The sequence below is a fragment of the Lycium barbarum genome, chromosome 6, assembly GCF_019175385.1.
Source record: "Lycium barbarum isolate Lr01 chromosome 6, ASM1917538v2, whole genome shotgun sequence".
Taxonomy (NCBI): domain Eukaryota; kingdom Viridiplantae; phylum Streptophyta; class Magnoliopsida; order Solanales; family Solanaceae; genus Lycium; species Lycium barbarum.
Window position 1 is genome coordinate 30,214,309 of NC_083342.1, and position 72,089 is coordinate 30,286,397.

The following is a 72,089-nucleotide window of genomic DNA, read 5'->3' on the forward strand; positions in this document are numbered from 1 at the left end:
TTCCACGCCGTTGTCTTTACTCTCCTTTTCATTTCGCAGTTGGTTGACGATTGTATTGCGAGCTCTTCCGCTGAAATCTTACTCTCTCCTGGTGCACGTAGTCTTAACTCGATTCTTTCTTCTTCCATAGTTACTTCTTTAAGACGTATCGTTCGCTTCATCTTACCTCTCAGCGTAGATGTCCCTCGTCGACTTATTAGACTTTACAATTCCCTGGGGTATTTCATGCCTCTGGTAACTTGTAGACCCTTCGCAGACTTTACGGATAAGACAAACTTTCCCTTGGTGTAACATTATTTTGCTTCAATAACCTTACATTGCTCTATGTTACAGTCCATACTCTGGAATCTTCAGCATCATGTATCACTTCTCGACTTTCTTATTAAAGGTTTTTAACTGTCACTTTGCTTTTAGCTCTTGATCTCGATCTTTAGGGTTGGCTATCATGTAGCGCTAGAGTTCCCTCATTTTATAACTTCACATAGCTGCTCTGTGATCTGTCTATTATTGACTGGTATAATTCTGAAAGAATTTCTCCTGATTTGACATATAAATTCACTGTCACCCAGTAACCAGGTCATCCTGCTCGTCTCGCTTAAGCTATTTCACAATTTCTTTTAACCCAACTTGTAACACTTTAGGCATATTCTATTGCCCCTTTACTCAGATTTTGTTTCTAGTTTTCCTGTCACACATTATGTTGCAATCTTTAGGCATACCTTAGCGTCGTTTCACTAGTTTGTATGCTTTACCTTGCATTTTTCTCTCGTACCTTTCAACGGTATCGGGGCTCAACTATGGCTTTTTCCCTCAGTACTAATCCTATCTCGGTACTTGGTTCAAACCATCTTACACCTTTCCCTAATGTATCCAAAATATCGTAACCACATTGTTATTACTGAATCCTTACTCTTCTTATCAAGTACTGACTTGGTTTCATTCTTAACATACAAATGTGCGTAGATCGCATAACTATTCTTGTATAATTTGTACAAAGTACATCCGATCTTTAGTCATAGTCTTTCCTTCTCCTGATTCATTATGCTTTACATATCTTATTTGTACTAAAACTCACTTGCTGTCTATCTTGTCGTAATCCTTTCCCTTCCTTTATTCACCATTTGATTTTCTCATATCCTACTATAGGAGATTTTCTATCCCTTCCCTTCGCTACTTATAAGTCGCAATACCATTAGCGCACAACTCTATTGCCGACATCTTAGCCTCTAATCCAGTTTGACATTGCCATCCTTTATAATATCTCTCAAGTTACTCGTTACTATTCTCCTGTCGTACTCCTTATTTTTATAAGCACCCACTCTTTAATGTCATATCATTCAAGATCTTTACAAATAATTCTCGGCACTGCCTCTAATGCCCTCCTGACTTCTATTCGTTTATTGCTGGCTTTCCGATCTTACTAGCTTGTTTCAGCAAGGGATCTCACTTGAAGTTTTAGTATCCACATCAAATACATTGCAGTATCGCTTGTTTCCATCTTATACCTATATTTCTCTCACCCGCTTCCCCCCTTAAGGGTGTACTTATACCATTATCTATTTATATTCTGCTCTATGTCCCCATTTCCAATTTCAAATTCATCTGATAACTCACTTGGTATATTGTACCATGCCCATGTCTTTTCTTTATAATTTATAACTTTGATTATCCACGTATGAAACCTTAACAAAATCTCGAAGTGACGAGAACCTTTCTATGTATAGTACAAAATCTCATCTGATAATCTGTAATCGAATAATCTAACCAATGTAGCAACTCATCCAAAGTCACATTCCACTCACTCCAATCAATAATTATTTAGTACTTATAATCGTTCCAAATTCTCTATTAGGTAGCACTTATATCCCAGTGATAAGTATCCAAGGTTCTCTTGTAACATTATCTTTACCCCAACCTATATCATCTATTTCCTTTAATAAATTCACAATACCTCATTTGTTCCTCAGGCTTACAGTCCTTATCCTTTAAGGATTTCACTCTTTTCGAGGTAAGTCATATACATGTGGTACTCCTTTATGCCTTATGCTCTTTCACCATTGTTGTGTACCCAACGCTAACTTCTAACTTACTCAAAATCATATCGAATTCGTCTTAATAATGGTCTTATCTTACCACCTTGTTGTCGTACTGCACCTTTAAGTTCGTAGCTATATATTTTCCTTTCTATCTCATACTCGTACTCAATTGATCACATTTATATTAGGTGTTTTCTTTAGAACTCCTTTTATTTCTCCAGTCTATGTCCATCTTTCATTTTGTGCACGAGGAATCTCATGCTACCCCTGTATCCTTCGGAAACCACTACTCCTGCATAATCCCTTTCTCCTTTTCAAAGTGTATTTCGTTCATCCCTATTTGTTCTTATCGTCCTAATCATTTTCTGGCACTCATTCCGCTTCGTTGCTCGTCTCTTTATAGTTTAGTCCTTCACTGTTCCGCCACTTATATTACTCGTGTCCTCGGCCATACATGTTATAACCTATTACTGCACTATTGTCTCGCTCGCTTCCTTCTTATTTCCTTCTTTTAATTAACTCCCTTTTTTTGTGCTCGCTTTCGTTCCCGTTATCGTATAATCTTTGTTCGCCATTCTTACTATGATTTAATTACTCTCTGTGGAGTAGGTGTACTTAACCTTTCACCCTTTCTGATCAATCTTATCCTTACTGTCTCACAAGCTGTCTTATCAATATCGTCATATTTGTCGTAATTCTTCCTCCTCTGTACTTTTATCTCAATCATACTATTACTCATTTTAACTGCAAACTCGTCGTAATTTATCCCTACTTATCAGTTCACTCGATACCTCAATAAAACGTTTTGTTAAGATTTGCCACCTTAATCTACATCATCCCTTAGTGTCACAATATCTTTCCAATTTATCGTAGCATTTCATCAACAACGCATGAACACATGATCTAAGACAGCCCACAAGTTTGAGTTTTGCTTCTACAAATTCCATCTCCAATTAGTTGATTAAGAACTAATAAACTCAAAGACATAAAGATATGATGAAATGTTACCTCAAGAACACAAGAACGCTCTAACTCCAAAATTACGTCACCATGAAGCATCTCCCAAAACCACCACAAGAAGAAGAACTAGAATCCGACAAGCACTACGGGACTTCTAATGCTTGATTCACATAGTTTACTTCTAGATTTATTCTTGGGTCATGAACGAACTATTTAGTTCATAAACTACTTGTTGTATGCTTTGTACTCTTCAAATAAAAGTGAAACTTAATTGTGGACGTTTTTGCTCTTCAACATGAGCCTCTTCTAAGGTGACATGTGGCTGGAAAGTATCCTGGTCCATTCAAATGAATTCCAAACTTTGCTGCTCATATATGCTTCTTCGAAATAAAATTTCCCAAATAAGAATGATGCCTCTTACGAATGACATGGAGGGTATCTCTTAAAGCTTTAATACAACATGATAAATTTACCCTATCGATATCGATCTCATACTTACTATTACTATCAATTCAATAGTTAACTTTATTTCTCGAAGTCAGACTTGCAACTTAGTCAAATCTTATTATTACTGTTGACATAGCTTTTCAGGACATATTACAAAATCTCATCCTCTTTTTATTTCTAGGAAAATTTTGGCCGAGTTTCCTCTGTATTTCTTACTATCTTGCACGCAGGAAATACCAATAATGCCTCACAGGGACAACATATATACGTATGTATCATATCATATCATAGCCACACAGAGCTCCCAATTTCAAGTAAAAGTATAAAGATATCGAAACTTACCTCACATATCACACCTCGAGACGTACCTGATCCTTTAATGATCTATCCTGTTATACCTTCCTATCTACCTTCCTTTTCATTCTTCAACTTTACATTTCAATCATACTTCAATATTCTTACCTTATCCGACATGCATCTTTCGCACCATTGCTTACCTATGTACTTTGTAACTTCCAATATCATCAGCCACTTTCTTCTGTCGATGCCGTTCTTCAGCTAAAATCAAGGGTTAGTATAAGGAATTCCATTTCCTATGGCTGGGCTCTATCGCACAATCTTAGATATGAAAGAAAAGAAACATCCTAAATGTCCTGTAGATTCCTGTTTATAGATGTGGTGCATAACACACCGATAAACAAGAATCTACTAGACAGGGTCTGTAGACACTCTGAGGATGAACTACTCTGATACCACTTTTGTCACGACCCATTCCCGTAGGCCATGACTAGTGCATGAGCTGGACACTGGTATACGTACCTGTTAGATATAGTCAACTGAATCTAAGAACAATATGGAAACTTCCAAAAGAACTCCAAAGGTTCATATATATATATATATATATATATATATATATATATATATATATATATATATATATATCCAGATAACCTGTCTCCTGAGGAGTCACATCTAATCAAAACATAATATGGTACGCAAGCCGACAAGGCTGGCACTACATGTCAATATGATACGCAAGCCGACAAGGCTGCCACTACATATCAGTACCATATGCAAGCCGACAAGGATGCCACAACAGCCGAACATATCCATAGCACATCGTATAGACACAACTGAACAAAACTTATACACAACCCACACATATGTCTACAGACCTCTAAGAGTATCGATAGTGAAATATGACGGGACAGGGCCCCGCTGTACCCCTGGATAAACATATACATATACATCATAAGATCTGTACCAAAAGTGTAGGCTCCGGAACAATGGAGCTCTCCAAGACAGCTGAGTAGAAGTCCTATGCTGAAAGGTCACCAAACCGACTATCTGTACCTGCGGGCATGAAACGCAGCCTCCCCAAAGAAAGGGGGTCAGTACGGAATATGTACTGAGTATGTAAAGCATGTGATACAGTAAAGAGGATCATAACTGAAATAGAGGTCACAGAAGACAAGTATGACATTCAAAATACCAATACATTTGCCTTATAAAACATAAATCATGCATATCAATATCATATATCATACCCGGCCCATTATGGGACTCGGTGATTAAAGTCATCCTTGGCGCCATAATCACATCATCAGATCATCATATCATCACATCATCACATCATCATCATCATCATATATATATATATATATATATATATATACCGTACCCGGCCCTCTAGTGAGGGACTCGGTGAACAATGCAGTGAAACTGTGCACGACAACATACCCGGCCGCGGACTCGGTGAAAGACATATTGAGGCATGCACGAGCAGAGTAGTGAGAAACCATATGCAAACTAAGTCATATCTGAGACTCAATAGAATAATCAAAATGAACCATCATTTGATAATCAAGACAATAATCATATCAAGTACCCTTCGAATGTCACTATGGATTATATCAAAATAGAACTTCTGGAATCATGGACACGTATCAAGACATAATAAAATAGCTTTTTGAAATCAAGAACATTAGCCATCCTAGTGGCTCTAAGAATAGGAACTTCTTTGGAATCATATACACGTTGTCTGTTTGTTTCATAAAGATCATGCCAAAAAGAAAGAAGGGTTAGCTTTACATACCTTTAACGCTTATTTAAATGTCCAACGTCTACTTCTCGAGCTCGTAGGTCTAAAATTAACATAACATAAGCCGCAGTTAGATCATCCATATCACTTACTAACCAATCCAAGTACGAATGAAACTTAACGAAATTCGGGCAGCATTTCCCCTGAAAACTTAACAATCCTCGAGATTCCAATTTAGCCAAACATCAATCAAAATACCAACAGCAACAACACCAACAATTTCATATCAAACTAGAATTAAATCCATTCTTAAATCACCTCCAAAACAGCCCAATATACATTCGTATACCAATGCTTGTATACACTTCTTTATTTTCGTATATCTATAGTATAATAACAAACACAACAACAACAACAACTACAGCCAATCCCACGATATTCCAGCCCACAAAACAATTCATAACAACCACCAAACAACCCCAAAATATTGTCACAAAATAGCCACGAAAATCATATAAAAACAGCCCGGTATACGCTTTGTATATAATATCTTCATACACTTTATTCTCCCAAATTCAAGAACAGCAACTTGTCAACAACATCAACAATTATTATACATCATAACTCAGCCAATTCCATCCATTTAATCCAACTAAAACAACCCCCAATCCATAAATCTCAACAAAACAACAAACGAATTTATAACGCCATTTTCTCCGTTTTGATTCGTTAAAACTCTAAATAAACATGTTAACAATGAAAAAGGGACCTTACTCTTACCTTAAGTATGCAGCAACCACGTCAACACTCTTCTTCTTGGATGATTTTTAGCTCAAATTGAAAGCAACACAACGTACAACACTTTTCTCTTCATGAGCTTCGGGATTCGGGACTCAGATTTTGATCAAAACTTTGTTTTTCTCTCTAAGGCTTTCCTCCCTCTCTCTCTCTAGAATTTTCTGGGTCTTTTTGGTCTGAAAATGTGGAGGAGAAGGCTGAAACCTCCCTTAAATAACAAGGGAAATGGGCCTGACCCTGATTGGAATCGGGTTGGGCCCATTTCACTGCCCAACTTGAGCCTTCTGCCTTAAACGTCCGTAACTCTTTATACCGATGTCACATACAGGCCCACAACCTATGGTTGGAAAGGTATTTCAATTATATACAACTTTCATTTTAGGAGTTTTCCTAAATTCCCAAATAATGATGGGGTTATGGCCTCCCGAAGTCAGATCACCCGAAAACGTAACTTAAAAACATCTTTTTGGAGGGCTTACACTTGGATTGGGCTCAAGGGTCCTTCTTGAGTTGTGTTTAACTTCACATATATTTTCCATATAACTTATCATATGTCCTTTATAAAAATCCCATCATGTGAGCCCCACCTCAGCTTACGGTTACGAGGGCTATATATCTTTTAATGTATTATTCCAATCATATTGTACGAATTCCGAATATCATACTCATGCTACTACAGTAGAATTTCATTCTTTATACTTGTGATATTTGCTCCTTCTCGAGCTCACATTAAGCCGTTTGTAGCCTTAGTAACACGAAATTTTCTGGGTGTAACACATTAAGCTTAATGACTCTTTAACATATGTTGAGCTTAATTGGTCTTTGATGAATATTGACAATGTGGTTGATAGGGGTGCTCCAACACTAGTTGATCCTATTGATGACCGAATTGAATCTTCTTGTGAGGTCAATTTGTGTCCACCTAGTGTTGACACTTGTGGTTTGCATTTTAGTACATTGTCATGTGATATGATAGCTTACCCACTAGTTGATCCTAGAGATGACCGAATTGACTCTTCTAGTAAGATCGATTTGTGTCCAACTAGTGTGGGTATTTGTCTAGATCAATTTGCTTATGATAATAGTCCACTAATTGAGGATTTATTTTTGTGCTTAATGGACCTCAATTTAGTAATGATGTTGATATAGTTGATCACTTATCTAGTCATATGCATGAAAGTAATTGGAAAAATGACATTTATCCTTATGAGAGTGGAATTGCATGTTTTGAACCTTCATCGTTTAATGATTGTCCTCTCATTAGAGATAATGCCTTATTTGAAGTTGACATGACTTGTGGAAATGATTTACCTAGTAGGGTGTATGGTAATGTTTAGCATGTCGTTTCCTTTGGAGACTATAATGTGTTTTGTAACCCACTATGGGATGATGATGAGCTTAGTCTTGATGACATGCATAGGGTGGGTGAAGTTCTTGACGCCATCTTCGAGGATGAGGGATCCTTTATGAGGGTTTGTGACCCACTTGATAGACTAACGTCAAATTTGAGAATGTCTTCCGAAAGTGAAGAATACACTTTAAAGAAAGGGAGTGAGTTACATGAACAAGAGCACACTTCTTGGAAAGACTATGCTAGATCTCCTAACCTAAGGCATGGGGAGATGCTACTTCTAGCTTGGCATAGGTTAGATAACCCTTTCCCTTATGATGGAAACCTTTCCTTGAAGTGAAATGACATGATAGTTGGGGAAGGATGTTTTGAAAATAGAGGTGAAACTTGTTTGCAAATTGTCACTTCTTCCATGAGTGTTCCAAATAGTAATGGCTTGCTTGAACTTGTGCTTGAACCCCATAATGAGTATATACTTTAGGTCACTTTAGTTGAAGAAGTTGTTTTTTCTGACACCTTTCTTTATTGCCTATTTGCCTATGATGATCTTTGGAGGGGTCAACTTCTTAGTGCTCCATATGTGGAGTCTTTCTTCACATTGACTATTGATGAGTGGTTATACCACAAGTTTATGCATCCTTGGCATGTTGGTCGATTTGTTTGTGCTAACACTAACCCTCATGCTTTGAGGATCTTGCTTGTTGTTGTCTTCCCTTGGTTTCTGCTAGGTTCGGATTCGAGGACGAATCCTTTTAAAGAAGGGGAGTATGATATGATTCTTATTGGCTCGAGTGCATTTATAGAGCCTATGATTCGTGGTGGAGCTCAAATTAGAGTCTATGATCTTCATTGGAGCTTATTCACCACATTTGGAGCGTTTCAAAGGGTCTCAAGTGTGTATTTCCACACCACACACTTGATGATGATCATTGATGAGAGACAAGTCTTTACGAACTTCATAGAGGTGGAATCCTACAAGGTTTGGAAGATTGCTTGGTTGGGAGATTTAGAGCTCGAGGTGGCTATTTGTGCAAAGGGCTATTTGTGCAAGTGGCGACTTGGCACAAGAAGGGTTATGCTTGAAAGAAGGCCATGCATGCAAGGTTGATTAGAGGGTCATCTATGCAAGGAGGGACATGTTTGGCCATTGAAGGTCAATCCTTGAATTGAAGACTACACTAAGAAGACTAGCCAAACAAGGCCCTTGCCTCATTAATGACATTTTTGTAATAACTTAGTCTTCTTTAGTCTAGGAGTATAAATACTAGACGTAGACATTTCATTACTTAGATTATGTGGAATGATGAATCGAGAAACTCCTTTGGAGATAGATTGTTTAGCTTAGTAGCTTTAGGGTTAGTGAGTATAATGGTGTATTCCATTGTTGGTCTTTGAACCTATAATTCCATTAATTTCATGAAAAGTTGTTCTTTTGTGGATTTATTTGAATCACTCTTGCCTTGATTTCAAGTAGTATAGGTTCTTTTAGGATTGAATTAGATTAGGAGGTGTTGGATTTAATATATCCAAGGTTGCCCATAAATTCACCCTAATTGGGTCTTGCTTTTATCCTCTTTTCTCATCCCCTTTTCTTCTTATCTTTAAATTCTGTGTTTTTGGATTGACTTGGATCTTCCCCAATTTAATTCGTATCATTTGGTATCAGAGTTTAGCCTAGTGTGTTGTTTCTACAATCCTCAATCCTAGGTTCTTCATATTTAAAAAAATTGAAAATTCGAAATATCCCCAAAAACATAAATCCAAAAATTTGTTGTTTTTTGGTGGATTTGAGGTCAAATTTGTGTTCCTTGATATTAAAAACCCCTAGGTCTCAAATTTCGTGCCATTTGGAGGTGTTTTGAAGATTCTACCATTTTTGAAGCTTGAAGTCTTGAAACTTGAAAGTGGTCTTGGTGATTAAGGATGAAATTGGCTTCAATTGATAGTGGGCTTTGTTCTCCTAGGTGAAGGGAACTTAGATCCGAAATTTGGGAGGAAACGGAGTTGATTTGGGCATACATTGGATTTTGAATTGTTCTTAGTGTTCTTGGTGTTCTTGAGAACATTCAAATCTTCAAGAGGAAGAAGACACTAAAAAGGGGCCTTTGATCCAAAATTCTTCAAGTAAAGAGGTCAAAAAGTGTTTGTGGGCCAAGCAAAAAAAAAATCAGAAATATTAAGTCCAATTTTCTGATTTTTCAAAAAAATAAAAAATTGGCCACGTCATCTGCCATGTCAGTCGCCACGTCAGCGCAGACGTCAGCATCTGACGCGCCTCTGACGCGCGCGTGGGGTCCAAATTCGGAGGCTTGATTTTGTTTTTCAACAGTTACAAATTTTTTCTAAGTGTTGGCAGATTTTGGTCCAATTTGAGAGGGCTATATCTCCGTGTGTATAAAGAGTTACGGGGCCCATAAAATACCGAAATTCAAGTTCAGAAAGTCTACTTTCCAAATCAACAAGCCGTTCGTGAATATGAGTTTTGTAGAAAGAATTATGGGCGTTTCGAAAGCATGTTGCAAGCAACTCCGAATTTTCTAAGTGTTGGCCAAAACCTTCTCAAATTTGTCTAAGTGTTTGGCCAAGGTTTGTTCACTTCTTCTTCTAATTTCTTTGATTCTCCTAGCTAATTAACAACTAGTAATTGATCCTTACTTAGTTGTTAACTAGTTCTTGAGTCTGTCTTTCTTTCGTACCAATTCTTTTCAAGCTTTTCTCGTTTAAACCTCATTGAATCTTCTTGGCCCAAGTCCTTTTGCTTTATCGAGTCGTTCGTCATTCATTAAACAAGAATCCATTCTTCCACAAAGCTTAGCAACATTTTGAATTGATTTGGGATAAGCGGTTCTTTACCAACTTTGGAAGAAGCACTAGGTTGAGAGGTAAGGTGAGTGCAAATATGAGTGACGTGAGGAATATTTGCTACTAACGTGTTTGCTAGTTTTGCAGGTACAATGTTTAAGGTAGGGAATTTGGCATTGCCTCCCTGTAGTATCGAGGTGTACATGGCTCAACTTGTGCAAGAAAGAGAGAACCTATTTGTTGCAAATGTGCAAAATTCCAACGTGGAGTGGCCAACCTTGTGTCCAAAATCTAATGAAGAAGGTTACTTCGAATGGGAACACAAGTTGGTTGAGATTTTTGAATATTACCACTACTTGGAAAAAGAGAAAGTGGAGCTAGCTTCTAGCACCCTCAAAGGGATTCTTATAAAGCATTGGGAGCATGAGAAAGGAAGGGGAAACCCAATTGAGACCTGGAGTACCTTAAAGGAATTTTGGAGGTGTCGCTTTTTCAATCCATATGGATAGAAAAAAGACACCAAGCCCATTCCTAACCCTTCGAAGGGCATTTTGGGATCTCATTCCCTTTTCAAAAAATATGAGAGATACAAAATTGAGAGAAGTAAGGGAGAACTATGTGACAACTCTAGAGCGGAAAAAAGAGAGGTTGTGCGGAGTGACGTGAGGAAGTTGTCACAACATCATTCTAACCTTTTTACTTCTTCATCTTGTTATGAAGACGTTTTTGTAGGTACTCAAGAAGATAAATTACTAAAGAAGTCTTCATGTGAAGAACTCTCATGCTTGAAAGAAAGAATGAAGGCCAAGACCATCCCTCCAATTGGTCAAGTGAGCTTACCATTGGTAGCTAAAGGTAAAGAAGATCCTTTTAATGCACATCAAGGTAAAGAAGCTTATCCTAATACTCCCACTTCTTTGAGTTATCTTGATGCCGAATTGAGTATGAAAGATAGTTTACCATGCATTCAGCTTAATGACTCTTTACCATGTGTTGAGCTTAATTGGTCTTTGATGAATATTGAGAATGTGGTTGATAGGGGTGCTCCAACACTAGTTGATCCTATTGATGACCGAATTGAATCTTCTTTTGCGGTCAATTTGTGTCCACCTAGTGTTGACACTTGTGATTTGCATTTTAGTACATTGTCATGTGATATGATTGTCACGACCCAGCCTCGTGGGCCGCGACTGGCACCCTACCTGGGTACCCAGACCAAACCACATATTCATTTACCAAATCCGAGCATATTCCAAAAATTCATAAAAGTTATATCAAACAGAATTTATATCAAAATATGTCTTAAGCGGTCGCACAAATCAAAATGTCATATCGAATCCAAACTGAGCGGCGGAATAGACATCGCCGGTCAAAGTGCAAATATAAGCATAAGGGCCATTTAGGGCCATCATAACAAACGGACCGTTTTAAGACCAGAAAACAAAATCAAACAAACATATATAGGACCCTCGCCCCACATATATGACTACAGGCCTCTACGAATTCAAAAAAAAGACATATGGCGAGACAGGGCCCCGCCGTACCCAAATAGTCAAATGCACAGAGTATATACATAGCACAAGAAGTCTGTACCAAAAGTGGACTCCGGATCAGAGGGAGTACTCCAAGATAGCAGAAAGTGAAGCCCACAGTGGAGGATCACCAATGTCTGTACCTGCGGGCATGAAACGCAGCCCCCGAAGAAAGGGGGTCAGTACGAAATATGTACTGAGTATGTAAAATACGGAGTACAGAAATATGGGCCAAACTAAAAGCAAATCAGATAACAAAGTGGAGTACAAATCGGTATGTCAAAATCCGTATCAAATCATATACATATACATAATGCAGACGAAATCATGCAAACGCTCAAGAACGTGGTCGCCACTCCGACGCTGGCCCCACACACAGCATAACACCAGAAGGTTTCAAATCTTCGTACATCCCCGAACACAAACATATGGGAGCGTATCGCATCACCAGCCACATCACAGCATAACTCCAAGAGGAATCCCGACCCTATGGCGAGGTCTCGGGAACCGAAACACAGCATACGGCCGAATTATCATAGGGCGCACGAATCATAACCGGCCCGGGGAACCGGTGAACGAAGTCATAATAGGGCACGAGCGGAGTCGTGAGCAAACAAATGCAATTCATATTTCAAAATAGCCTTTCAAAACATAATGAGTTCATATATCCTTTCATAAACCAAAAATAGTCAAATCGTTAGTTGGTACGAATGTTCATTTCACAAAACGTTTCCAAAGTGGTGCATATAGCTCAAAAGCGTAATTTAACATATCATAGTAATCGAAGCATATCTCATAGAGGAACGTTTCGAGATCAAAGGGTTCATATCAAACTTCATTCAAAAGGAGAGCCCGATAGGACAAATAGGGCGTCTCGGGGTTAGCGGGCCCACCTCGGGTCAAATCGAGGTGGCGAACATAATTTATGAACATTTAGAGGCAAAATGGTCATACATAATGATTTTCAAGGTAACCTGATCACATTTCGATAGGTTTCGGGCATTGGGTCGCATTCTAGCCAAAATAGAGCCTTTAGGCTTCAATCGAATTGAATGAATAGTAGTCGTTTTATAGATCGGGTTTCGAGGAGCAGAATTGCTCCGGAAGTTCCGATATTCACCTAACATACTAAGATATGCCAAACGAAGAAGTGGGAAGCTTTACATACCTTATAGACGTCTTATGCTCTCCCAAAAATCAAATCCCGTTTCGTCCGAAATCTGCAAATGGTCAAAGTTACTAATTTGAGATTCTTAGGCTTAAAGTTCCATTAACTTGATTTTTGTCTACCGAAATTTCGGCAGCATTTCCCCTATAAATCTAACATCCCCGAGACTTAGCTCGGCTCCAAATACACCAACAACAACAACCCAAACATCACAAACAACATAAATCACATTCAAATCATTCTAACTTCAAAGTTCTACCTTACTACACAAGTTGACAATCTTTCATTCAAACTTCACAAATTCCAAATCTATATCCACATTTTTGTATTCATTCACTCATTCAAGATTATGCAATCACATCCCAAATATATTCCAAACCATATACAAAATTTCCCAAAATTCATTACTTTCCATATTTCTTTCTAAACATCAAAACTTACAACGAATGTTCTAACTTGCGTCGTTTCATTCCGAATTCACTAACATCAACCATAAGTCATATTTAAAGTCTTTAGTATCATAAATATACAATGATATACACAAATATACCAAAGGTGTATACTTTACGATAATGTTCCGAAATCCTTTTCCAATGCCAATTCAATTCATTAATCAATCATTTACGTTATAAAGGTCACAACGACGCAACTAACAAACTAAATAGAATGCAATTCGCCTTCCCTTCCAACTAATATGGCTCACGGCCAAACACACCCTTCTCACACACACACGCCATGCACAAACACAACACCATTCCTTAATCTTCATGCAACATCAATCACTATAACATATAAACCCATTTCATAACACAAAACATAGATTTCTCACCTTTTTCTTGAAATTCCGATTTGCCGCAAACGTGGTTCTTGTGCCAAACAAATTGTACCCCGTTGAAGAGGGTCTTGAGTACTTCACAACTATGTAGAAACTAAGATTTTTGGATTAGAATCAAAGGCTTGGGATTTTTTTTTCCTTTTCTCCTATTCGGCCGAGAACCCCTTCTTGGGTGTTCTTCAATTTTTCTTTGTGTTTATCTTGGTTTTCTTGAAAATTCAAAAGGAGCATAAGGATATATATCCAATTATTGGTCATGTGCATAGCACATGATCATTAAGAAGGGGCTTGGGCCTTGGCTATGGCCGGCCACCCCATCAAACTTTGGGCCTCATTTTGTTTTATATTTTCTTGGCCCAATTCATAAAACGTCCCGTTTTGTAATTCCCGAAACTAATTTCCGAAATTCCAAATTTACCCTCGGCCTTCCCCAATGTCCTACCATCAATGATTTCATAACCAACATAGCCATATTCACTAAAATCACAATATTTCCTCATAAAGCACAAATCTTAACTATTTCTCGATTTCCACTTATACAAAAACACGGGACATAACATTCTCCCCCCTTTAAGAACATTCGTCCCCGAATGTTAAGTAAATCTTATGAAGGCTCACAAACATAACGGGAAAACCATTTTTATAAATAACACACATGGTCCATCCGTTCATTAATACAACAATTTCAAAAGTCTAGATTACAAGAGGCGTTGGGAATAAATGGGGGTATTTCTTCTTCATCTCATCCTCCGCCTCCCAAGTCATCTCTTCTAGGTTACTGTTGCGCCACAGAACTTTGATAGAAGGCACCTCCTTAGTGCGCAATCTCCTTACCTGACGATCCAGAATAGATACAGGCTGCTCGTCATAAGATAACTGCTCCGTTACCTGAAGGTCATCCACTGGAAATATCCTGGAAGGGTCACCAATGCACTTCCGCAACATAGACACATGAAATACCGGGTGTACGGCCTCCAAGTCGGACGGCAAGTCTAGCTCGTAGGCGACTGCGCCTATCCTCCGAACAATCTGATGTGGCCCAATGTACCGCGGGCTCAACTTACCCTTCTTACCAAATCTCATAACACCCTTCATGGGCGACATCTTCAGGAATACCCAGTCGCCAATCTGGAACTCCAACGGTCGACGTCGTCTATCAGCATAAGCTTTCTGTCGACTCTGAACAGCCAATAGCCGTTCCCGAATAAGCTTTACCTTATCTACAGCTTCCTGGATCACATCTGGCCCAATCAACTTAGTCTCGCCGACGTCAAACCAGCCAATAGGAGATCTGCATCTCCTGCCATAAAGGGCCTCGTACGGAGCCATCTGAATGCTGGAGTGATAACTGTTATTATAGGCAAACTCGATAAGCGGCAAATGATCATCCCAGCTGCCCCTGAAATCAATAACACAGGCCCGCAACATATCCTCGAGCGTCTGAATAGTGCGCTCGGCCTGCCCGTCAGTCTGAGGATGAAAGGCTGTACTGAGGCTCACCTGAGTCCCTAATCCCCCCTGAAATGACCTCCAGAAATTTGCTGTAAACTGGGCGCCTCGGTCAGTAATAATAGATATAGGGACCCCGTGAAGTCTGACTATCTCTCTGATATACAATCTGGCATAGTCCTCAGCCGAATAAGTAGTCCGGACCGGAAGGAAATGGGCTGATTTCGTCAGCCTGTCAACAATAACCCAAATAGAGTCGTGCCTGCGTAGAGTACGCGGCAACCTAACAATGAAGTCCATATTAATCATCTCCCATTTCCAGGCTGGAATTTCCATCTCCTGTAATAATCCACCGGGCTTCTGATGCTCGATCTTAACTTGCTGGCAGTTCGGGCACTAACTAACAAACTCAGCAATATCTTTCTTCATGTCGTCCCACCAATACAAACACCTGAGATCACGATACATCTTAGTGGAACCAGGATGAACAGAATACCGTACATTATGTGCCTCGCCCATAATCTGCCGCCGTAAGCCCGCAACGTCCGGTACACAGAATCTGCCGTCATATAATAATACTCCTTCAGGCGAGATCTCAAACTGAGTCTTTGCTTTATTAAGGGCCACACCTCTGTACTGAGTCAGGAGAGGATCTTCAAACTGGCGCTGCTTTACCTCCTGAATAATAGATGACTCAGCAACTGGATGAACAGAAATCCCAGAATCTCCAGAATCCACCAAACGAACTCCGAGGCTGGCCAGCTGATGAATATCACGAACCAAATCTCTCTTATCAGATGGTACATCAGCCAGACTGCCCACGGACTTGCGGCTAAGCGCGTCAGCTACCACATTGGCTTTCCCTGGATGGTACAGAATATCAACATCGTAATCCTTTAGTAACTCAAGCCATCTCCGCTGCCGTAAATTTAGCTCCTTCTACTTAAAAATATACTGGAGACTCTTATGGTCCGTATAGATATCAACATGGACCCCATACAAATAATGCCGCCAAATCTTCAAAGCATGAATTACCGCGGCCAACTCAAGATTATGAGTGGGATAGTTCTTCTCGTGCGGTCTGAGCTGCCGGGAAGCATAGGCTATCACTCGACCGTGCTGCATCAATACACAACCTATCACAATACCAGAGGCGTCACAATAGACAATATACCCGTCAGATCCCTCTGGAAGAGCCAGAACTGGTGTTGTAACCAATCTCTCCTTCAGCATCTGAAAGCTGCGCTCGCAGGCATCGGTCCACTGGAATTTTGCTGCTTTCTGGGTAAGCCTCGTCAGTGGTGCTGCAATAGAAGAAAAATCCTCCACGAACCTGCGATAATATCCGGCCAATCCCAAAAAACTGCGCACCTCTGTCGGTGTAGTAGGCCTGGGCCAATTCTGCACAGCCTCAATCTTCTGCGTATCAACCCGAATACCGTCTGCGCCGACAATATGGCCCAAGAATGTCACAGAAGTCAACCAAAATTCACATTTAGAGAATTTAGCATATAACTTCTGCTGACGGAGAATGCCAAGTACCGTCCTCAAATGATCTGAATGCTCCTCGGCTGATCGCGAGTAAATCAGGATGTCATCAATAAATACAATAACAAACATGTCCAGAAAAGGCCGAAATACCCGGTTCATCAGATCCATAAATACCGCTGGAGCATTAGTCAGCCCGAAAGACATAATGCCCATACCGGGTCCTGAAAGCAGTCTTCGGGATATCTGACTCCCGCACTCGCACCTGATGATAACCTGAGCGCAGATCTATCTTTGAAAAATGTTTAGCACCCTGCAGCTGATCAAACAAATCATCAATCCGGGGAAGGGGATATTTATTCTTTATAGTCACCTTATTAAGCTGCCGGTAATCGATACACATCCGCAGTGACCCATCCTTCTTTCTCACAAATAATACCGGCGCTCCCCAGGGTGATGTGCTGGGTCTAATAAAGCCCTTATCCAACAAATCTTTTAGCTGCTCCTTCAACTCTTTCAACTCAGCTGGTGCCATCCTGTACGGAGGAATAGATATAGGCTGCGTATCCGGCATCAATTCTATAGTGAAATCAATCTCCCGCTCAGGCGGAAGGCCAGGAAGCTCGTCAGGAAATACATCTGGAAACTCACTGACGACCGGAACAGACTGAAGGGTAGGTATCTCCGCTGCAGTATCGTGCACACGAACCAAATGATAGATATAACCCTTCTGGATCATCTTCTTAGCCTTGAGGTATGAAATAAACTTACCCCTCGGTGATGCAGTAGATCCGAACCACTCTATAGCTGGTTCCCCTGGAAACTGAAAACGGACTACCTTTTTATGGCAGTCGACATTAGCATAACAGGAAGACAACCAGTCCATACCCATAATGACATCAAACTCAAGCATATCTAACTCTATCAAATCAGCCTTAGTGCAACGATCATAAATGGTCACAGAACAATCCCTATAGATCTGTCTCGCTACAATAAAATCCCCAACTGGCGTGGCTACCTCAAATGGCTCTATAGGCTCAGACACTATCCCAATTTTACTAGCAACGAGCGGGGAAATATATGATAAAGTAGAGCCAGGGTCAATCAATGCATACACAGATCTGGAGAAAACCAGTAATGTACCTGTGACGACGTTTGGCGAAGCCTCCTGATCCTGGCGGCTGGCCAAAGCATATATGCGGTTCGAGAGACCGCTAGAACCTGAAACGCCACCGCGGCCTCGACCGCGTCCTGCCGGTGCTGGCATACCTCGCCCTCCAGGGCGTGCAACAGATGGAGCAGATGATGAACCGGCGGCTGACCCTGTCGGCTGAGCCACACTACCAGAACCGCTCGCCAACGGACAGTCTCTCATAAAATGTCCCTGACCACCGCACGAGAAGCAAGCTCCAGTAGCTCGATAACACTCCCCAGGATGAGACTTCCCGCAATGAGGACAACGGGGTCTGGGTGGTATGGCCTGGCTGGGACCTCTGGATACCTGTGAACCTGCCGCTCTGTAGCTCTGACCGGCCCCAGACGGTCCTGCACTATCAAATCTCCGGCTACCTGACTGAGTACTCTGGTCGGACGGAGGTAGCTGTCTGCCTGACTGCTGCTGCTGAGGCTGTCCGCCTCGAGAATCCCCGGAATAACCTGCGGACCTAGCCCTCTTGGGCGGCCTCCTATCCCGATCTCTACCAGGATGATCAGACCTGTGACGATCCTCCATACCCATCGCGTAGGCCTGAAGTCGGGCAATGTCCATATCTGTCTGCAATGACACTGCCATACAGCCGTCGATCAAATACCGATCCAATCCCATAACATATCTGTGCATCCGATCGGACATATCTGCTACCACGGCCGGGGCATATCGGGCCAGAGAATCAAACTCAAGGTTATACTCGCGAACACTCCGACCCCTCTGCTGCAGATGTAAGAATCGATCAGCCCGCGCCCGCCGTAACTCCGGGGGCAAAAAGTGGCGGGTGAAAGCGGTCACAAACTGATCCCAAGTGGCTGGAGGGGCACCCTCTCCCCTAGACAGCTCCCAAGTCTCGTACCAATGAGTGGAAACATCTCGAAGTCTGTGCGAAGCCAGCTCGACCGACTCGGTCTCTGAAGCCCTGACCAAGTCCAGTGAGCGCCGCATCCCCCGAATAAAGTCATGGGGGTCCTCATCGGGCTTAGAACCGAAGAACTCTGGAGGGCCACATAACAAAAACTCCCGAACTCTCAGGCTGTCCCGCCTGTCATCATCATCATCGTCTCTCTGCCCGCGTCTGCGAGCCTGTCCTGCTACCAGTGTAGTCAGCAACTGTACAGCCTCCCTCAGGGTCCTGTCCTCCGCGCCAGGCTGAGGAGCTGGAGTCTCAGGAGCGGGTACGTGGACCTCTGGAGCTGCTGAAGGTGCTGCTCCAGGCTGTACTAGTGGGGGTGTAGCAGACCCCTCAGAATGAGGCGCAACCTCAGGCAAATCATAGACACGAGCCCGGGTAGCTCGCTGTGCCTGACTAGTCTCTCCCATCCTCGCTTTGCCCTTCTGGGCCGCCGTTGCCTTTTTCGGAGGCATCACTGCAAGCACAAGAACGGGTCAGATCAAAATCACCCTAACAGCACAGCTCTATCGCACGATCTAAGATTCCAAAGAAAGTAACATCCTAATTACCCTGTAGTTCCCTGTTTATAGGTGTGGTGCACAACACATCGATAAACAAGACTCTACGAGACACGGCCTGTAGACATTCCGAGGACAAACTGCTCTGATACCACTTTTGTCACGACCCACCCCCGTGGGCCGCGACTGGCACCCTACCTGGGTACCCAGACCAAACCACATATTCATTTACCAAATCCGAGCATATTCCAAAAATTCATAAAAGTTATATCAAACAGAATTTATATCAAAATATGTCTTAAGCGGTCGCACAAATCAAAATGTCATATCGAATCCAAACTGAGCGGCGGAATAGACATCGCCGGTCAAAGTGCAAATATAAGCATAAGGGCCATTTAGGGCCATCATAACAAACGGACCGTTTTAAGACCAGAAAACAAAATCAAACAAACATATATAGGACCCTCGCCCCACATATATGACTACAGGCCTCTACGAATTCAAAACAAAGACATATGGCGAGACAGGGCCCCGCCGTACCCAAATAGTCAAATGCACAGAGTATATACATAGCACAAGAAGTCTGTACCAAAAGTGGACTCCGGATCAGAGGGAGTACTCCAAGATAGCAGAAAGTGAAGCCCACAGTGGAGGATCACCAATGTCTGTACCTGCGGGCATGAAACGCAGCCCCCGAAGAAAGGGGGTCAGTACGAAATATGTACTGAGTATGTAAAATACGGAGTACAGAAATATGGGCCAAACTAAAAGCAAATCAGATAACAAAGTGGAGTACAAATCGGTATGTCAAAATCCGTATCAAATCATATACATATACATAATGCAGACGAAATCATGCAAACGCTCAAGAACGAGGTCGCCACTCCGACGCTGGCGCCACACACAGCATAACACCAGAAGGTTTCAAATCTTCGTACATCCCCGAACACAAACATATAGAAGCGTATCGCATCACCAGCCACATCACAGCATAACTCCAAGCGGAATCCCGGCCCTATGGCGAGGTCTCGGGAACCGGAACACAGCATACGGCCGAATTATCATAGGGCGCACGAATCATAACCGGCCCGGGAACCGGAGAACGAAGTCATAATAGGGCACGAGCGGAGTCGTGAGCAAACAAATGCAATTCATATTTCAAAATAGCCTTTCAAAACATAATGAGTTCATATATCCATTCATAAACCAAAAATAGTCAAATCGTTAGTTGGTACGAATGTTCATTTCACAAAACGTTTCCAAAGTGGTGCATATAGCTCAAAAGCGTAATTTAACATATCATAGTAATCGAAGCATATCTCATAGAGGAACGTTTCGAGATCAAAGGGTTCATATCAAACTTCATTCAAAAGGAGAGCCCGATTGGACAAATAGGGCGTCTCAGGGTTAGCTGGCCCACCTCGGGTCAAATCGAGGTGGCGAACATAATTTACGAACATTTAGAGGAAAAATGGTCATACATAATGATTTTCAAGGTAACCTGATCACATTTCGATAGGTTTCGGGCATTGGGTCGCATTCTAGCCAAAATAGAGCCTTTAGGCTTCAATCGAATTGAATGAATAGTAGTCGTTTTATAGATCGGGTTTCGAGGAGCAGAATTGCTCCGGAAGTTCCGATATTCACCTAACATACTAAGATATGCCAAACGAAGAAGTGGGAAGCTTTACATACCTTATAGACGTCTTATGCTCTCCCAAAAATCAAATCCCGTTTCGTCCGAAATCTGCAAATGGTCAAAGTTACCAATTTGAGATTCTTAGACTTAAAGTTCCATTAACTTGATTTTTGTCTACCGAAATTTCGGCAGCATTTCCCCTATAAATCTAATATCCCCGAGACTTAGCTCGGCTCCAAATACACCAACAACAACAACCCAAACATCACAAACAACATAAATCACAATCAAATCATTCTAACTTCAAAGTTCTACCTTACTACACAAGTTGACAATCTTTCATTCAAACTTCACAAATTCCAAATCTATATCCACATTATTGTATTCATTCACTCATTCAAGATTATGCAATCACATCCCAAATATATTCCAAACCATATACAAAATTTCCCAAAATTCATTACTTTCCATATTTCTTTCTAAACATCAAAACTTACAACGAACGTTCTAACTTGCGTCGTTTCATTCCGAATTCACTAACATCAACCATAAATCATATTTAAAGTCTTTAGTATCATAAATATACAATGATATACACAAATATACCAAAGGTGTATACTTTCCGATAATGTTCCGAAATCCTTTTCCAATGCCAATTCAATTCATTAATCAATCATTTACGTTATAAAGGTCACAACGACGCAACTAACAATTTTTTTTCCTTTTCTCCTATTCGGCCGAGAACCCCTTCTTGGGTGTTCTTCAATTTTTCTTTGTGTTTATCTTGGTTTTCTTGAAAATTCAAAAGGAGCATAAGGATATATATCCAATTATTGGTCATGTGCATAGCACATGATCATTAAGAAGGGGCTTAGGCCTTGGCTATGGCCGGCCACCCCATCAAACTTTGGGCTTCATTTTGTTTTATATTTTCTCGGCCCAATTCATAAAACGTCCCGTTTTGTAATTCCCGAAACTAATTTCCGAAATTCCAAATTTACCCTCGGCCTTCCCCAATGTCCTACCATCAATGATTTCATAACCAACATAGCCATATTCACTAAAATCACAATATTTCCTCATAAAGCACAAATCTTAATTATTTCTCGATTTCCACTTATACGAAAACACGGGACATAACAATGATAGCTCACCCACTAGCTGATCCTAGAGATTACCGAATTGACTCTTCTAGTAAGATCGATTTGTGTCCAACTAGTGTGGGTATTTGTCTAGATCAATTTGCTTGTGATAATAGTCCACTAATTGAGGATTTGTGTGTTGTGCTTAATAGACCTCAATTTAGTGATGATGTTGATATAGTTGATCACTTATCTAGTCATGTACATGAAAGTAATTGAAAAAATGACATTTTTCCTTATGAGAGTGGAATTGCATGTTTCGAACCGTCATTGTTTAATGATTTTCCTCTCATTAGAGATAATGCCTTATTTGAAGTTGACATGACTTGTGGAAATGATGTACCTAGTATGGTGTATGGTAATGTTGCGCATGTAGTTGCCTTTGGAGACTATAATGTGTTTTGTAACCCACTATGGGATGATGATGAGCTTAGTCTTGATGACAAGCATGGGGTGGGTGAAGTTCTTAACACCATCCCCAAGGAAGAGGGATCCTTTATGAGGGTTTTTGACCCACTTGATAGATCAACGTCGAATTTGAGAATGGCTTCCGAAAGTGAAGAGTACTTTTTAAAGAAAGAGAGTGAGTTACATGAACAAGAGCACACTTCTTGGAAGGACTATGCTAGATCTCCTAACCTAAGGCATGGGGAGATGCTACTTCTAGCTTGGCATAGGTTAGAACCCTTTCCCTTGTGATGGAAACCTTCCCTTGAAGTGAAATGACATGATAGTTGGGGAAGGATGTTTTGAAAATGGAGGTGAAGCTTGTTTGCAAATTGTCTTCTTCCATAAGTGTTCCAAATAGTAATGGCTTGCTTGAACTTGTGCTTGAATCCCATAATGAGTATATACTTGAGGTCACTTTAGTTGAAGAAGTTGTTTTGTGTGACACCTTTCTTTATTGCCAATTTGCCTATGATGATCTTTGGAGGGGTCAACATCTTAGTGCCCCATATGTGGAGTCTTTCTTCACATTGATTATTGATGAGTGGTTATACCACAAGTTTATGCATCCTTGGCATGTTGGTCGATTTGTTTGTGCTAACTCTAACCCTCCTGCTTTGACGATCTTGCTTGTTGTTGTCTTCCCTTGGTTTCTACAAAGTTCGGATTCGAGGACGAATCCTTTTAAAGAAGGGGAGGATGATATGATTCTTATTGGCTCGAGTGTATTTATAGAGCCTATGATTCGTGGTGGAGCTCAACTTAGAGTCTATGATATTCATTGGAGCTTATTCATCACATTTGGAGCGTTTCAAAGGGTCTCAAGTGTGTATTTACACATGACACACTTGATGATGATCATTGATGAGAGCCAAGTCTCTACGAGCTTCATAGAGGTGGAATCCTGCAAGGTTTGGGAGATTGCTTGGTTGGGAGATTTAGAGCTCGAGGTGGCTATTTGCGCTAAGGGATATTTGTGTAAGTGGTGACTTGGCGCAAGAAGGGTTATGCTTGCAAGAAGGCCATGCATGCAAGGTTGATTAGAGGGTCATCTATGCAAGGAGGGACGTGCTTGGCCATTGAAGGTCAATCCTTGAATTGAAGACTACACTAAGAAGACTAGCCAAACAAGGCCCTTGCATTAATGGCATTTTTGTAATAACTTAGTCTTCTTTAGTCTAGGAGTATAAATACTAGACTTAGACATTTCATTACTTAGATTATGTTGAATGATGAATTGAGAAACTCCTTTGGAGATAGATTGTTTAGCTTAGTAGCTTTAGGGTTAGTGAGTATAATGGTGGATTCCATTATTGGTCTTTGAACCTTTAATTGCATTGATTTCATGAAGAGTTGTTCATTTGTGGATTCATTTGAATCACTCTTGTCTTGATTTCAAATAGTATAGGTTCTTTTAGGATTGAATTAGATTGGGAGGTGTTAGATTTAATATATCCAAGGTTGCCCATAAATTCACCCTAATTGGGTCTTGCTTTTAGCCTCTTTTCTCATCCTCTTTTCTTCGTATCTTTAAATTCCGCGTTTTTGGATTGAATTGGTTCTTCCCCAATTCGATTCGTATCACTCTGGTACCCAACTCCTTCTGCAGAGACCTCCAGAAATGCGATGTAAACTGAGCTCCTCGATCAGAAATGATCGAAATAGGCACCCCATGTAATCCAACTATCTCTCGAATGTAGATCTTGGCCAACTTCTCTGAATTATAAGTAGTCTGAACTGGAATGAAATGAGCGGACTTGGTCAACTTGTCCAAAATGAGCCAAATAGAATCGAACTTGCCCAAGGTGCATGTCAATCCTACCACAAAGTCCAGCGCAGTCCGCTCCCACTTTCACTCTTAGAATGGGCATCCTCTTAATCATAGCACCAGGCTTCTAGTGCTCATACTTCACTTGCTAGCAATTCAAACACCTAGACACGAACTCCACTGTGTCTCTCTTCATGCGACACCACCAATAATGTTGCTTCAGATCACGATACTTCTTTGTCGCCCTTGGGTGAATGGAATACTTCTAACAATGAGCCTCCTCCATGATCAACCTAGTCAAGTCTTCTACTCTCAGAACACAAATCCGACCTTTGATCCTTGAAACTCCATGGCTATCAAGAATAGCATCTTTAGCCTCACCCTCCAACACTTTGTCCCGAATTCTGCATAACTTCACATCCTCAAACTGCAGAGCCCGGATCTGCTCTAATAAGGAAGACCGCACCTCCACACAAGCCAGAATCCTACTGAGCTCCGAAATATCAAGCCTCAGAAAGAGATTAGCCAAAGACTGAACATCCATAGTCAAAAGACACTCTCCCATATGCAACAATGCCAAACTACCCATGCTCACCGCTTTCCTACTCAAGGCATCCACCACCACATTGGCCTTGCCCGGATGATAAAGAATGGTCATATCATAATCCTTGAGTAACTCCAACAATCTAGACTGTCTCAAGTTGAGGTCCTTCTGATTGAAGATATACTGAAGGCTACGATGATCCGTGAACACCGTACAATGAACTCCATAGAGATAATGCTTCCAAATCTTCAAAGCAAACACCACCACCGCCAACTTTAAGTCGTGAGTAGGGTAGTTCTTCTCATGTGCCATCAACTACCTCGAAGCATAAGCTATCACTTTCCATTTCTGTATCAAAATACAACCAAGACCCACTCCTGAAGCATCATAATAGACCGTAAAGCTTTCTCTCTCTCGATTGGTAAGGCCAGAATCGGAGCGGTAGTCAACAAAGTCTTGAGCTTTTGGAAGCTCACCTCACACTCATCAGACTAATGAAAAGCTACCTCCTTTGAGTCAATTTGGTCAACGGGGACACAATAGATGAAAATCCCTCCACAAACCGACGATAGTAGTGCGAGGCCCACAAAACTCCAAACCTCAGTAACCGAAGCCTGACTGATCCAATCTCAAACTGCCTCAATCTTCTTAGGATCTACCATAATACCATCCTTAGTCACCACATGCTCCAAGAATGCTACCGAACTAAGCCATAATTCACACTTCGAGAACTTAGCGTAAAGCTCTTTCTCCTCCTTACTCCGCGAGTATATATCAAGATGTCATCGATGAAACAAACCACAAAAGAATCCAATTAAGGCCTGAATACTCCATTCATAAACTCCATAAAGGCTCGGGAGCATTTGTCAACCCAAATGACATCAATAAGAACTCATAATGCCCATAACGCGTCCGGAAGGATGTCTTAGGGACATCCTCAGCCCTAATCCTCAACCGGTGATAGCCGGATCTCAAATCAATTATGCAAAAGATAGAAGCACCCTGAAGCTGGTCAAACAAATCATTAATGCGCGGAATGTCGCGGAAGTGTCAATCATCATTGGTTGCAAGACCATCATGGATGATGAAGTACGTCGTGGATCACTATTTTAATATAGCTTGGACTTGGAAGATAAGAAATTGGAGCATATCCATCATACAAGACATTATCATCATCTTCTTGCATTAAGAGGTTGTTGGACTTGCAATGTCGTTCTTGTGGAAGATTAAATTGAGCCAAAGTTCTTTTGATTGCCTCAATAATATTATTCCCTTCTTCTAGCATGCGGGAAGAGGACATCATTTCTTTTGGAGAAGATGAATGCCACGACCCATTTCATGACTAGGTCATGCGGGCACCTACCTTTCTCACCTCGGTAGGCGAACCCTTAATTCAACTTTTAATAAACATAGTATATACAGTGGAAGAAAATAATCAACGAAGCCTATCATTCGAATATATAATAAATACGGAAGTAATCATAAACCGCTCCAGTATCTGGTCTGGTCATACAAAAGCACTAACTAAATACTACAAGTCTGAAGATGAAAAAGTCTCAAAATAAAACTGTCTTGAAATACAGTAAGACAAGTAAGTAAGGGAAAGAACATCCGAGCAACAGCCATCATCGTGCTCACCCTGGAATGACTCTACAGTAGCCTCACCGATCAGCCACGAGGGAAGGGAGTGAACCTGTCTAATACTCTATATCCATAAAAGAATGCAGCAAGCGTAGGTCAGTACAAAACAACGGTACTTGTAGGTATCATAGGCCGACTAAGACTAGTTGACATATATAATGACAATAAGGTAAAAGAAAACAAGTAAATGATAGAATACAAGTCATGCTTTTCCATGTAATCACCGTTCATATCCAACCTTATGTTATAGCAACTAATGTCAATTGTTCCAACCATTCACATATATCAAACAAGTCTACTAGTACGATCCAACCAATGTAGTCTAACTCACAAACAACCAAGAAGTATAACCAACACCATAACCAAGTCATAATCAACCAAGAAGTAAAATCAAGCAATGCAATACGAGGCATGAATGCAATGCGATGCAATGCAATTCCTGTACTCTTGTACTCCGATGGCGGAATACCTCCACGCCTCGGCAGCATAACCCATGGGGGACCGGTGAAGTCCAAGCACCGTCACTCCGCACACAGCTCAGAGGACCAAATGTCCAAAAATCTCATAATATCAGTGTTCCAAATCAGTCACTCCGCACTCAGCCCAGAGATGACTCAATATCAAATATGACTCAGAAGAATATCGGTCACTCCGCACACAGCCCAGAGATGACTCAGTATCCAATGCAATAATGTATGAAGTATAAATATGATGCAAGTACAATATCAATGAATCATATCAACCAACCGTGCCACGAAGGGTGCACAAGTAATATTATCATCAAGGCAACGAGATAAACCACAAAGGAGTCACAACTCTCAATTTTACTAATCATCAAGTCTCACGATATCACATTCATCAATGTTTCCTTCTCATTTCTATGATCAGTACCAATCACATAGCCTAACAATATAGTATCAATATTTCCATCTCGGTCATTCCGTATCACACAGCCTAGAATGACTTGTCATCCCATGTCACAAAGCCTAGGGTGACTCAATAATCAATATTCCATGAATATGAGTATGAATATGGGACAATGCAACTATAAACTGTGAACAATCTTAAGTTTCAAGACGTGCCAAACATAGCGCACCAATATCACAAATGATTCACACAGTAATCATAATGAATATCCAATTTCCATGACAATAATGGCCAAATATCCCAAAATTTCTATACTAATAACAAGGCGTACACTAAGTACTAGTATCAATATCAAGTAAATTCGTCCTTTCGTTTGACTCCCAATTCACAGACAATCCACCAATTTATACACAACGTACCAAACAAGGTTCTATAGAGTCTACAGGCCACAAGCCTGATCAAACAAGTCACAAGTAATACCAAACCCTAAGGCAACATCCAACCCAAACTTCATACCCGAAGGTTTACATGAAATCTTCAACAATATTATCTAAATATACGCTTCGCTAGTCGAAGTCTCACCACAAAGGTAAGTCGTAACCTACCTAGAACGCTAAACAGCAAATCACAGACCACGAGCTAATTCCTTGCCCTCACGGTGAGTCTCCACACAATCAAACTTTAATATAGGAAAATGGGACTTAAGGGCAAAACAAAAATTTTATGATGAAAATACCAATTTCAACACCAATTAACCCAAACCCATCATTAAAATCAAAGTAATGTTTAACTAATCCTCAAAACCCTTTTTATATGAAAACCCCCAATTTGGGTCTAAGAACTCTAATTTTTTATTCAAGAATTTCAATGAAATAATCATGGGTTATTGATTACTAAGCATCGAAACATGAAAATCAATCATAAACATCAACAATTTCATCATTAAACTCCATCTATTCATCAATTTCGTTTTTAATACTTTTTCACCCAAAACCCCTGAAAACCCTCTTTGATTCTAGTTATTACTAGGTTAGAATCATGCAATAATAAATTTTGTCATCAAATCCATGCTTAATAGAGCTAACCCAACCAACAAATCAAGATTTTTTTAACCACAAATTCATTTTAGAAGAAAACCTCAAAACCCACTTAGCCTTCATACTCATAGGAAGAATCTTAGCATAGATTAACGGTTAAGAGAAGTGAATAGATGATTCTAAGGTCAAGGATGTTACCTTTGGGAAGAACTAGTGAAAACCCTCTCAAAATCGCCTCCCCAAGCTTAGAGATATGAAAATGAAATAAAGACTTAAGATTGGGGCTTTTAAAACTTAAAAATAGTAGATTCTGCCCGTCGATCGCTTCGGCGGCAACCCGACCACTTCGGCGACCACTAGACACCAGAATTTTTCTAGTGTCTTCCAAACTTGGAATTATCACTCGGAACCATCCCGGAACCTCTCAGACATAAACCAAATATGCAGATAGACATAAAAACGCACTACGAATGCACTTGTGGCCTTAGAATTCCCATTGGAGGTCTCGTTGACCAAGTCATCCCCCGATACCTCAAAACTAACTTTCCAACCCAAGTCCCAAAATGTACCCGAGTGCATTGGGAACCAAACAAAATATGCACACAAGTTCTAAATGACCATCTGGACCTTTCAGAATCGACGGATTTCCGAAAAAGGTCCGTTTACCCAAAAGTCAACTTTAAGTCAACCATTTTTCGCTTTAAGCCCAATTTTCACAAAAAGTCACCCGAATCAAATCTAAACACCTCGGGAAGCATGTAAACGATCCCCTCAGGTCAAAAGTGAGCTAACCAAGCTCGGAAAAAGGTCAAAAGTGTCAGATATGCAATAACGACCAAATGGGTCGTTATAATGAACCATAAACATGAGTTGACTTGGACGATACTTGAAGCACTTGTTGTCCTAGCATTTTAATTTTGCTCCTTTTGATTTGGTCAGTAATCTCCATAAAGGTTTCAATCCACTTTTAGAGTCAGCAGTCATAGTAGTATCAAAATTGGGATTCATTTTTATTTGAGTCGTTTTGGTGTTCTTGAACTTTTAAGAAAAACGATGAAAGGTAGAGATTGTCCCACTAGGCGTGCCAAAATTTCTAGACAATAAAGTTTGCGTCAAGAATCTGGTTGTGACCGGAGTAAGCGTCAAGAAAACTTAGCATTTCATGCCCTGTCGTCGCATCAATCATTCGATCAATGTGAGGCAAAGGAAACAATCACTTGGGCATGCTTTATTTAAATCTTTGTAATATAGACACATTCTGAATTTATTGCCTTTCTTAGGCACAACTACTACGTTTGTTGACCAATCCGGGTATTTGACCTCCCAAATGGAACCTACTTTAAAAGCTTGGTTACCTCCTCTTTGACAAACTTATGCTTAACTTCAGCCATCGGTCTTCTTTTTCGCTTCACTGGGGGAAGTTCAGATCCAGACTTAGTTTGTGAGTCGTCACCTCTAATGGGATACCTGTCATGTCTAAATGGGACCATGCAAAATAGTCGGCGTTAGCTTGAAGAAATTCAATTAATTTACGTCTGACCTCTGGGGTTAACCCCGTGCTAAGGAAAACCTTTCTGTCCGGAAGATGTATGAACAAGATGAATTGCTCTAATTCTTCCACGGTTGATTTGGTTGCATTCGAATCATCTAGTAGAACGAACGATCTGGGAACCCCGAAGTCCTCTTCCTCGAAGTTTGTCGATCCTTCCTCTCTCTTTGTGTCAATTGTGTTCGAGTCCTGTGGTTGCTATTTAGTGTCCTTGCCTTTTACTGACTTGTCAACCTTTTTCAACGATGATGCCTTTAGTGCAGGAGCTGCTTTTTCAACTGCGAACATTTCCCTTGCTGCTGGTTGTTCCCCATAAATCGTCTTTACCCCATCCGGGTTTGGGAATTTCAACATTTGGTACAACGTTGAGGGCACCGCCCTCATGTCATATACCCACGGTCTACCCAACAACACATTGTACCTCATTTCTCTTTCAATGACGTAAAACTTCGTCTGTTGAACCATCCTGGAGGTATTCACTGGTAGAGTAATTTCTCCCTTTGTAGTTTCGCACGCTATGTTGAATCTGTTAAGTACTCGAATTGCCGATACAATCTTGTCTAATAGTCCCAGTTGTTCCACCACTTTCTAACGGATAATGTTGGCTGAACTACCTGGATCAATCAAAATACGTTTAACCTGTTAATAAGGATAGAGATTACCAAGGCATCATTGTGGGGTTTCATGATTCCCTCCGCGTCTTCATTACTGAAGAAAATGGATCCCTTCGGTACGTAGTCCTGAGTTCTTTCTTCCCAAGTAATTGAGGCTTTTATCCTCTTCATCATCATACCCCGGAGAGTTTCCACCCCACCGATGATCATGTTGAGCACATGTTGTGGCTTCACTGGCTCAACTTGCTTGTTTGTATCTCTATTTCTGTAATTCCCTTTAGCCCGGTTGCTTAGAAACTCGCGCAAGTGCCTATTTTTTAGTAGTCGGACCACTTCATCTCTCAGCTGCCGACAGTCCTCCGTTCTATGGCCATCAGTACCGTGGTATTCGCATACCACATTCGAGTCCCTTTTGTCAGGATCAGACCGAAGAGGCCTCAACACCCTCGCATCTTTAATATGGCCAATAGCCGAAACGATGCAAGCAGTATCCATATTGAAATTATACTCAGACAAATTTGGGGTTTCTCCGCTGGTAGATGACCCGTCGGTGTCACTTCTAAATTGTAACCCTCGGCTTCCCGAACTGTGTTCATTACGCCTGTCATTCCTGCTCAAGTGATGACTAGGACCATTTGTTCCCCTATCCGACCTGAAGCTCGACCTCTCCGGAGGTCCATACAGCTGGTATCTATCCTTGGATGACTTTGGCTCTGTATCTATCACCCTTTTTGACCTATCTGCATTTTTATCTCAGTTCGCCGTTGTTACACCCCGTATCCTGGAAGAGCACTTATCAAATTTGAAACATAAGTACGTTGATTTAGGGTTATGTAAAACCACTTTGGAATATAATGAGAAAGCATTATTAAGTATATTTAATAAGTGAAGGATGTATATAAGATATACCGGAAAGTTTTATAAGGAGATGAGTGGAACAAATGAAGTAGTGCGACTTCGGAGAAAGGATGGGTAATGTTTTGTGTGAAAATTTTGGTCCAACTTGGGGGACGAATATCTCTGAGCATATGAAGTGTTTTAAGGTGAAACAAAATCCTAAAATGAATTTCGTCGAGTCTAGTTTCCAATGCAACAAACCGCTCGTCGATAGAACATCGAAGTAGAGAATTATGGACGTTACAAGTTCAGCTGACAGAGTAGAAACGCGTGCTACAGTACTTAATAATGCTACAGTGACCCCGACACGAATTTGACCCTTATAAAAAGGGTAAGAACCCCTTTTTTTTCACCAGATTTTGCTGGAAAATTCCAGAAAATTGGAAGAGAGAAAGTGAGGGAACCAAAAGTGTGCAATTTTTAAGTCGCAGAGTAGTGGTTTAGGTCTGGATAACGCATGGTGGTGATTCTAGTATTGTTTTGTGGTGGATTTTAGCGTGGGTATTGAGGACATTGCTGTCTTAACAAGAAAAAAGTTATGAATTTTTCTCTTTTGGTATTATTTAAGGCTTATTTACAGAGATAAAGTCGCTAAACAATCGTGTAGTAAGTTTGTTAGTTATGGAAGCTGGAAAACAGTGTGTGGGATATTTTATGGTACATATTGGTGTTGGAAATGATGTTATTGATGTTGATATTTTTGTTGTTGTTGGTTGTTGGATTGTGATTTCGGGCTAGGCATATAAACAGAGGGGGTGCTGCCCGAATTTTCGCATATTCTAAACGGAATTAAATTGAAGGCTTAAGATGAGCGTATGACATTGAGCCTAATAATAGTATGAATGTTTTATATGCATATTTACGAGCTTGGAAGGATAAACATTGAACGACTAAGGCGACCGAAAGGTATGTTAAGGCTTGTCCCTTTCTTTCAAAGGCATGATTCCTATGTTATGATTTCATAAATGTTTCCATATCTTCCTTGTTATCAAAAGTTAAAAGTCTATAATTCCAAGGCATGATTCCCTTCTTGATAACCCGTAAATGTTTTCCAAAATGTCGGTATTTTTTCCAAAACAAAGGTTTATGTTTTTGTAAGCTTTTATGACTACAACGACGGACATGTTTTTGTAATGACAACGATGATGTCTAAGATGAGAATATGTCTATCATGAATATGATGAGAATGGTTTCATGTTTGAAAGTCTCAAGTTATGGATTTAATATGAATATGAGATTATTGAGTTATTTCTTGATCCTCAATTTTATTCCTTGATTATGACTCTATTTCTAAAGACTTCAAAGTATATGAATTGACGCCTTAAGAGATTTATGATCTTATTCTATGTTTTCTCTTGATGCTATTCTTCATTGATAGTCTCACCTTATAATAATTGTTCCTTCAAGCTGAGATAAAGCGATGATGATTATTCCATAATAAAATCGGAGGTTACCGACCTTACGTCACTCCGATAGAGACATAACTTTCCTTGGGCTCTCCTGCATGCTGCTTATATAATATATGTATATGATACATGAACATGATATATGTAAATGATACATGATCATGATACATGTATATGACTATGGGAAAGAGGGCTAGAGCACTATAGACGCGTATCCACCTGATCAGTTGGTATTATATGACATGATATCATCCCGGACGCGGGATGCCCGGACGCGGGACATATGTGGCTAAATGGATCAGAGCCGACGCCTCGGCAATATGATATGTTCTATTTTCTGTATACATGAACAAGAAATATTTTTCAAAGAAAGCATTACTATGGATATATGTATATATGGATATATGTGGACCGGGCTGCATGTTCCACAGCACTAAGCATGCATGGTACCCGCCTAAAAGGTACTCATATGTACAGGTTACTCTTTTATCTCACGATATGCCCTATATTTCCTTTGTGTTATTATTCATGCTATGTATCCCTCATATGTTATTATTCGTGCCTTACATACTCGGTACAATACTCGTACTGATGTCCCTTCTTGTGGATGCTGCGTTCATGCCCGCAGGATCAGGTAGCCAGTTGGACGATTCACAGCAGTAGGACCTCCCCTTAGCAGCAGTCAGTACGCTCCATTGATCCGGAGCTACACCCCTTTTGGTATGTTATTCGGTTACGTACATATATGGGTACGGCAGGGCCTTGTCCTATCCTTTCCACAGTTTGTATTCCATAGAGGTCTGTAGACAGTGATATGTAGCCATGATGTTTTGCAGCCCCGTCGGCGCTTATTTTGTTGTACAGCATATATGTAGCGGCCAAATCAGCTTGCGCTGTTACTCTCAGTGTTTATATTTATATGTATACATTGGTCGTGAGTTCCCAGCACGGTGTCTTTTATGTTGATTGTTTGGGAGACAGTAAAGCTCAGTTACAGATTGTGTATAGGCCCAGGATAGTCAGTGAGCAATAAATGCAAGCATAGGAGTGCTTGGCCAGTAGTGGTCGGGTACTTGTCACGGCTCATCGATTTGGGTCGTGACAAAAGTGGTATCAGAGCAGTTCGTCCTAGGGATTGTCTACAGACCATGTCCGGTAGAGTCCTGTTTATGGGTGTGAAGCCGGCCACACTTATAAACAGGAGGTTGCAGGGCATTTAGGAATCATTGACCTTTCCTTAAATACGGATCGTATTTCGATTTATGGCCCGTATTTCAAAACGTATTTGGAATTTGGGAAAACTTCATCGATAAAAGTTGTAGAGCTTTGAAATACCTTTCCAACGGTATATTATGGGGGTCAAACGGATATCTGTGCAAAGAGTTATGACCATTTTACTGAAGAGACGCAGTGCAGTCCATATTGCAAAATACGGCCAGCACTATGCTGGACGTAAACTGCAATTTCCCAGGTCAGTATATATTCATCCATACCAATTCAAGTCATTATTTTTCATTCCTTCAAGCCCTAAAACGACTTCCTACCATCTTCCATCATCAAGAACACCAAGGTAAGCCTACCCTAATTATTCCAACTCAATTCTAATACCTATCCTTGTAATCTAAACAAGAAATTATCATTCTAAAACTAGGGTTTTCAAGAAAACCCATCTCAAGGTTTAAGAATTCAAGATTTTGGAAATATTCTTCAAAGCTCAAGTCTTTAATTCAAGTTTTGGAGTGACTAAGGTATGTAGAGTTACTATCTACGTGTGGGAACATCATTGTTCTTCCCCACGCCTCATAATCCATAAAATTATGATTCTCTACTAAAATTAGGGTTTCAATACCATGCTCATGATAACCCTAGGTCCATGTCCATGATTATATTATGTATGAATTGTTATAATTCCATCATTGAGTTCTTAATATTTCTTTATGATTATTGAGAATTCGTTCGTAATCTATGAAAACCCATATCTTGTATTCCATGGGTTCTTGCATGCATGTTTTTGACTAAGAATGATTGTTTCATGAATATCCTACATGTCTATAAGATTTCATGCAACTGTATTATATAATTACTTTCATGCTATGATACAAGATACATACATACCAAATACAAGTTATTTCATTAAACCATATTTACATCATGAAACCATGCTTACACGTTATTTCATGAAACCATGTTTACAAGTTATTTCATGAAACCATGTTTACAAGTTATTTCGTGAAATCATGATTACAAGACAAGTACAAGTTAATTCACGAAAATCATAGGCTTCTTAGCCAACTATATTATGTTCATGTTTTTGGGAGTTGCACGAATTATCGAGAAGGCTCAAATAGCCTGAAACTACGTAGCCACCGTAGGACAAGGATCGCTCCACCCAGTTAGGATGATACCTTAATTTTACACTGAATGGATCCATCAGGCACGTTACCACCTTATACCCTGGCAAGGTATAGGGGCTCTGCTGGTCCGGCGAGGTACCAGACTCCACGTATCCACGTGGTGATATAATATGTCGGTTTATAAAATGCTCTCCCTACTTATCATGTTTTACTTATGTTATATATATATATATACATATATATATATATATATGTACTCATGCTCATGTTCATGTCCAGGTTTTCAGTTTCAGTTTTTATCATGTTATTCCATGTCCCATGTTATTTCTTTCAGTTGCTTTACATACCAGTACATTCAATGTGCTGACGTCCCCTTTTATTGCCCGGGGGACTGCATTTCACGATGCAGATACGGATTTACAGGACGACGCTTCTGCTCATTAGGATTTGTACGTACCAGCTTTTGGGTGAGCCCTATCTCATTCGGGGTTTAGGCATTATCTTTCTTTATCTAGTTTTGCATCTAAAGGTATGTTGGGGGCCTTGTCCCAGCAAGTATGTTACGTGTTTTTTTCAGACTCATGTTAGAGGTTTCATAGACAAGACAAGTGTCATGTTAGACTTCCAGAGTTGGTTAGCCGGTTTGGCTCATTTATGATATTGTCCGCATTCATGACTTAATCAAGTATTTATGTTTAATATTGTGACTTACTATGTTTTATAAAAGCTCATCATGCACTGCACGTTATATTTTCGCTCATGTATGCCTCATGATGGTTCAGCAAGCCATGTGGTTCGCTCGGTCACATGCAGTCAGGCACCGAGTGCCGTGTTACGCCTAGGCCATGGTTCGGGGCGTGACAAAGCTTGGTATCAGAGCCTAGGTTCAAGTGTCTTTAGGGAGTCTATGAAACCGTGTCCAATGGGGTCACTTTTATATGTGTTAGGGCCCCACACATATAAACAGTTGACCACCAAGACATTCAGCATTGTCTCAATTCTTTCATATTCTACATCGTGCAGTTAGAGTAGTACTTTTAGGATATATTTCTAATTCGTGCGTGTACGTATTTTCAGAAAATGCCTGTGAAAAGGAAATACACCAGAAAGGCTACAGCCACCAGCCAAGGAGCTACTGCGGAAGCAACCCGCGAAGAAACCGTTCCGGCTCAGACAGCAGCCCCAACCGCTCATACAGTTACACCTCCTAGTGATTCAGATGGGGATGTTAGGAATGCTATCAATATGCTCACACAATTGGTAGCAGCTCAGGCCCAACGTCAGGAATCTGGGTCAAGTTCAGGAGGTAATGGAGAGTCTGCTAAGACTAAGGACTTTCTCAGGATGAATCCCCCAGTCTTTACGGGGACAATGAAAAATGAGGACCCTCAAGACTACATTGATACTCTCCAAAAGATCTTCAGGATTATGATAGTTACAGAAACTGAAGCGGCTACTTTTGGAGCTCATCAGCTACAGGGCATAGCTAACACTTGGCATGAATCTTCGGAATTATCCCGAGGTGAGGATGCACCTGACGCTACATGGGATGAATTCGTAAGTGCATTCCTGGACCACTTCATGCCAATAGAAGTCAGAGAGGCTAAAGCTGAGCAATTTCTGAAGCTTAAGCAGAATAGTAGGTCAGTTCAGGACTACTATTTGGAATTTATCAGTCTGGCTAGGCATGCTCCACATATGGTACCGGATATGAGGGCAAGAGTGAGGAGGTTTGTTGGAGGACTTGGTTCCCATTTGTATGATGGGGCCAAAATTGTTGCACAGAATGGGGGAATGACCATCTCCATGATGGTTGCTTTCGTACAGGGCAATGAGACAAGGCTAAAGGAGGAAGAAGCCTTGCAGAAAGAGAAAGACAAGGAGTTCAAAAAGAGAGTCAAGTCTACCGGATAGTTCAGCGGGAACGGAAATAGGAAATTCTTTAAGAACAGGTCAGCAGGACCTGCTCCGTCCACACTAACTGCCCCACTCCCCAAGTTCCGTAATGATAAGAAGCAAAATTTCAAACCATCAAATTCTTACTCTCAGGCTAGTGTGGGTCAGTCGACTTATACTCATCCAATATGTGGCAAGTGTAACAAGAGACACTCAGGTGAGTGTCGTGTGGGTACTGATGCCTGTTTTAGATGTGGTTAGAAGGACCATTTTCAGAAAGACTGTCCATCAGCCAGACAGGGTACTGGAGGTAATGTGACGCAGTCCATAATTCAGCAGCTCCTCGTCACAATCAGGCCCAGCAGGGGCGTGGAACGGCAAGGTCCGGCAATACAGGTGGTGGTCAGAACCATTTGTATGCATTGACAGGTCATCAGGATACAGAGGCTAGAGCAGATGTTGTCACAGGTACACTCACAGTTTTCACTTTTGAAGTATATGCCCTTATTGACCCAGGATCCACCCTATCTTATGTAACCCTTTTGTTGCCAAGAAATTTGGTATTGAACCTGAAAAATTGTATGAACCCTTTGAGGTGTCCACCCCAGTTGGGGAATCAGTCATAGCTAGACGTATTTATCGGGGTTGCCCAGTTTTAGTCTATCACCGTAGAACCATAGCTGATTTAGCGGAATTAGAAATGGTAGACTTTGATGTGATCATGGGTATGGACTGGTTAGCTTCATGTTATGCCACAGTATGTTGTAGAACTAAAGTTGTAAGATTCGAGTTTCCTAATGAGCCAGTCATAGAATGGGAGGGTAATTCAGTAGTACCCAGGGGTAGATTTATTTCTTACCTAAAAGCCAGAAAAATGATTTCCAAAGGTTATATCTACCACCTAGTTCGAGTAAAGGATTCAAATTCCCAGACTCCAACTCTCAAGTCTGTTCCAGTTGTAAATGAATTTCCAGAGGTCTTTCCCAAATATCTTCCAGGAGTCCCTCCTGACAGGGAGATTGAATTTGGAATTGATCTACTTCTCGATACTCAGCCGATATCTATTCAACCATATGGAATGGCTCCAGCAGAGTTAAAAGAGTTAAAAGCCCAGTTGAAAGATCTTTTTGATAAGGGGTTTATTAGGCCCAGTGTTTCGCCTTGGGGTGCGCCAGTCTTATTTGTCCGAAAAAAGGATGGTTCCTTACGTATGTGTATAGACTACCGTCAGCTGAACAAGGTCACCATTAAGAACAGGTACCCTCTTCCTAGAATAGATGACTTATTTGACTAACTGTAGGGCGCTCAATGTTATTCCAAGATTGACCTCAGATCAGGCTATCATCAGTTAAGGGTAAAGGAAGTTGATATTCCAAAGACCGCTTTCAGAACCCGTTATGGCCATTTTGAATTTCTTGTTATGTCATTTGGGTTGACAAATGCGCCAGCTGCTTTCATGGATCTTATGAACAGGGTCTTCAAGCCTTATCTCGACTTATTCGTCATTGTCTTCATTTATGATATTTTGGTGTATTCCCGTAATGAGGCTGATCATGCAGAACATCTCAAAATAGTGTTGCAGACTCTTAAAGATCGTGAACCTTTTGCAAAATTCTCAAAGTGTGAGTTTTGGCTTAAATTAGTGGCATTCTTAGGCTATGTGATCTCAGGTGAAGGTGTTAAAGTTGATTCTCAGAAGATTGATGTCGTGAGGAGTTGGCCCAGACCCACCTCAGTTTCTGATATAAGAAGTTTCTTGGGTGTGGCAGGCTATTATCGACGCTTCGTAGAATGATTTTCTTCTATCTCTGCTCCGTTGACTAAGTTGACTCAGAAGAAAGTTAAGTTCCAATGGTCAGATGCTTGTGAGCGAAGCTTTGAAGAGTTGAAGAAGAGATTGACATCTGCTCTAGTTTTGATGCTGCCAGAGGGAACTGAAGGGTTCGTGGTTTATTGCGATGCTTCGGGAGTTGGTCTCAGATGTGTCTTAATGTAGCATGGTAAGGTTGTAGCTTATGCATCTCGTCAGCTCAAGGTTCACGAAAAGAATTATCCGACTCATGACCTAGAGTTGGCAGCTGTAGTTTTTGCACTTAAGATATGGTGTCATTATTTGTATGGAGTGCATGTTGATATTTTCACAGATCATAAAAGCCTGCAGTATATCTTCAAGCAAAGGGAGCTGAATCTTAGGCAAAAGAGATGGCTCGAATTGCTTAAGGATTACGATGTAGATATTCTTTATCATCCAAGGAAAGCAAATGTTGTAGCTGATGCTCTTAGTCGGCGTTCCATGGGATGTTTAGCCCACGTGGACGTGGATAAGAGAGTTATGACAAAGGAAGTTCACCGTATGGCCAATCTTGGAGTTCGACTTTTTGACTCCAAGGATAGTGGTGTGATTGTTCAGAATAGGACTCTTTCCTCTTTAGTCGTTGAAGTCAAGGAGAAACAGTTTAATGATCCCTATTTGTTGCAGCTGAAAGAGGGGATTCACAAGCATAAGATGACGGCTTTCGAACAAGGGGGAGATGATGGTACCTTGAGGTACCGAGGTAGATTGTGTGTTCCAAATATAGATGGTCTCAGAGAGCGAATCATGTCAGAAGCTCACAATTCCAGGTATTCCATTCACCCAGGTTCCACTAAGATGTATCATGATCTTAAGGAGATTTATTGGTGGAACGATATGAAGAAGAATGTGGCGGATTTTGTAGTTAAGTGTCCGAATTGTCAGCAAGTGAAAGCCGAACACCAGAGGCCTGGTGGCTTGGCTCAGAATATTGATATTCCTGTCTGGAAATGGGAAATGATCAATATGGACCTTGTATCAGGTCTACCTCGCTCATCCAGGAGACATGACTCTATTTGGGTGATCGTTGACAGGCTTACTAAGTCGGCACACTTTTTGCCAGTCAAGACCACAGATTCAGCAGAAGATTATGCCAAGCTGTATATTAATGAGATTGTCAGATTGCATGGGACACCAGTGTCCATTATTTCAGATCGTGGTGCTCAGTTTACATCGAACTTCTGAAAATCTTTTCAGAAAGGATTGGGTACCAAGGTGAACCTTAGCACAACTTTTCATCCGCAGACAGATGGCCAGACAGAGCGTACTATTCAGACTCTGGAGGACATGTTGAGAGCATGCGTCTTGGATTTCAAAGGTAATTGGGATGATCACTTGCCTCTTATCGAGTTTTCCTATAATAACAGTTATCATGCTAGCATTGGGATGACACCGTTTGAAGCTCTGTATGGGCGAAGGTGTAGATCACCAATTGGTTGGTTCGAAGTTGGTGAAGCAGAGTTGTTAGGACCAGATTTGGTTTATCAGGCTATGGAGAAAGTCAAGTTAATACAGGAGCGTTTGAAAACAGCTCAGAATCACCAGAAGACTTATACAGATGTGAGGCAAAGGGACTTAGAATTTTCAGTTGATGATTGGGTGTTCCTTAAAGTCTCACCCATGAAGGGTGTTATGAGATTTGGCAAGAAAGGGAAGCTAAGTCCCAGATATATTGGACCTTACAGAATTCTACGAAAGGTCGGTCTAGTAGCTTATGAACTTGAGTTGCCACAAGATTTGGCTGCTGTACATCCCGTGTTTCATGTGTCCATGTTGAGGAAGTGTGTTGGAGACCCGTCGTTGGTTGTTCCGGCTGATACTATAACAGCTAAGGATGGGTTGACTTATGAGGATATCCCCGTAGCCATTCTTGACCGTCAAGTTCACAAGTTGAGAACTAAGGAAGTAGCCTCAGTGAAAGTCTTATGGAGGAGCCAGAACGTTGAGGAAGCTATATGGGAAGCCGAGGAGGATATGAAATCCAAGTACCCATTTTTGTTTGAACAGCAAGCAGAGAACCTTCAAGGTAATTTTCCGTAGCCCATGTCATGTTATGTCTCATGTTTCTTGCTCATGTTATGTATCCAGCGCTCATGTTTCCTGTCTCATGCTAGAAATATCTATGTTTTCAACTAATCACATAATTTCATGTCTCATGTTTCATGTCATGTTTTCTTTACGTTTATGTATTCAAGCCATGCTCAGCCATATTCTTAACCATGACCCATCATTCGAGGACGAATGATCCTAAGGGGGAGATATTGTAACACCTCGTACTTTTAACGTAAGCTTTAACCATGACTTGGAAAATCAGCTAAAGAATATGGGAATTGGAATTTTCCTGTTCAGTTGTGAGATAGTGGTTTACGCCCATGAACAATGGACGTATTTCAGTTTACGGGCCGTAAACCAAGTCGTAAACTGGTACCAAGGATTTCTGAGCATTCTGAAATTTGGCAGTTGAATGTCATATGGATAAATACGGACCGTATTTCACTATACGGCCCGTATTTCAAATCGTAAACTGAAACCAAGAATTTCTGAACATTCTGGAATTTGGCATTTTGATGTCACATGGTTAAATACGGATCGTATTTCGATTTACGGCCCGTATTTCAAAACTTATTTGGAATTTGGGAAAGCTTTCTTGATAAAAGTTGTATATCTTTGAAATACCTTTCCAACAGTATATTATGGGCATCAAACGGACATCTGTGCAAAGAGTTATGGCTATTTTACTGAAGAGACGCAGTGCAGTCCGTATTGCAAAATACGGACCATATTTCAGTTTACGACCCGTAAACTGAAAATACGGCCAGCACTGTGCTGGACGTAAACTGCAATTTCCCAGGACAGTATATATTCGTCCATACCAGTTCAAATCATTATTTTTCATTCCTTCAGGACCTAGAACGACTTCCTACCCTCTTCCATCATCAAGAACACCAAGGTAAGCCTACCCTAATTATTCCAACTCAATTCTAATACCTATCCTTGTAATCTAAACAAGAAATTATCATTCTAAAACTAGGGTTTTCAAGAAAACCCATCTCAAGGTTCAAGAATTCAAGATTTTGGAAATCTTCTTCAAAGCTCAAGTCTTTAATTCAAGTTTTGGAGTGACTAAGGTATGTAGAGTTACTATCTACGTGTGGGAACATCATTGTTCTTCCCCACGCCTCATAATCCATAAAATTATGATTCTCTACTAAAATTAGGGTTTCAATACCATGCTCATGATAACCCTAGGTCCATGTCCATGATTATATTATGTATGAATTGTTATAATTCCATCATTGAGTTCTTAATATTTCTTTATGATTATTGAGAATCCGTTCGTAATCTATGAAAACCCATATCTTGTATTCCATGGGTTCTTGCAGGCATGTTTTTGACTAAGAATGATTGTTTCATGAATATCCTTCATGTCTATAAGATTTCATGCAACTGTATTATATAATTACTATCATGCTATGATACAAGATACATACATACTAAATACAAGTTATTTCATGAAACCATATTTACAAGTTATTTCATGAAACCATGCTTACACGTTATTTCATGAAACCATGTTTACAAGTTATTTCATGAAACCATGTTTACAAGTTATTTCGTGAAATCATGATTACAAGACAAGTACAAGTTAATTCACGAAAATCATGGGCTTCTTAGCCAACTATATTATGTTCATATTTTTGGGAGTTGCACGAATTACCGAGAAGGCTCAGATAGCCTGAAACTACGTAGCCACCGTAGGACAAGGATCGCTCCACCCAGTTAGGACGATACCTTAATTTTACACTGAATGGATCCATCAGGCACGTTACCACCTTATACCCTGGCAAGGTATAGGGGCTCTGCTGGTCCGGCGAGGTACCAGACTCCACGTATACACGTGGTGATATCATGTGTCGGTTTATGAAATGCTCTCCCTACTTATCATGTTTTACTTATGTTATATATATATATATATATATATATATATATGTACTCATGCTCATGTTCATGTCCAGGTTTTCAGTTTCAGTTCTTATCATGTTATTCCATGTCCCGTGTTATTTCTTTCAGTTGCTTTACATACTAGTACATTCAATGTGCTGACGTCCCCTTTTATTGCTCGGGGGCCTGCATTTCACGATGCAGGTACGGATTTACAGGACGACGCTTCTGCTCATTAGGATTTGTACGTACCAGCTTTTTGGTGAGCCCCATCTCATTCGGGGTTTAGGCATTATCTTTCTTTATCTAGTTTTGCATCTAAAGGTATGCTGGGGGCCTTGTCCCAACAAGTATGTTACGTGTTTTTTTCAGACTCATGTTAGAGGTTTCATAGACAAGACAAGTGTCATGTTGGACTTCTAGAGTTGGTTAGCCGGTTTGGCTCATTTATGATATTGTCCGCATTCATGACTTAATCAAGTATTTATGTTTAATATTATGACTTACTATGTTTTATAAAAGCTCATTATGCACTTCACGTTATATTTCCGCTCATGTATGCCTCATGATGGTTCAGCAAGCCATGTGGTTCGCTCGGTCACATGCAGTTAGGCACCGAGTGCCGTGTTACGCCCAGGCCATGGTTCGAGGCGTGACAAATACGATTATACCAGCATTAACGCATCGGATTTCATCAGAGTTTCAAGGTTAAGCATGCTAGGGTGAGAGAAATACTAGGAATGGGTGACCCCGTGGGAAGTGTACAAAAAGTCCTATAAATTTAGATATAAGAGGCAAATGAGAAGCTAGAGCAGCCTAAGGGAGATTGGAGTATGCGGAGTGGTTGGACACCTTAAGAGGTTGCGTAGGACGAGGCAGACTAGATCGGTAAAGAGAAAAAAGGTGCATCACAGCTCTAGAACTAGGATGAGGTTAAGTAGCGTTTGGGAATACCTTGTAAGTGAGGCGTTAGAAATATATATATATATATATATATATATATATATATATATGAATGCATATAATATCCCGTATGCGGCTGTATTAACGGGTAGGTGTATCCCAGCAACCGAAGTTGTGGTATATTGAAGGCATTGATCGAACAGGGTAATAAAGTGCAAGAAGAACGTTACCAAATAAGCTAATGTTACTTTCACTATAGGTTAGGCCTAGAAAGTTCTAATGCAACGACATCTGGAAAGGAGCGAAAGTGAATATATGGAAGGTAAGGATATCAAAATGTCAAAAGTAAGAAATTTGAGTGAGTGGAGCCTCCAAGAGAGACGACGGGCGAAGCACGAGACTATTTGGTTAAAAAAATATATTTGAAGGTAGGTATGTGACAGGGATAAAGTGTGGTAGTGTGGAACAGAATAGGAATGTGTGGGGTTAGAGAACGGACTTCGATTAGTGGGACTAAAAGGATAATGACCACAACGAGGAATGTGAAGTAAGAGAAAGAATGATTAGGCCTTACAATGATGCTAAAAGCTTTCCAACCCTCGAAAGATATATTTATAATGGGATAAATGTGTAGTCATATTGACATGGTTGCTTCGGACGTGGAGAAGCTTTCCTAAAAAGTGACTTAAGAATAGAACATATTTGCACATTTCAAGGAATATTTCACGAACTTCAGGGTCGATGCTGTAAATAACGAGAGAAGAAAGGTGCTCAAGAAGGAAGGAACCTAAAGAAGGTTAAGCATGAAAATAGGGAAGGTATACTAATGGGTTAGTCGAAGGAAGAGGAGAAAATTTAGGAGTAAAGTAACTGGAAATCTTTAATCATGGGAGTAAGAAGAATACTTTAACGAGTTGGTGGTAGGAAACCGATCAATCACCGAGATAAGAACGAGGATGATGGGGCGACGCATATAATTAGGAAATTAATGACATGAGGCAAGAACTTCCGTAAAGACCGAGAGGTTCGATTATAAAAGAAATAGAATGAAATGTAAGGAACGTGCATGGAAGAGAAAACAACCTGGCCGTGACATCAGAAAGATGGATGAAGGCTCGATGAACGAGGATGGAGAGAGTGTACATTGTAAGAATTCTGTGCTAAGAGCAAGAAGTAGCAAGACACTCGGAAAACTTGGATGCACAGCTGCAACGCAAACGCGTAGTTAAGAAGAGTTATGAGTAAGCGAGCTAAATGGGTGAAAGGACTAGTAGTGGATGGAAGGGTATGGAAATATTGACAAGAATGGCGATATAGACATAAATGGAAGAATAACTCAGGGTTAGAAGTTTTAGGTATGTTATGAGCAAAGTCGGGAAGAAAGACGAGGAGTAAGGTATAATCGAAGACTTCATAAAAGGACGTGGTGAAACCCGATGTCCCCATTAAGTTGTGAGTCCAGGACACCGTTAGTCATAAAAGATAGAGGTATGAAAAGATGAAAAAGAAGGCATCGGAATTGGATACCCTTATGAGTATTCCAATTGAATACAAGACTGTAACTAGCAAGAAGATAGACAAGTCAAACTATACGATGACGGAACACCGTCCCTAACAAGATCGTGAAGGGCGGCAGATAATTATCGAAGACGACGGTTACTCGAAGGCTATGAGTGTATAAGGAGCTATGATGTTTCAAGCCCCAGAAAAGGAGATTTATTAGCTTAGGGCCAGAGTTCGAGGCGTATTGGCATATCGGGAAGGTAACGGAACGAAGTAGAAACGAATTGACAATAAGTGTACCATGAGGCAGACATAGGGAGAAAGTATGGAAGATGACTCAAGAGAGCACTTTACGCCAAGATGAACTGCGATATTTTTATACCATGATTTGAATCCCTCGTATCGGGCAAAAAATGCGTCATACCTAAGTATGCAGTGACATGCCCTAAAGGGTAATGAAAAGAGCAAGAAAGGTCTCTAAGCTAAATTTACAAAGGGTGTTAGAGAGGATGACGAACCCAAAGAGCACTTGGGATGACAATGACAATTGTAATAAAAGGAACAACGATTGGTAGTCTGGAAATTTTTGAAGAAAAGAAATAACACTGCTCCTATGCATGGAAATAAAAGAGTTCACCGGATATTAGAAAATATTTCATGGACCACTAATTATACGGAACATGAGAGCATATGCTATGGAATTATATGAACCGTCAACGTGAAGCTATGCCCAACTACAATTGTAAGAAGGCCACACCGGAAAGCCAACAAGGAATAACGACTGACGAAACGATCGCCGATACAAGGAAATCAAAGATAAGTATACGTGCATTGCAAGAGAGTCATAATAGAAGAATTGTCGTAGTCTTATGCTTCTGGGATTGTATTGATAGATATGAGGGAAGGAAGTGTTACACCTTGGAAAATTCCCCGTTAACGTACAGTGAATAAGCTAGCGAGGAACATGAGGTATATGGTGATTTGGATAAGTAAGAAATAGCATTTGATGACCCCAATCGAGATACAAAGACATTTGACTAAAAGGAAGGAGTTTGGCAAAGAAAGTAAAGGATATGTTATGTGTCGAGTAGGAATTATGGACGACGAGTTAATGATGGCATAATGATGTCTTAGAGACGAGTAATGACGTCCCTTAGATTGGTATTGAGGCATTAAACAAGTGTCAAGAAGGTTCCATAAGGATCGGAGATCAAACGAGTCGACGAGAACGAGAACGGAACAACTGAGCACTATACGGCCCAACATACGGACCGTATAAATTATACTGGCCGTATAATATGCCAACAGGGACACCATTCTATGGACCAAACATACGGACACACATACGGTCCGTATAAAATGTACGGACCGTATGTTGGTCCGTATAAGTTGGTCGGGACAGCTTTCATGATTTAATATAAGGGACCCTTTCTCGTTTCATCTCATTTCATTTTCACTTCACAAGTCAAGAAACCTCTAGAACACTCTCTAACATTCATCCACAATAAAATCAAAGGAAATCCATGATCAACTACTTCAATCCATGAAAACAAGTGTATGAAACCTAGTGAAAGTCATCCAAGCCAAGAAATCCCAAGAGAAGTGAAATAGGGTTTTGGTGCTAGAAGAGTATTTCCATTCAAGGCTTGTTCATCCATCATCTAAGGTAAGTTCCATGACCATACCATGTTTTTTAAGGTATTGGAAGGCTAAGACACTTGAATTGTAGAAAGACATAGAAAATGGGTCATAAATGAATGAATAGTGTCATTGTTGAATAGTGGTTGGGATGAATCATGAATATTGGTATGTTGTGATGGTGAATATGTTATAAGTGACATTTAGACCATGGAATAAGTATTATATATGAGAAAACGCGATAATGAGCTATAACCATAATTGTGGAGAAATTGAAGAGAAATGGTGAATTGTGGTAAATGTAGATAAATGACGATTGTTGTTGCTATATTGTGAATGTTGTTATTAACGTTTGGGAGTTTATATAGAATATGGGGAAAGTAGTATAAACAAAGGATAAGCTGCCCAATTTTCCCTAGAAATAGCGACACGTTCTTATAGTCGATTAACTAACGTTAATGCGAATTCTCTCTTGAAGGTAGAAACATGGCATTGAAGGAGAACAAGCGAACGATAGATTATTTAAACGAAAAAGGTATGTGAGTATAGTCCTTTCTTTCTATGCCATGAATCTTATGGTATGAATTTCCTCCTTCTTCAAGAATTTCCTATCTTCAAGAAAACTAATAGCCTATGTTCATGAATAGCTATATGAGATGAGAGATACATTATGAGTCCAATGATGATGATGATAATCTTGAGTCTAAAGACTCTAGAGTTCATGATATGACGTTCCTATAATGCTAATGATGTCGTATGTTGTATACACTCACCTCATACGTTATTCCCTCCGAGGTGAGGCAGAATACCATTAAGTCAAGTATGTCATGTATTGTATACACTCACCTTATGTATTGTCCCTTCAAGGTGAGGCAGAGTACCATAAAGTCGGTGATGTTAAACACTGTACACACTCACCTTATATACTACTTCCCTCAGGGTGAGGCAGAATGCTTGCAAATGCTCCATAATGAAATCGGGGGATCACGACCTTACGTCACCCCGATAAAGTATAGTTGTCCTTGAGTCTTCATGCATGTATTATGATGATCAGATTATGATGAGCATATTATGATGAGCATACTATGATGAGCATACTATGATGATCATATTATGATGAGCATATGATGATGATATTACACTGTACCTATATGGTCGGGCAGATATACACACCACTATAGTGGGCAGCTTATACCCGGGACGCGAGAGGCCTGGACGCAGGCTAATGTTATTGATTATCACACCGATCCGATATGGACGGGTAGCTTATACATTTATGCATAAATGATATGATGATGAGTATGAGTAAGTCAGCATGTGTTATTTCTTTTATAAGTCACAGTCAGTTACAGATTGCTCTTCATTTGATGCCTCCTCATTTCATTGATGTTTCATTATTGTTTATGCCTCTCATACTCAGTACAATGTTCGTACTGACGTCCGTTTTCTTTGGCCGCTGTGTTCATGCCCACATGTAGATACGAAGGTGACCTTGATCTGGACTCGTAGGAGCCAGTAGCTGATTAGAGAGCACTCCATTGTTTCGGAGGTGCTTATGATTATTCTTTTGTGTATATTCATGTATATGTATTTTGGGCATGACAGTGTCTTTTTCCGTCCTTATGTCTAGCACTCTAGTAGAGGCTCGTAGATACGCAGTGTGGGTTATATGGTCTCACGAAGATGCTATTATGTATATATATATATATATATATATATATATATATATTATTTTGATGGCCGAGAGGCATATGTATATGAAAGTATATATATTTTTCAAATGAAAGATGTTTTCCTTATAATTTCAGTGTGAATTTGATAAAAGAGCGTTTAATGAGCATGATAAGTAGTAGAACGAGTGGTGCTCGGTGGTTAGCTCCGGGTACCCGTCACGGCCCCTAGTCGGGTCATGACAAGAAGTAAATAAAAAGTTGTAGCAGGAGCTCAAAAATGTTGCGAGCTATGAAATTAGTTGAACTCGGATTATAAGTTTGCCATAAGTGTAACTGGACTGCGAAGGATAACAAATGGCGAAGAAACATGACATATATACGCATTTTGTATAATGATATAACTGGCCTTAGAAAGGAACATAACCATTAGGTTCACTAGCGACAAAGTTATGCTGGGTAAACATTTGGAATGTAAGGGTAAAAGAGATGGCGACAAGGATGTAAGGATTAGAGAGCCTGATTAATGGACTACAAAAAATCAGTACAGTGTATATCTAAGATCAACGGGTACAAAAAGGATAGCCTGAGATGGAACCGAAGGAGTAAACACAAAGAGGGCGCCTTAGAGAGAGAAAGGTAGCTGCCCACTAACAAGGAAACAAGGAGCAAAAAAAAAGGAGTACTTATAGGACGATGAATAGTTATGACACGGCAAGTCAAGACTACCATAATGGAGAAAGAACAAAAGTGAGGTGTTAGTTAATTTCCGATCATGTACATGAGAACAAAGAAGTGAAAACTATGATTGAACGCAATAAAAGAGTTAAGAAAGAATGAGAAGAGACTGATCTAAGTTATAGTTAAGCAAATGGTAATCGGACCCTAAAGGAAAAATAATTGTTCTAACAAATCAAAGATGGTGTCTTGGGCTGGAAATATTGCAACATTCGAGGACGAATGTTTTTAAGGGGGGAAGGATGTTACACCCCGTATCCTCGAAGAGCACTTATCAAATTTGAAACATAAGTACGTTGAGTTATGGTTAAGTAAAACCACTTTGGAATATAAGGAGAAAACATTATTAAGTATATTTAATAAGTAAAGGATGTATATAAGACATACCGGAAGGTTTTATAAGGAGATGAGTGGAAGAAATGAAGTAGTGCGACTTCGGAGAAAGGATGGGTAATGTTTTGTGTGAAACTTTTGGTCAAACTTGGGGGACGAATATCTCTGAGCATATGAATTGTTTTAAGGTGAAACAAAAGTATAAAATGAATTTAGTCGAGTCTAGTTTCCAATGCAACAAACCTCTCATCGATAGGACATCGGAGTAGAATATTATGGACGTTACAAGTTCAGCTGATAGAGCAGAAACGCGTGCTACAGCACTGCTACAGTAAAATGCTACAGTGACCCTGACCCGAATTTGACCCTTATAAAAAGGGTAATAACCCCTTTTTTTCACCATATTTTGCTGGAAAATTCCAGAAAATTGGAAGAGAGAAAGTGAGGGAATCAAAAGTGTGCAATTTTTAAGTCGCGGAGTAGTGGTTTAGGTCCGGATAACGCATGGTGGTGATTCCAGTATTGTTTTGCGGTGGATTTTAGCGTGGAGATTGAGGATATTGCTGTCTTAACAAGAAAAAAGGTATGAATTTTTCTCTTTTGGTATTATTTAAGGCTTATTTACGAAGATAAAGTCGCTAAACAATCGTGTAGTAAGTTTGTAAGTTATGGAAGCTGGAAAACAGCGTGTGGGCTGTTTTATGGTACACATTAGTGTTGGAAATGATGTTATTGATGTTGGTATTTTTGTTGTTGTTGGTTGTTGGATTGTGATTTCGGGCTAGGCATATAAACAGAGGAGGTGCTGCCCGAATTTCGGCAGATTCTAAACGGAATTAAATTGAAGGCTTAAGATGAGCATATGAAATTGAGCCTAATAATAGTATGAATGGTTTATATGTAGATTTACGAGCTTGGAAGGATAAACGTTGAACGACTAAGGAGACCGAAAGGTATGTTAAGGCTTGTCCCTTTCTTTCAAAGGCGTGACCACGACCCGAATTTGACCCTTATAAAAAGGGTAAGAACCCCTTTTTTCACCAGATTTTGCTGGAAAATTCCAGAAAATTGGAAGAGAGAAAGTGAGGGAATCAAAAGTGTGCAATTTTTAAGTCGCAGAGTAGTGGTTTAGGTCCAGATAACGCATGGTGGTGATTCTAGTATTGTTTTGCGGTGGATTTTAGCGTGGATATTGAGGATATTGCTGTCTTAACAAGAAAAAAAGGTATGAATCTTTCTCTTTTGGTATTATTTAAGGCTTATTTACGGAGATAAAGTCGCTAAACAATCGTGTAGTAAGTTTGTTAGTTATGAAAGCTGGAAAATAGTGTGTGGGCTGTTTTATGGTACATATTAGTGTTGGAAATGATGTTACTGATGTTGGTATTTTTGTTGTTGTTGGTTGTTGGATTGTGATTTCGGGCTAGGCATATAAACAGAGGAGGTGCTGCCCGAATTTCCGCAGATTCTAAACGGAATTAAATTGAAGGCTTAAGATGAGCGTATGACATTGAGCCTAATAATAGTATGAATGTTTTATATGTAGATTTACGAGCTTGGAAGGATAAACATTGAACGACTAAGGAGACCGAAAGGTATGTTAAGGCTTGTCCCTTTCTTTCAAAGGCATGATTCCTATGTTATGATTTCATAAATGTTTCCATATCTTCCTTGTTATCAAAAGTTCAAAGTCTATGATTCCAAGGCATGATTCCCTTCCTGATAACCCGTAAATGTTTTCCAAAATGTCCGTATTTTTTCCAAAACAAAGGTTTATGTTTTTGTAAGCTTTTATGACTACAACGACGGACATGTTTTTGTAATGACAACGATGATGTCAAAGATGAGAATATGTCTATGATTAATATGATGAGAATGGTTTCATGTTTGAAAGTCTCAAGTTGTGGATTTAATATGAATATGAGATTACTGAGTTATTTCTTGATCCTTAATTTTATTCCTTGATTATGACTCTATTTTCTAAAGACTTCAAAGTATATGAATTGACGCCTTATCAGATTTATGATCTTATTCTATGTTTTCTCTTGATGCTATTCTTCATTGATAGTCTCACCTTATAATAATTGTTCCTTCAAGGTGAGATAAAGCGATGATGATTATTCCATAATAAAATCGGAGGTTACCGACCTTACGTCACTCCGATAGAGACATAACTTTCCTTGGGCTCTCCAGCATGCTGCTTATATAATATATGTATATGATACTGATATATGTACATGATACATGAGCATGATACATGTATATGACTATGGGAAAGAGGGCCAGAGCGCTAGAGACGCGTATCCACCTGATCAGTTAGTATTATATGACATGATATCATCCCGGACGCGGGATGCCCGGACGCGGGACATATGTGGCTAAATGGATCGGAGCCGACGCCTCGGCAATATGATATGTTCTATTTTCTGTATACATGAACAAGAAATGTTTTTCAAAGAAAGCATTACTATGGATATATGTATAGATGTATATATGTGGACCAGGTTGCACGTTCTGCAGGACTAAGCATGCATGGTACCCGCCTTAAAGGCACTCATATGTACATGTTACTCTTTTATCTCACGATATGCTGTATATTTCCTTTGTGTTATTATTCATGCTATGTATCCCTCATATGTTATTATTCGTGCCTTACATACTCGGTACATTACTCGTACTGACGTCTCTTCTTGTGGACGTTGCGTTCATGCCCGCAGGATCAGGTAGCTAGTCGGACGATTCACAGCAGTAGGACCTCCCCACAGCAGCAGTCAGTACGCTCCATTGATCCAGAGCTACACCCCTTTTGGTATGCTATTCGGTCACGTACATAAATGGGTACGAAAGGGCCTTGTCCTGTCCTTTCCACAATTTGTATTCCATAGAGGTCTGTAGAAAGTGATATGTAGCCATGGTGTTATGCAGCCCCGTCGGCACTTATTTTGTTGTACAGAATATATGTAGCGGCCAAATCAGCTTGCGCTGTTACTCTCAGTGTTTATATTTATATGTATATGTTGGCCGTGAGTTCCCATCACGGTGTCTTTTATGTTGATTGTTCGGGTGACAGTACAGCTCAATTACAGATTGTGTATGGGCCCAGGATAGTCAGTGAGCAGTAAATGCAAGCATAGGAGTGCTTGGCCAGTAGTGGTCGGGTACTTGTCACGGCTCATCGGTTTGGGTCGTGACAGCCGTTCCTGGGGGCAGTTCAATTTGATTATCCTCCACCCGGATTTTGGACTCACACCTGTTATGGACATCGGCCCATGTCACTTCCTCGTATTCTAATAGGTTCTCCTTCAGTTTGAATGAAGCAGCAGAGCTCCGGGGCTTAAGGCCCTTGGTGAAGGCTTGGCCTGCCCATTCTTCTGGAATCAGGGGGTAACAACATCTGTTCCTTTTGAAACCTTGACACAAACTCTCGGAGTAACTTCTTGTCCGTTTGGGGTGATCCTGAATATGTCCGCCTTTCATGCTTGGACCTTCCGAGCTCCAGCATGTGGCTTTATAAAAGTATCTACAAGCATTTCAAATGAGTTAATAGAATGTTCAGGATGCATATCATACCACGTCATTGCCCCTTTAGACAATGTCTAGCTGAATTTCTTCAGCATCACCGACTCTATTTCGTCCTCCTCGAGATCATTGCCTTTTATGGCACAAGCGAAGGAAGTCACGTGCTCTTGTGGATCTGTCGTTCCGTCGTACTTAGGAATGCCCGGAAGCTTGAACCTCTTCGGGATTAAGTTCGGGGCCGCACTCAGGATAACACCTTTGACGGTATCGCTTGGAATCCGGCCCTTTAAAAATTGGTCGAGCCCGGGGATCTGGTCCACTCAAGAATTGTACGTTTCCACCATTTTCTCGTTTGTATCGATCCGTTTGGCCAACGCCTCAACCATATTCATGACCTTGGTTGACCCGCCAAAACTCGATCTGTTGCCATTGTTAGCCACCTGATTTCCCCCCCGGCCTAGTCCACTGGCTCGATTTGGTTCCTTCGCATTAACTCCGCTGTCCTTCTTTTGGAGTTGGGCAATTGTCACGACCCAACCAGAGGACCATGACGGGCACCCGGAGCTAACCTCCTAAGTACCTCTTCTCATACATCTCATAATCATATCTAGGTGGACCACAAAGATAACTCATAACTATAATAATTTGTAAGGGCATGAGTCCAAAAGATAAATGCACATCTATATAATCATCCTCAACTATGCCCATATGCGCAAGCCGATAAGGCTGCCAAAAATGATATACAAAAATATGAACCGATGAGGTTATAGAACATATAATTATATACATCTGTCTACGAGCCTCTACATGGAGTGTATAACATCATAAAGACGGGAAAGGACCCCGCCATTCCCATATACGTACACAAAAGAATAATACTAGCTGAATCGCCACTTCCGAACAAAAGGAGAACTCCTGTACAATCCCTAAAGAAGCAGCCTAGGGGTCTTGTCCGTCTCCCTATCTACCTGCGATCATGAACGCAACGTCCACAAACAAAAAGGACGTCAGTACGAATAATGTATCAAGTATGTAAGGCATGAGTAATAAGATAAGGAAAGTATGAAGACAAAATAAGATAAAGAGATCAATTTGTACCTTTGAATGCCTCTTAAGGCGGATGTCATGCATGCTTACCTTTTAAAAAAAACATTTTCATGCATACATACATATATATAGTATCCTGCGCGGCCATTTAGGCTCGGTGTTATCATCATCATCTCGCGTCCGGGGTAACATCATAATCTGCCCACTATAGTGGTGTGCACATCTAAGTGCCTACTAGGCTGACTATAGCATCGCGCGGTGTGAGAAAATACATAGATATATATATATATATATATATATATATATATATATATATATATATATATATATATATATATATATATATATATATATAAAGCATGCATGAGAGTCCAAATAAAAGCTATAACTCTATCGGAGTGACGTAAGGTCGGTAAACCTCTGATTATAATTATGGAACAATCATCATGAAGATATCTCACCTTGAAAGAACAAATCATAAAATAAGATCAACGTCAATGAATAAAATCAATAATCATATGATAAAGATCAATAATCATGAGACAAGTGTCAACCATATCATAAGAACATCAAGAGCCATGAGTTTGTAGCATCTCTAGAAATAAGGACATTATAGATATCATTGGTATAGGTTTGTATTGATAGGATCATGCCATAAGAAATAAAGGGACAGCCTTAACATACCTCGTCATCTCTTTACTACTCCTCGTCTATCCTTCTGAGTTTGCAAATCTGCATTCAAGATAATTCACACTAAGTTTAAGTCGTTGAAACGCTTATAAGATCAAACTAGACTATTAGGTGAGCTAACGAAATTTGGGCAGCATCTCTCCTATATCACTTACTTACACCAAATTCCAAAACTACTCCAGAACAACAATACAATAGCCAAGATATTTATATTCAAATTAGACTCAAATCAATCCAAAACTTCTTTTCATAATCAATCCATAACAACAACTTCAATGCAATCCCTTATACACTTGTATACAACACTTCCTCGTCATCATTATTATCCGTCATAGCAAGATTATACTCATAACATACTAATAATTATAGCTCAAGTTAATTTACAACTCAAAATATCATCAAATTCATATTTGAACTTTTCCTCCAATTTCTTCTCCTCAAATCTTAACATAATTACCAAATAAACTCATAAGCATTGAACTAAGATGAAATCTTACCTCAAAACTCAAGAAAACTTCAATTCCAAGGTTACTCCACCTTGAGAAATACTCACCCAAGCCTCTTCAAGAAGAGGAGACAAGTTTAGACCTCACTTGGAAATCCTAACCACTTAAATCTTCACTTTGATCTTTGATCTTTGATTTAGGCTTGGAAGTATGTTGGAATATGTTTGGAGAGTTTTCTAGGGCTTTCTAGGACTTGGGGTTATGTTAACATGAAATAAAATGAAGAAAGGATCATAATTATATCATTCTGGAAACACACCACCTCAATTTTTTATGGCCACAAATTACTTGTCGTAATTCAAATTACGGTCCATACTTTGAATCATAAAATTTTATACCGACCGTAACTTTCACTGTATTTCTCAGATTTGCAATCTGTAAATTGCATTGGAAAGATATCTTCCTGAACTTCAACTTTGATAGCCTATGCATTCCATAACTCCTTATATTCTAGGAGATATACGTCCCTGAAATTGGACTAAAAATCTTGTCCAGAATTCTGCCAAATTTTTTAAAGGTTTTGAGAAACTTAATTTGTTCGATTAGCTTGATCTCAGAACCTTTAAATACTTGTCTAACACTGTTAAAAATCTTTGTTAACGTTATAGTGGTATCATAGCCTCTCCGGACTTACGTTAGTTTGCTTTCGACGCAATCGACGCGAAAATTTACAAGGTGTAACATCCTTCCCTCCTTAGAAACATTCGTCCTCGAATGTTAAACTCTTAAGAATTCTATAAAAATTTTGGCAGAGTTTCCCCTATAAATATAGTACTACCACTTTATCACAACAACCCAAAATATACGTCACACATGGCTACAACAAGCAATAACAGCAATGGCCTCACACGACCAATAATCATAAAAATTGAAACACTACGCACCTGAAATGATGGTTTATCTATCTGGACCTCTCCTGGAAGTGGAAATAAGTGTAGATATCTGGACCTCATATCCTCTTCAGCTTCCCAAGTCATCTCCTCGATATTCTTATTCCTCCAAAGGACATTCACTGAAGCTACATCCTTAGTCCTCAATCATCGAACTTGTCTATCTAAGATAGCAATGGGAACCTCATCATATGATAGCTGGTCGGTAACCTATCATCAACAGGTACAATTCTGGAAGGATCTTCAATACACTTACGAAGCATCGATACATGAAAGACTGGATGGACTGATTCCAAATCTGGAGACTAATCTAACTCATAGGCCACCCAGCCCACTCTACGTACAATCCTGTAAGGTCCAATATTGTCACGACCCGACTAAGGGCCATGACGAGTACCCGGAGCTAACTACCGAGCACCGATCATATTACTAATCATCATACTCAACCTGGACACATACATATATAAACACCCCAAGCCTATACATAGATATACATAACCCTGTATGGTCACCAAAAATTATAGACAAAAATGTACACAGACATCGTCATGGGACACCAACAACCCACACGTACGTATCTACGAGCCTCTACTAGAGTACTAGACATAAAGACGGGACAGGACCCCGTCGTGCCCAAAATATAAAACACAAAAGAATATAACCGTAAGTAGCACCTCCGGATAATGGAGTGCTCCTGTGAATCTGCTGATAAGCTCCTACGGATCCGCACCGTCTCCCTGTCTACCTGTGGGCATGAACACAGCGTCCAAAAGAAAGGACGCCAGTACGAACACTGTACTGAGTATGTAAGGCAAGAATAATAATAGCATAATAACGAAACAATGAAATATGAGCTGGAGATATAACCTGCTTAACCTTTAAAGGAAAACACATGCATGCATATCATATATCTATATATATATATACCATCGTCGTTTACCCGCGTCCGGGTAACCATCACACGCCGCCCACTAGTGGTGTCATGTCCGGCCCTCCAAGCATGGCGTAATCATAAGCGGCCCGCATTAGTGGTGACATGTCCGGCCATCTAAGCTCGGTGGAATCGTATACAGCCCACCTTAGCGGTGACATGTCCGACCATCTAGGCACGGTGTAATCTCATCATCATATACATCTCCTAAAACATACATAAGAACTTAAGACAACTATAACTCTATCAGGGTGACGTAAGGTCGAGAACCCCCGATTCCATTGTGGAGTAATCATATTCACCATACCGCACCTTGAAGGAACTAGTATCATAAGGTGGGTCTAGCAACAATTAATGAAATTAAAGAATCGTATAAGAGTCATTAGCTTCATGGAATTATCATATCATAAGCATTAGGGTCTTTAGGCTTAGACTCATTATCACCATTATCATATTCGTGACATATCTCTTATCTTCACCTCATAAGGAGCTCTTTATCAACGTAGACTCATAGTTCATGGAATATAAGAAAGTCATGGAGAGATAGAGGAACTCATGTCATAGAGATCATGCCTTAGAAAAGAAGGGACTAGCCTTACATACCTTGTGTCTCTTCAACTCTATCATCGAATTGCGTGCCTCTTTAACTTGCGATTCTACCTTCGAGGGAATTCGTACTAAAATTAGATAATCGATAACATAAGTATGCTTGAACTAAAGCTAATGAAAATTGGGCAGCATCTCCTTAGTTTCTATAACTTTCTCCATATCATACAACAACTCCCAAACATTTATAAGAACATTCATAATCTCATAATCCACAATCTTCGTCAACCATACATCATTCAATTCTCCTACTCCCATTTCAAGGGCATCCATAACCATGGTCACAATACAATATTGCATTCATCCTCCTATTATGTTTCTCCCATGTCTTTAATACCATTTATAACAAGATTCTATTCATAATACATCAAGAGTCGTGATTCATGTCAACTACTATTTAAGAATACCATTATTTTCACATTTGAGCTCTATATTCTATTTTCTTCCATAATCCAAGTTTTTCAACCCCTCAATACTCTCAATAATAGGAAATAAATATAAAACTCACCTTAAGCACTTGGGAACAAGGCTTGAGTCACTCTACTCCATTAGAATGAAATCCTCCACCTGCAAGCCAAAGAAATTCTTACTCTCCACAAACCCTAATAGGCTTCCTAGTATATGAATCTCTTAAATCTTGGCTTTTGATCTTGATTTCTTAGTGTAGATTGTTGTAGAGATAGAGAGAGGGTTTTATAGGGTTCTAGAGAAATATAAAGTCTGTTTTGGGGAGAAAAAATGAATTAAAACGTGGGAGCTTATCAGTCATGGAGATTATCGAGGGGTAGGGACGCTCTTCCGCCGACTTGGCAGGAATTCTCGGATGCCTTCTTGCGCCATTATATGCCACCCGAATCGAGGCGGGCGAGGGTTGACAAGTTCCTTAACCTGCGTCAAGGTAGCATGTCTGTTAGAGAGTATAGTGTGGAGTTTGATTCTCTAGCCAGATATGCCCCTTCTATTGTGCAGGACATGGAAGATAGAGTTCACCGATATGTGATGGGATTAGAGCTAGGATTGCAGGAGTCTTGTATGGCAGTAGCAATGCAGCCAGGTATGGATATAACTCGTATTCAGGCGTATGCTCAAGGGTCAGAGGATCGTAGGCGCCAACGAGAGGCTATCTCGGAGCAGAGTAGTAGTCAGCCCAAGAAGGCCAGGTCGGAGGGTCAGAATAGGGGTCCCACTAGAGAGAGCAGACCCCAGCATAGTGCACCTTTGCAGTTTCGTGGACCTCAGCGGGGTAGGGAGACTTTCCCTAGGCAAAGACAGAGTTCTTCTTATGCATCGGGTTCTCAGCAGCAGGTGAGGTCAGGGCAGAAGGTGATGCCCCCTCCCCGATGTGCGTCTTGCGGGAGATGTCATGTAGGACGATGTTGTCAGGGTGCATGCTATACTTGTGGTGACCCGTGGCACTATGCTAGAGATTTCCCACAAAGAGCGGGTAGTATTGTTCCTGGGAATTCGGTAGCAGCGTCGTCACCCTCAGTGAGAGCCCCCGAGGCAGGACCCCAGACTTCTTCCGACCGAGGTAGGGGCGGAGGTAGAGCATCTAGTTCCAGTGCGGGGCCACATCGTATCTACGCTCTAGGTGGGAGACCGGGTCCAGAGACACCACAGGATGCACCATCAGGTATACCCCTCTTCAGATAATTTATTGGTGGATTTAAACTACATCTGAACTATCCCTTATCATTATGACATGATGTATCACCACATACGTGAGAATACGAGTATAGCGGTTAACAGGGTAAGTCGAGACAAGAGATTTCGTGAGACACTTAGTTGAAACCTTAAGAGGGAAAGTGCCCATAGCATAGCAAGACCATAGCTATAAATTCGAACTAGGACAAGCAAGTAAAAGACTACGTTTGATAGAACCTTACGGGACCAATTCAACATTCGAGGATGAATGTTCTAAAGGGGGGCGGGAGGATGTTATATCCCGTATTTTGTTTATTCGGATATTTCAAGGTGATCGCGATAAGTTAAGGGTAAGGCTATATTTTGATCTTGTTTATCACCTAAGTTGTTTATGAATGTTATTGGTATGGAAATATTGAGAAAGGCTAAGGGAAAATTTGGAATTAGGAAAATAATTTTCATGAATTACAAAACAAAAAAAAATATAGTAGTCTTGAAATAAAAGGGCCATGTGGCCGTCCATATTGGGTATGGGCCAAGGCCCACATGGATGAATAATATATGTGAAATTAGATGACTAATTCCACACATTTTTCATCTTTATCCTTAGAAATTTCAAGAACCTTGGAGAAGAAAAAGGGATAACCCATTCGGCCATGGTGATGAAAATTTGAAGCCCAAAAATCTTGATCAAAAAAATAATTTCTTCTAGCAATCCCACTAACTGGAAGGCCCTCTTTAACGTGGAGTAGTTGTTGAAGTCGATAAACCCTTCGTTTCTACTAGTTGCAACCCTAGCCGAATTGTGGAGTTAAGGGAAAAAGGTAAGGTTTAATCCTTTTTTCATATGTTATGAATGTTTTGTGTATGTTGTAGTGTGTAGAAATGAATGAAAATCATGAGATATGGAACATATGTTGTGGCCGTGTATGTGTTGTGTTGTGTAGTAATGATGAATCAATTTTTATTTAGTACTTTGGTTGTTGTTGTTGTGGATTCTATGGTGAAAATGAGAGTCTAATGATTCAAGTTGAAGTTGAAATTGTTGTGGGGTGTTTTGGAAGCCAATGTGATTTTAATATAGTCTCTTGTATTTATGGAAAATAATGTTGTTAGTGTGTGAATTGTTGGTGTAGTTTATGAATTTTGAAAGGAAGGAATGTGTTGTTGTTATTCTTGGTAAGTTGGAAGATTTTAGACTGTGTTGTTGTGGTTAATTTGATGCTGTCGAATTGCGTAGAAATGGTTACCGATGTTGGAATGCGTTTTGAATTAAGTGTTGATGTTGGAAATATGGTTGTTGGTATTGTTGTTGATGATTTGGCCGAGTTGGAGTCTCGGGGTTGGTTGTATTTACAGGGGATGTGCTGCCGAAATTTCTGTAAACAAAGTGTTAGTTTAGGATTGGACTCTTAAGTGTCCATAGCTAATGTTTGATATCTTTTGACATTGTTGTAGATCTTACGAACGATGAGACTTAAGTTCGAACTAGCTTAGGAAGCAGGCAAGGTATGTCAAGCCTAACCTTTCTTTCCTTTGGCATGTCCTAGAGCTGAGTAAGTTATGATACGTATCTTGGGGTAACTCCATTCTTGATTCCGAGCTTGTTAATGATTCTTATTCACCTCTTGATATGAGTATACTTAGTATAGTCGAGCTTATTGTACGATTAAATAACAAGCAAAGCATAAAGAGTTCTTGTTCTTTTTTAAAAAAAGAGTTATGTAAGTTGTAACGTCCCTAACTTTTGTAGATGGTCTCGGATTGTTTTGGAAATGTTCGTAGAGGTTTCTATAATGAATGACGTTCCTAACATGATTGTTGCTTCGATTTTCCAAAAATGGCTTCTAAAACGTTCGTAAAAGGCTCTGTACTTCAAACGCTCATAACTTTCTTATATTAAATCGGATTGACCCGAAACTTGTTTCTGAGCCTTCAGGTGTCGGTAAGTATACTTGTCCATCGAGTCTTAAAAATTTATTTATATGCATATGATTTTACTAACGATCTCGAGAAAATTAGTTTTATACTAAAGGAAACACAAAGTGAGATTTACTAATTAAATTTTCAAAACCACTCCAAAAGGGGTGCGAGGTTGTACTATTTCATTCCATACACGACTCATGTTTACATTCCATGGCATCATTGTTATTATGTCCGGACCGGCATGCCCGAAGGGGCAAGGGTAGTATTATGTCGGAACCGGCATGCCCGAAGGGGACCTCATTATTATTATGTCGGAACCAGCATGCCCGAAGGGGCCAGGATAGTGTTATGTCGGAACAGACATGCCCGAAGGGGCCATCATTATTATTATGTCGGGACCGGCATGCCCGAATGGGCCAGGGTAGTATTATGTCGGAACCGGCATGCCCGAAGGGCCATCATTATTATTATGTCGGGACCGGCATGCCCGAAAGGGCCAGGGTAGTATTATGTCGAAACCGGCGTGCCCGAAGGGGCCATCATTATTGTTAATGTCGCAAGCGGCATGCCCGAAGGGGCAGGGCTAGTATTATTAATGTCGCAAGCGGCATGCCCGAAGGGGCCATCATTATTACTATGCCGGAAGCGGCCGTCCGAATGGACTATTGTGATACTAAATTTAGATTGAGTATTCTAGAAGTTGTGTATGCCGTATTTATATTGCGTATGATAGAGGCGGTGTAAGGCACTACAGGGCACGATTTAAAATGTCGTTCCAGGTTACTCCCGGGTTGCTTCTAAACTTGTTACTGTTATGCTTCTTCTTGTTTATGATTCAGTAATGCTTTACATATTCCGTACTGACCCCCTTTCTTCGGGGGCTACGTTTCATGCCCGCAGGTTCAGGGACGCGGCTCGGCAATCCAGCCACCTAGGAGGAGTCAACACTGGGAGTCAGACAACTCCACTTGCTTCGGAGACTGTTCCTGTTTTGGTATAATTTTGTGTATATATATTGTGGGTCATACTTTTTAGAAGTCTGCGAACAGAGTGGGTGTCGGGGTTACTGTTTGGCCTTGTCGGCCATTGTTTTGTTGTACAAAGGTGTTGGTAGCCTCGTTGGCTTACCTTGTCATATGTATGTATATATATAAGTACGCTTTGGGATGTTTGAGTTACAGGTCGACTTCGGTATTCTATTTACAACTTTCGGACTTAGTTAAAAAAAAAAGACCTGTTGCATGCCATATTTGAGAACAGGTAACATAAGTTGGGTTATCGGGCAGGATAAGCTCGGTCACTCGTCATGGCCCTAGGTTGGGTCATGACAAAAGTGGTATCAGAGCGGTTCAGTCCTCGATATGTTCGCAGACGGTGTCAAGTAGAGTCTTGTTTATCGGTGTGTTGTGCACCACATCTATAAACAGGAGGCTACGGGACATTAATAGGGTGTCATTCTCTCTTTCATGGTGAAGATCGTGCGGATGGAGCTGTGTCGTAAATGAAGTCCCTAATCTAATAACCTTGTATGATTTCAGTGATGACTAAGAAGGGTAAAGCGACAGCAGCCCAGAAGGGCAAACCAGTTGTGGATGAGACAGTTAGTCGAGCCCCTAGGTCTACTATAGCTCAGACTTACGCTGGAATACACACTCAGTCCCAGAGTCCTCCTACTTCCCCATCTTCGGAGGAGCTCAGAGGGGCACCTGATCCAGCTCCAGCACCTGCACCAGTGCCTCCAGTCCTTCAGCCGGATGCTCAGAGACAGGAGATAAGAGAGATGAAAGATGCTATACATTTGTTGACTCAGATACTTGCTACCCAGGCTGGACGACAGGATAGGGGTCATGAGTATCCAGATAGGGCCGCTAGTGCCAGGGCTCGAGATTTTCTTACATTAAATCCTCCAGAATTTAAGGGCACGGACCCTAATGCTGACCCTCAGGAGTTCATAGACGGCATGCAGCGTACCTTAGATGTAATGAAGGCGTCAACTACAGAATCTGTTGAGTTAGCTGCTTATAGGTTGCAGGGTATAACAATTAATTGGTATCAGTCATGGAGATTATCGAGGTGTAGGGACGCTCTTCCGCCGACTTGGCAGGAATTCTCGGATGCCTTCTTGCGCCATTATATGCCACCCGAATCGAGGCGGGCGAGGGTTGACAGGTTCCTTAACCTGCGGCAAGGTAGCATGTCTATTAGAGAGTATAGTGTGGAGTTTGATTCTCTAGCCAGATATGCCCCTTCTATTGTGCAGGACATGGAAGATAGAGTTCACCGATATGTGATGGGATTAGAGCTAGGATTGCAGGAGTCTTGTATGGCAGTAGCAATGCAGCCAGGTATGGATATAGCTCGTATTCAGGCGAATGCTCAAGGGTCAGAGGATCGTAGGCGCCAACGAGAGGCTATCTCAGAGCAGAGTAGTAGTCAGCCCAAGAGGGCCAGGTCGGAGGGTCGGAATAGGGGTCCCACTAGAGAGAGCAGACCCCAGCAGCATGTGAGGTCAGGGCAGGAGGTGATGCCCCCTCCCCGATGTGCGTCTTGCGGGAGATGTCATGTAGCACGATGTCGTCAGGTTGCATGCTATACTTGTGGTGACCCGTGGCACTATGCTAGAGATTGCCCACAAAGAGTGGGTAGTATTGTTCCTAGGAATTCGGTAGCAGCGTCGTCACCCTCAGTGAGAGCCCCCGAGACAGGACCCAGACTTCTTCCGGCCGAGGTAGGGGCAGAGGTAGAGCATCTAGTTCCAGTGCGGGGCCACATCGTATCTACGCTCTAGGTGGGAGACCGGGTCCAGAGACACCGCAGGATGCACCATCAGGTATACCCTTCTTCAGATAATTTATTGGTGGATTTAAACTACATCCGAATTGTCCTTTATCATTATGACATGATGTATCACCACATACGTGAGAATACGAGTATAGCGGTTAACAGGGTAAGTCGAGACAAGAGATTTCGTGAGACACTTAGTTGAAACCTTAAGAGGGAAAGTTCCCATAGCATAGCTAGACCATAACTATAAATTCGAACTAGGATATGCAAGTAAAAGACTATGTTTGATAGAACCTCACAGGACCAATTCAACATTCGAGGACGAATGTTCTAAAGGGGGGGGGGGAGGATGTTATATCCCGTATTTTGTTTATTCGGATATTTCAAGGTGATCGCGATAAGTTAAGGGTAAGGATATATTTTGATCTTGTTTATCACCTATGTTGTTTATGAATGTTATTGGTATGGAAATATTGAGAAAGGCTAAGGGTAAATTTGGAATTAGGAAAATAATTTTCATGAATTACAAAACAAAACAAAAATATAGTAGTCTTGAAATAAAAGGGCCATGTGGCCGTCCATATTGGGTATGGGCCAAGGCCCACATGGATGAATAATATATGTGAAATTAGATGACTAATTCCACACATTTTTCATCTTTATCCTTAGAAATTTCATGAACCTTGGAGAAGAAAAAGGGATAACCCTTTCGGCCATGGTGATGAAAATTTGAAGCCCAAAAATCTTGATCAAAAAAATAATTCCTTCTAGCAATCCCACCAACTGGAAGGCCCTCTTTAACGTGGAGTAGTTGTTGAAGTCGATAAACCCTTCGTTTTTACTAGTTGCAACCCTAGCCGAATTGTGGAGTTAAGGGAAAAAGGTAAGGCTTAATCCTTTTTTCATATGTTATGAATGTTTTGTGTATGTTGTAGTGTGTAGAAATGACTGAAAATCATGAGATATGGAAGATATGTTGTGGTCGTGTATGTGTTGTGTTGTGTAAGAATGATGAATCAATTTTTATTTAGTACTTTGGTTGTTGTTGTTGTGGATTCTATGGTGAAAATGAGAGTCTAATGATTCAAGTTGAAGTTGAAATTGTTGTGGGGTGTTTTTGAAGCCAATGTGATTTGAATATAGTCTCTTGTATTTATGGAAAATAATGTTGTTAGTGTGTGAATTGTTGGTGTAGTTTATGAATTTTGGAAGGAAGGAATGTGTTGTTGTTATTCTTGGTAAGTTGGAAGATTTTAGATTGTGTTGTTGTGGTTAATTTGAACATAAGTGAAATGCCGTCGAATTGCGTAGAAATCGTTACCAAAGTTGGAATGCGTTTTGAATTAATTGTTGAAGTTGGAAATATGGTTGTTGGTATTGTTGTTGATGATTTGGCCGAGTTGGAGTCTCGGGGTTGGTGGTATTTACAGGGGATGTGCTGCCGAAATTTCTGTAAATAAAGTGTTAGTTTAGGATTAGACTCTTAAGTGTCCATAGCTAATGTTTGATATCTTTTGACATTATTGTAGATCTTACGAAAGACGAGACTTAAGTTCGAACTAGCTTAGGAAGCAGACTAGGTATTTAAAGCCTAACCTTTCTTTCCTTTGGCATGTCCTAGAGCTGAGTAAATTATGATACGTATCTTGGGGTAACTCCATTCTTGATTCCGAGCTTGTTAATGATTCTTATTCACTTCTTGATATGAGTATACTTAGTATAGTCGAGCTTATTGTACGATTAAATAACAAGCAAACCATAAAGAGTTCTTGTTCTTTTTTAAAAAGAGAGTTCTGTAAGTAGTAACGTCCCTAACTTTTGTAAATGGTCTCGGATTGTCTTGGAAATGATCGTAGAGGTTTCTATAATGAATGACGTTCCTAACGTGATTGTTGCTTTGGTTTTCCAAAAATGGCTTCTGAAACGTTCGTAAAAGGTTTTGTACTTCAAACGCTCATAACGTTCTTATACTAAATCGGATTGACCCTAAACTTGTTTCTGAGCCTTCAGGTGTCGGTAAGTATACTTGTCCATCGAGTCTTAAAAATTTATTTATATGCACATGATTTTACTAACGATCTCGAAAAAAATTAGTTTTATACTAAAGGAAACACAAAGTGAGATTTACTAATTAAATTTTCAAAACCACTCCGAAGGGGGTGCGAGGTTGTACTATTTCATTCCATATACGACTCATGTTTACATTCCATGGCATCATTATTATTATGTCGGGACCGACATGCCCGAAGGGGCCAGGGTAGTATTATGTCGGAACCGGCATGCCCGAAGGGGCCCTCATTATTATTATGTCGGGACCGGCATGCCCGAAGGGGCAGGGCTAGTATTATTAATGTCGCAAGCGGCATGCCCGAAGGGGCCATCATTATTATTATGTCGGGACCGGCATGCCCGAAGGGGCCAGGGTAGTATTTTGTCGGAACCGGCATGCCCGAAGGGCCATTATTATTATTATGACGGGACCGGCATGCCCGAAGGGGCTAGGGTAGTATTATGTCGGAACCGGCGTGCCCGAAGGGGCCATCATTTTTGTTAATGTCGCTAGCGGCATGCCCGAAAGGGCCAGGTCTAGTATTATTAATGTCGCAAGCGGCATGCCCGAAGGGGCAATCATTATTGCTATGCCGGAAGCGGCCGTCCGAAGGGACTATTGTGATACTAAATTTAGATTGAGTATTCTAGAAGTTGTGTATGTCGTATTTATATTGCGTATGCTGGAGGCGGTGTAAGGCACTACAGGGCACGATTTAAAATGTCGTTCCAGGTTACTCCCGGGTATCTTCTAAACTTGTTTACTGTTATGCTTCTTCTTGTTTATGATTCAGTAATGCTTTACATATTCAGTACATATTCCGTACTGACCCCCTTTCTTCGGGGGCTGCGTTTCATGCCCGCAGGTTCAGGAACGCAGCTCGGTAATCCAGCCACCTAGGAGGAGTCAGCACTGGGAGTCAGACAGCTCTACTTGCTTCGGAGACTGTTCCTGTTTTGGTATAATTTTGTGTATATATATTGTGGGTCATACTCTTTAGAAGTCTGCGAACAGAGTGGGTGTCGGGGTTACTGTTTGGCCTTGTCGGCCATTGTTTTGTTGTACAAAGGTGTTGGTAGCCTCGTTGGCTTACCTTGTCATATGTATGTATATATATAAGTACGCTTTGGGATGTTTGAGTTACAAGTCGACTTCGGTATTCTATTTACAGCTTTTGGACCTAGTTAAAAAAAATAAAACCTGTTGCATGCCATATTTGAGAACAGGTAACATAAGTTGGGTTATCGAGCAGGATAAGCTCGGTCACTCGTCATGGCCCTAGGTTGGGTCGTGATAAAAGTGGTATCAGAGCGGTTCAGTCCTCGGCATGTTCGGAGACGGTGTCTAGTAGAGTCTTGTTTATCGGTGTGTTGTGCACCACATCTATAAACATGAGGCTACGGGACATTAATAGGGTGTCATTCTCTCTTTCATGGTGAAGATCGTGCGGATGGAGCTGTGTCGTAAATGAAGTCCCTAATCTAATAACCTTGTATGATTTCAGTGATGACTAAGAAGGGTAAAGCGACAGCAGCCCAGAAGGGGAAACCAGTTGTGGATGAGGCAATTAGCCGAGCCCCTAGGTCTACCAGAGCTCAGACTTACGCTGGAATACACACTCAGTCCCAGAGTCCTCCTACTTCCCCATCTTCGGAGGAGCTCAGAGGGGCACCTGATCCAGCTCCAGCACCTGCACCAGTGCCTCCAGTCGTTCAGCCGGATGCTCAGAGACAGGAGATAAGAGAGATGAAAGATGCTATATATTTGTTGACTCAGATACTTGCTACCCAGGCTGGACGACAGGATAGGGGTCATGAGTATCCAGATAGGGCCGCTAGTGCTAGGGCTCGAGATTTTCTTACATTAAATCCTACAGAATTTAAGGGCACGGACCCTAATGCTGACCCTCAGGAGTTCATAGATGGCATGCAGCGTACCTTAGATGTAATGAAGGCGTCAGCTATAGAATCTGTTGAGTTAGCTGCTTATAGGTTGCAGGGTATAGCAATTAATTGGTATCAGTCATGGAGATTATCGAGGTGTTGGGACGCTCTTCCGCCGACTTGGCAGGAATTCTCGAATGCCTTCTTGCGCCATTATATGCCACCCGAATCGAGGCGGGCGAGGGTTGACAGGTTCCTTAACCTACGGCAAGGTATCATGTCTGTTAGAGAGTATAGTGTGGAGTTTGATTCTCTAGCCAGATATGCCCCTTCTATTGTGCAGGACATGGAAGATAGAGTTCACCGATATGTGATGGGATTAGAGCTAGGATTGCAGGAGTCTTGTATGGCAGTAGCAATGCAGCCAGGTATGGATATAGCTCGTATTCAGGCGTATGCTCAAGGGTCAGAGGATCGTAGGCGCCAACGAGAGGCTATCTCGGAGCAGAGTAGTAGTCAGCCCAAGAGGGCCAGGTCGGAGGGTCGGAATAGGGGTCCCACTAGAGAGAGCAGACCCCAGCATAGTGCACCTTTGCAGTTTCGTGGACCTCTGCGGGGTAGGGAGACTTCCCCTAGGCAAAGACAGAGTTCTTCTTATGCATCGGGTTCTCAGCAGCAGGTAAGGTCAGGGCAGGAGGTGATGCCCCCTCCTTGATAAGCGTCTTGCGGGAGATGTCATGTAGGACGATGTCGTCAGGGTTCATGCTATACTTGTGGTGACCCGTGGTACTATGTTAGCGATTGCCCACAAAGAGTGGGTAGTATTGTTCATGGGAATTCGGTAGCAGCGTCGTCACCCTCAGTGCGAGCCCCCGAGACAGGACCCAGTTCTGACACTTCCAGAGGGATTGGAAGGATACGTTGTGTATTGCGATGCTTCAGGTGTTGGGCTAGGCTGTGTGTTGATGCAACATGGCAAGGTGATTGCGTATGCTTCAAGGCAATTGCGGAAACATGAGCAGAATTATCCTACCCATGACTTAGAATTGGCCGCGGTGGTCCGTGCATTAAAGATATGGAGACATTACTTATATGGTGTCCACGTGGATATTTACACAGATCATAAGAGTCTTCAATACATCTTCAAGCAGAAAGAGTTGAATTTGCGGCAACGACGATGGCTAGAGTTGCTAAAAGACTATGATATTGAGATCCTGTACCACCCCGAAAAGGCAAATGTGGTGGCTGATGCTCTTAGTCGTAGGTCGATGGGAAGTCTAAGTGATGTACGACCAGAAAAGAAAGAGATGGCCCGTGAGCTTCAACAGTTAGCTAGCCTAGGAGTCCGAGTTGTGGACTTAGGTAGCAGCGGAGCTACTATCCAGAATATCGCAGTCTCGTCGCTAGTGACAGAAGTGAAAGAGCGACAATATGAGGATCCCATGCTAATGCAGTACAGAAATACACTCCCTCAGAAAAAGGAGTCATCATTTGACATTTCAGGAGACGGAGCTCTCCGATGTAGAGGAAGATTATGTGGTCCCGATGTGGCAAGTTTACGCCACCAGATTTTGAGAAAAGCTCATAGTTCCCGTTATTCTGTTCACCCCGGAGCGACGAAGATGTATCATGATCTTAAGTCTATATATTGGTGGAATGGGATTAAGAAAGATATAGCGGAATTCGTAGCTCAGTGTCCTAATTGCCAACAAGTGAAGATTGAACACCAATAGCCGGCTGGATTGTTGCAAGCTATGGAAATCCCAACTTGGAAGTGGGAAGTGATTAACATGGACTTCATTTCAGGCTTACCCCGTTCTCGACGTAAGTATGATTCCATATGGGTGATTGTGGATAGACTCACCAAGTCAGCTCATTTCTTACCGGTCAGGACGACCTATGAGGCAGAAGATTATGCGAAGCTTTATCTTAAAGCGACAGTAAAACTCCATGGCGTCCCCGTATCTATTTTCTCCGACAGAGGGAATCAGTTTACAGCTAAGTTTTGGAGGTCTTTCCAAGAGGGTTTAGGGACCCGAGTTAGCCTTAGCACGGCATTTCATACCCAGACCGATGGACAAGCTGAACGTACTATTCAGAGTCTTGAGGATATGTTACGAGCATGTATGATAGATTTTGGAGGGAATTGGGATGATCATTTTCCACTCATTGAATTTGCTTACTATAATAGTTATCATTCCAGCATTCAAATGGCGCCATATGAAGCTTTATATGGGCGAAAGATTAGATCCCCAATTGGATGGTTTGAAACCGGAGAAACTAAATTGATAGGGCCAGACTTGGTCCAGCAAGCTATAGAGAAGGTCAAGCTTATACAAGATCGGTTGTTAGCAGCCCAAAGTCGTCAGAAATCCTATGCGGATAATCGTCGAAGAGACTTGGTGTTCAAAGTGAAGGATTGGGTATTCTTGAAAGTGTCGCCAATGAAAGGCGTTATGAAATTTGGCAAAAAGGGGAAGCTTGGTCCCCGGTATATTGGACCATATGAGATTGTGCGCAAAATAGGCAAAGTGGCCTATGAGATAGATCTACCTCCGGAATTGGAGTCAGTCCATCCAGTATTTCATGTCTCGATGCTTCGAAAATGTGTTGGAGATCCCACTAGGATCGTCCCAGTAAATGATATGCAAGTGACAGAGAAATTTACTTATGAAGAGGTACTCATTGCCATATTAGACAGGCAAGTACGGAGGCTTAGAAACAAAGAGGTGGCCTCGGTTAAGGTTCTATGGAGAAGCAGTAAACGAGAGGAGATGACATGGGAAGCAGAAGAAAGTATGCAATCTAAATACCCACATTTATTTCAGCCCTTGGAAGAAGCCCAAGATGAGATGTCAAGATCATAAGGTATGTATATTTCCTTTTATGCTTTTGGGTCATGTGTGGCCAAAATTTTTATGTTGTTATGTTGTGGCCCTGTGTGGCATCGATATTATGGGTTGTTGTGGCAGGATGGTAGCGCCATATTATAAGGGAAACTCTGGCGAAATTTTTGTAGAACTCCCGAGCACTTTAACATTCGGGGACGAATGTTCTTAAGGGGGGGAGAATGTTACACCTCGGAAAAATTTTCCGTTGGTACGTAAGTGAACGAACTAGTGATAAGTATGAGTGCATGAGTTCCATGAGCAAGAAACGACATTTGATGACCTTAGGCGAGATTTTGAAGGTATCCGATGTGAGATGAGAAAGTTGGCTAAGTTAAGATGAGATATAAGGTGAGCAATGCATGTGCATAGACGTGGGTGATTCAAATGAGAAGTCTAAGAGATATGAAAAGTTGCAGATTTGAAATCTGCCCAGTGGTCGTAAAGTGTAAAATACGGACCGTAAATTCGTATACGGTCCGTAAACTGGCTGTCGTAAATGACCATGCAAGACTTCGACTTTCTGCCCAGTTGAGAAATGGTAAAATACGACCAGGAGGACGGACCGTAAAGTGATTTACGGCCCGTAAACCATGGTCGTAAATCACCATGCATGCAGCCAAAGTTTCTGGTTCTGGAAATGGTTAAAGACGACCACGAGGGACGGTCCGTAAAGTGGAATATGGACCGTAAACCTCCATGGACGACCACTGTTCACCCAGCACAGATTTTTGCAATTCATTAAATAAGGGAACCAACACTTATTTTATTTCATTACAACATTACACCACTTCTCTCTAAAACCTCTCTCTACATTC